Source organism: Neolamprologus brichardi, chromosome 7, assembly GCF_056152115.1.
Source record: "Neolamprologus brichardi isolate AB-2024 chromosome 7, ASM5615211v1, whole genome shotgun sequence".
Lineage (NCBI taxonomy): Eukaryota > Metazoa > Chordata > Actinopteri > Cichliformes > Cichlidae > Neolamprologus > Neolamprologus brichardi.
The window spans coordinates 64909542-64981630 of NC_142110.1; the positions used below are offsets into that span (position 1 = coordinate 64909542).

General features: G+C 41.2%; 3 protein-coding genes across 4 annotated transcripts; 1 reads left to right on the top strand and 2 right to left on the bottom strand.

The window, feature by feature from the left end:
- Positions 1–6558: 6558 nt before the first annotated feature.
- Positions 6559–58229, bottom strand: septin15 (septin 15). Of its 2 annotated transcripts, none has more exons than XM_087844141.1 (13): positions 57928–58229; positions 50729–50825; positions 35139–35245; positions 26526–26626; positions 26286–26420; positions 21793–21910; positions 21443–21535; positions 19128–19224; positions 11837–11888; positions 10739–10864; positions 9103–9238; positions 8637–8782; positions 6559–8175 (listed from the first exon to the last, which is right to left on the bottom strand). In XM_087844141.1, the coding sequence occupies exons 1-13, from the start codon at positions 57964–57966 to the stop codon at positions 8136–8138; spliced, it is 1287 nt and encodes a 428-aa protein (XP_087700267.1). In that variant the 5' UTR covers positions 57967–58229; the 3' UTR covers positions 6559–8135. The 2 variants fall into 2 exon arrangements, with proteins under 2 accessions (XP_087700267.1, XP_087700266.1); XM_087844140.1 differs by having other exon boundaries at positions 50729–50828.
- Positions 58230–62214: 3985 nt separating this feature from the next.
- Positions 62215–63719, bottom strand: LOC148102308 (monocyte chemotactic protein 1B-like). The gene is made up of 3 exons (XM_087844550.1): positions 63591–63719; positions 62815–62932; positions 62215–62725 (listed from the first exon to the last, which is right to left on the bottom strand). The coding sequence occupies exons 1-3, from the start codon at positions 63655–63657 to the stop codon at positions 62611–62613; spliced, it is 300 nt and encodes a 99-aa protein (XP_087700676.1). The 5' UTR covers positions 63658–63719; the 3' UTR covers positions 62215–62610.
- A 6245-nt stretch (positions 63720–69964) lies between these two features.
- On the top strand, positions 69965–71325 carry LOC148102309 (monocyte chemotactic protein 1B-like). The gene is made up of 3 exons (XM_087844551.1): positions 69965–70092; positions 70754–70871; positions 70961–71325. Exons 1-3 carry the CDS (start codon positions 70026–70028, stop codon positions 71073–71075), a joined length of 300 nt encoding a protein of 99 aa, XP_087700677.1. The 5' UTR covers positions 69965–70025; the 3' UTR covers positions 71076–71325.
- Positions 71326–72089: the final 764 nt, after the last annotated feature.

Below are 72089 nucleotides of genomic sequence, written 5' to 3' on the forward strand. Positions count from 1 at the left end.
AATGAATTTGTTTACATTTAATCAAAGCCAAATACTTTCTCTAACTCTAACTGGAGTAATTTTGTAACTGACTCCAATCCAGCTTGGAAATATGGTGCATGCTAACATAATACATCCATAATACATATTATTGTGTGGAAAACCTGAGTATGGCTATGCAAATGCACTTTTAATATTTTGTGTGCAGTAAATGATTTGAATAACGACTGATGAACTGATCCATATCAGACATGTGCAGTTGTCTTATGAGTTGCCTTGTGATTCCTCTGCAGCCCAAATAAAGAAAAGTTGTGTAGAAAATGATGATTTCTGAGTATTAGTAAAGATTATGAAATGACAAGAAACAGGCAACGAAGGAAATTAATCAATGAATGAAGCACAAAAATATCCAAATTGAATTGATCATCATAAGACCTTGATATATGCAACTTGATCTACAAATTTGAGTGTATGTTATCAGATATATTGAGTCCCTGAAACTTCCTGTTGTGTCATGGTACAAAAAAACACCCAATCTATTAACCACCTTTGGGGTTGTTGATCATTTTTCCAGTTTCTAAGAAATGGTTTGAATATGCAGATGAGAACGAGACTTAAAGCAGGGTGATCGGACCGATCATTCAGACATCTTCTGAAACATCAGGATCATCAGGTCTACAGTGAAGTCAGCATGAAGACACTCAGCCTGACAGTGGGACTGCTGCTCGTGCTGTTCACCGTTTACCACAGCGATGCCTGTAAGTCTGCTTCTTGTACTTGTGTTAGATCAGTTTTTGAATTTCTGTCTTTCTCTTCATTCAGACACAGAGTGAGACAGAGCGAGGACATCAAACTCATATAAGTTCATGGTCATGAAGACCAGTGTTGATCTCAAGTGGGCTGGAAGTTCTTACCTGTAATTTTATCACTCTTCAAAGTCAGATTGAATCCTTGCGGAAAAAGTGTGGTCACATGTCCGGCATGTCCTTTATTAAGACAGATTTTTTTCCCCTTAAATTTGTTTTTCTATTTTCTGTCTATTTCTCTTTTATTTCTTTGCTTAATAATCTTGGTCCAAGAAATAAAATAGGAGCCTTTAAACTGTATCTTTCATTAAGATAAAACAGATTGTATTTAGTTGCCTGAAGGAGCATTAACCTTAATTATATCTGGTATGTTGGAGAAGTCGATTGAAGCAGACGCAGCACTGAGTAATCCCTGTTTTTCTGTTACAGCTAAGGCAATGAATGGACGTGACTCTTGCTGTTTTCTCTTTGACAAACGGATCCCAAAGGCGGACATCGTCTTCATCGTGAAAACTCACAGTCAGTGCCCCACACCAGCATTTGTGTAAGTTTGTCTTTCACTGTCTCTTTGATACAATCACTAATATTTGCCAAGTAAGTCATTTATGATCATCCACATCAAAACTGTACCTCTGCTATTGACGGTAAAATCTGTAAATATGAGAGCAAAATAATGATACTGATTTTTCTGCAGGATCGAGACACCCAAAAGGCTTTACTGTGTGAAACAGGATGAGGATTGGGCAGTGAGAGAATTTGTCAAACGGTTGGATCTATACATTCCCCCTGTCCGTCAAAAGCGCCCTGTCCCTCAAAAGCCCCCTGTCCGTCAAACGCCCCGTCCCTCAAAAGCGCCCTGTCCCTCAAAGGCCCCCTGTCCCTCAAAAGCGCCCTGTCCCTCAAAGGCCCCCTGTCCCTCAAAAGCGCCCTGTCCCTCAAAAGCCCCCTGTCCGTCAAACGCCCCCTGTCCCTCAAAAGCCCCCTGTCCCTCAAAGGCCCCCTGTCCCTCAAATGCCCCCTGTCCCTCAAAAGCCCTCTGTCCCTCAAAAGCGCCCTGTCCCTCAAAGGCCCCCTGTCCCTCAAAGGCCCCCTGTCCGTCAAAGGCCCCCTGTCCGTCAAACGCCCCCTGTCCCTCAAAAGCGCCCTGTCCCTCAAACGCCCCCTGTCCCTCAAAAGCCCCCTGTCCATCAAAGGCCCCCTGTCCCTCAAAGGCCCCCTGTCCGTCAAACGCCCCCTGTCCCTCAAAAGCGCCCTGTCCCTCAAACGCCCCCTGTCCCTCAAAGGCCCCCTGTCCGTCAAAGGCCCCCTGTCCCTCAAAGGCCCCCTGTCCCTCAAAGGCCCCCTGTCCGTCAAACGCCCCCTGTCCCTCAAAGGCCCCCTGTCCCTCAAACGCCCCCTGTCCCTCAAAAGCCCCCTGTCCCTCAAAGGCCCCCTGTCCGTCAAACGCCCCCTGTCCCTCAAAGGCCCCCTGTCCATCAAACGCCCCCTGTCCCTCAAAAGCCCCCTGTCCATCAAAGGCCCCCTGTCCCTCAAAGGCCCCCTGTCCGTCAAACGCCCCCTGTCCCTCAAAAGCGCCCTGTCCCTCAAACGCCCCCTGTCCCTCAAAGGCCCCCTGTCCGTCAAACGCCCCCTGTCCCTCAAAGGCCCCCTGTCCCTCAAAGGCCCCCTGTCCGTCAAACGCCCCCTGTCCCTCAAAGGCCCCCTGTCCCTCAAACGCCCCCTGTCCCTCAAAAGCCCCCTGTCCCTCAAACGCCCCCTGTCTACATGAAGCAGCTGTTCTCAACTGGGCGTCCCAGCTCTCTTAACGCAGAGGGGAGTCACCATGAATCAAAGTTAAGTAATAACAAAGGATCAACAGTGGCTGAAGAACATCAAGACAAACTGACAAGTTTTTGTTGCATCTGCTTGAAATGACAGGATGTGTGCTGTAAAACACACAGACAATCTAAAGTATAGTGATTACTCATCACACAACCATTTAAATAGAAATTAAAATTTTAAACAATTTCTTTTCTTGTCATTGATAAGTGATTGCAGCTTTACTGTTTGTTTTATTGCTCTATAAAACTCTGAAATCATCCAGAAATGCTGCAAATATTTGACTTATTAAAATATCACGTGTTTTCTGACTGTATAAAAAGAAGTGCACACATTGGGACTTATAGCACAACTTTTCAACTGTAATATTAACCACGGGTCACTGAGCAGCCTCCAGTATGTACACAATATATATGCATTGCCATAATAAACAAATCCATACAGGTAGTATGCCATATGATGAAGACGTAAGCTTTGTGTCCTTTGCTATAAATGCAGTCTGAAAAACTAAAACATTTAAGAAAACTACAAGGGAATTAAAGAGTCTTTCTTCAGGTGTACATAAAGTATTATTAATACAATCATTATCATATGAAAAAGAAACAAGTCTGGAAATCTTTCAATTCAGATTTTTATCAGTGAATTTGTAGCAATGAGCAGCAGAAAGCTGTCTGGACAGTTTAACTCTGAAGGTTTGAAATCCAAAATGGAAAAAGTAGCTCATGCTATAAGGTGTAAACAGATTTTAAGTTTCCTGTCACAAATGTGGGCACGTCTAACATTCAGACTGATGAACACACTCAGAGAGCAAATGTGAGTTCAGCATATTTCCCGAGGAAACTTTGGCATGCAGCCTGGAGCAGCCAGGGATTTAAGCACCGACCTGTTGATCAGCTAGTTGACCTGTTTGTCTCTGAGATACAGACAGGTAAACCCAACTGTTTAATAAATGGATCAGTGGTACCAGCAGTCTGCATGCTTACATGATTTATTGTGGGCCGATCTGACAGCTCTCAATGAGATGGTTTTTCTTCAACCCCCCCCTTTCAGCACATCCTATTCCTCCTTTACTGCCTCGTTAATACAAAACCTAATGCAGTGGTGTCCAAACCCAGGCCTGAAGGGCCGGTATCCTGCAGATTTTAGATGTGTCCTTGATCCAAAACAGCTGATTTAAATGGGTAAATTACCTTCTCAACATGTCTTGAAGTTCTCCAGAGGCCTGGTAATGAACTAATCATTTGATTCAGGTGTGCTGACCCAGGGTGAAATTTAAAACCTGCAGGACACTGGCCATTGAGGCCTGGAGTTGGCCAAGCCTGCACTAATGTTTGCCACAGTAATGTGTTATCCTCCACAGCAGGGGTGGGCAACTCCAGGCCTCGAGGGCCGGTGTCCCTGCAGGTTTTAGATGTTTCCTTGAACCAACACAGCTGATTTAAATGGCTAAATTAGCTCCTGCAGTTCTCCAGAGGCCTGATAACGAACTAATCATGTGATTCAGGTGTGTTGACCCAAGGTGAGATCTAAAACCTGCAGGACACCGGCCCTCAGGGCCTGGAATTGGCCACCCCTACTCCACAGTGAAGCTTTAACTCCTCTATTAACAGAAAAATATGTGAATGGAGTCAGGATATTTATTTTATTTTTTGCACCAATTTCATTTTTTGAGTTTACAATCATAATATCAGTTTGATAATTTGGGTATAATGTTGAATGAAAAATTTCAGTAGTAATCCATCCATTCTCTTCTGTTTATCTATTCAGTGCTGGGGGGAGGGGCTGCCTTTAGTTATTACGGACAAAAGTATTGGGACTTACTGGTCCTCGATGATTAATACTTCAAAAGAAATCCATGCACACGATTGGAGTTCTAGCATAACTTTTTCAATTTTAATTTTAACCATGTACAGTTAGAGACAGAACACATGAGGAAACAAAGAGGAGAAGCAGAAAACTGTTTGTATATGTAAATATATATGAAGAAAATATTACAAAACATAAGAAAAAAAAGCATCTAACATGTTGTTATTGGATGGGTGAGTCGTTCCCAAGCATTTCAAAGTAAAATTCCATCACTTTCTTGAACTTGTAGGACCAGAGAATTAAACAGAAGGGCCCTGAGAAGGCGCGCCCACTGGCAAAGATGCATACAGTTTCTATGCGATCATATAGATGTATGGAAATGTTTCTAGGGCGAGTTTTACGCTCCAAGTTCTGTTCTAAGTACAAATTGTGGTTCATTCCAGACATATATTTATATATAAAAAAGAATAACCAAATACAAACAAAGAGGAAAAAAGAGCCACCGAGCAGCCTCCAGTATGTACACAATATATATGCATTACCATCATAAACAAATCCATATGGTAATATGAAATATGCTTAAGTGTAAGCTTCGTCCCTTTTGCTCTAAATGCAGTCGGAGAAACTACCATATTTTTCGGACCAAAAGGTGAACTGTCGATGAACGGTAAGGCGCACCGGATTATAAGGCGCTTCTTCTCCTGACTCAAGTTTGGTCTGCTTACAGCATCCTGCCATGCCATTGCATTTATCCCCAACCATCGGGAACCCTCACGATAACTTATCGAGTGGAAAAAAGTTAGCGTTAGCGTTCGTCCTCCAGCTTCACTGTTTATGTTATGCTAACATAGCTGTGTCGCTAGCGATCACGTAGCACATCATTATAAACCAGCTAGTCCAACTTCAGTAACCCTACAAACGTCACTGCTGTTTAGTTTTCTCTCTTTGTTGATGTTGGAAGTGACAGCAGATCTGTAGGTTTTAATTTTCTCAGAAATCTCTCAGTCAGAACATGGTTCCTGCTAACATCTAACTCCGGTAAATTTAATAAATTGTTTTCATGGATGCCTGGATGTTAAACTTAATTGTTACACGTGGTAAAGCAACAATGCTGATCATTAATTTATTAAAGATGAAATAATTTAGGCTGTTTTAACTCTCAGTGATCTCGCAGTGTTCGTTTGACTTTGGGACCTGAAGCTGACGGAGTTTAGGACCCAGATTACTCCCCGAGGCGCCTGACTATGGCAGCCGTAATGCTCCGACAATCCATTAAAGGTGCTAGCTTACCAAAGTCGTACTAAAACATATTTTGACAGATATTTGAGCGCCGTGTACCATATAAAATCAGTTCGAGGTCAGTGAGCACAACCAGAATTCACCGGATTATAAGGTGCATTGTCGATTTTTGATAAAATTAAAGAATTTTAAGTGCGCCTTATAGTGCGAAAAATACGGTAATCTAAATGTAGATGACCACGGCAGAACCGACGACATGAACATGCTTTGCAGCATACTTTATTACTTCTCAAACGCATGGTTGTTGTTACAAAGACACAGCTGCAGCTCTCCTGCTGCCAGATCAACATACCAAAAACCCCAATCACAGGAACCAGTACAGATTTTAAGTGGACGGGGCATGACTGCTGTGCCGTGCAGGTGCGTTCACCTTCCCTGCACGGCACAGCAGACCATGCCTCACCACACTAAAACATTTAAGAAAACAAGGGAACTAAAGAGTCTTTCTTCAACCGTATATAGAGTATTAATATAATCGTCATATGAAAATAAAACATGACAACTCTGGGAAAGCTCCTGAACGTGTCATCTATATAACCTGTTTAACAGAGGGCTGGCGTTTTGTTGCGTGCACAAGCTGTTTGGAACATATACATATATAATCCTCTAAAATAAAGCCAAAAACAAAGTTTTGGCTGTTTTTGGCAAACGTCTTCGTAAAAGGAAGGTGAAAGGAAGATTTCAGCTTTCTGATGAGTCGTCCCTTTGGTGGTTGGACCCAAAAGAAAAAATGTCACAGAATCGTGAACATCAGGGTTTCGGGTCTAAGACAACATCCATCACTCACGTTACAATATAAAACATCTTTATTAGCACTGTAACCTGTAAAGTTTTCAGACACCGATCAGGCTTTTTGCATATTGTCGTTTATTCAAAAATAGTTAACACACACTGCAATGACGATATCTTGGCTGCTGTGACACACACGACTTCCGTCCCTCCAGACTGCAAGCTTTAGATCCGAGCACGTCCTCAGACAAAACATTTAGTAAAGACACTCCTACATCAGCATCCAATTTGAAGGCCCGGTCCACCGACAGCCACAAATCTGGAAAATCTTTCAAAATAAATCTCTGTATTTGTACCAATGAGCCTGGACACTAAAATTTTGAAAGTAGAGTCCAAAATAGAGAGCAGTTTTTGCTAGGAAGCTGTTAACAGATATTTAAGTTTTCTGTCACAAACGAGAGCAGCCTTTATGTTTGTAGGTCATTGAATATATAATAACACTGCTAAATGACCTCAAAATGACTTTTTTTGGGTGACTTAAAAGAAAACAAGAAGTATTAAAAGATGCATTTGTAATAGGAGAAAAGTGTATTTGCTAATAAAGCTATTCAAAGTACAGGAGGCAAATTTTAATAGATTCGTTTTAATTTGTAATTTCTACATTACTCAGATGCATTTGCTAATGTTAAAAATGTGTGTTTTGCTTGTTTTGTGTGTCTGACGAGATAAAGCTCTTTAACTTAAAACATGTAATTGCTAACAAGTGAACGAGCTCTTGAATCTAAACCGACTCTGCATCCTTTTATTTTTACTTAAAAGCTAAAAAATCTACACTTTTATTCTAAGATTTTTTTTAATTGGACAAAGTAATTTTATTGCAGGGCTGAATTTGCTAATGAGAAAAGTCTGAGAAGCACTTTTACTAAAATATTATTTAAAACATGTATTTAGTGATGGGAGATGATTTCAAACAGCTAATGTTAACAGGTACCTAACAATCACAGTTCACCTTCACACTGTCTTTACTGAACGGCACACGAGAACGAGCCAGTGTTTCAGTAAAATGCTGCCGGGACGTTTTCAGGCAGTCAAGCATGTTAGCTTGAACGCTATGCTAGCATTACCCGTTTACTTTTTGCCAGTTTGCGGTGAGACCGGGCCTCCGCTCCACCTGACCTCTCTCCTCAGACCCAGAATCATTCAGTTGCCTTCCCTCACGTACACTTTACCTTCTCCTCACAGCTTTAGTGTGCACACGCCTGTTAAATCTTTAGAACAGTGAAAGAAAGAGTTGGTATATCTGCAGATCTATGAATACTTAGCGAACATACAACTACTACTTGTGAACGATGGCTATGCATGGTCCCTGCCATGTGTTAACGCCGCACTGAAAACTCAGAGGAACTCGAACTTCTCCTTCTCAGGAAATATAGGAAAATAGAATTTCACAAACACATGCATTCGCCATGGAAACAGACAGGTTTTAAGAGATACAGTAAAACCCTGCAGAGAGACGAGCGCGTGAGCTGTTGTGTGTGTGTGTCTGTATATATATGTGTGTGTGTGTGTAAATGGCTTCCACAGAGAGTTGTTATGCCATGTGTTATGTTCTGTTGTGTGTTCTGAGGACCACGTTACAATGTGAACTTCAGACAGGATCAAAGGAAACAAGTTTGGAGCGAGCAGTCGCGTCTCTCTTCAGAAGATCTTTCCTTTCTTCTTGTTCTTCTCCATCGTCCTGTGAGGAGAGAACGAGAACACGCGATCAAGTCGACGGAAACAAAAACGCAGGCTTCAGACTTTATTAGTGAAATGTGGATATATGCCATATTTGTTTAATTATTATTCCTCTCCATTTTCCATTTTGTTTGATTTTTATTTTAAATGTCTGAATAATGAAGAGGCCTAAAACTAGTAAAACTAACTCCACATTTGTTCTAATGAATTTGTCTGTGTCCAGCATTAAAAATAATTAAAAGCCTCAATACTTTTATATAACACTGAACTAAAAAACTTGAGCTTTAAAGTTCAAGTGCTGCTTTTTTGGAGTAAGAATCCATAAATTAAATAAGCAAGATTTCAAGTGTGGTTCAATCCAAAAGACCGGACCACATGATCTGTGATCGCTGGACTAAAAAGACGTGGCTCAGAGCGTTAACCTTCGGTGACGGTGTCGGGTCAGATGTGAGTGTTACTCACTTGGAGGCGTCCAGCTTCTGCTGCTCGAGGATTCTCTGCTGAGCCTCCCAGTTGGCCTTCTCGTCCTCAAACACTCGCCTCTTCTCCTCCAGCTCTTTGTACTGCGCCTCCAGGTTCCTCTTCATCTGTTCGTGGCGTCGCTCCAGCTGAAGGTCGAAACATTTGACAGAGACGGGAAAGGAAAATGAGCGACGGTAGCTACTAAAGCTCCAGGATGGAAAGAGTCGAGCACAGCTGTCACAAGAGGCTCAAGAAAAAGATCCAAGTGAGCTGCAGAGCACTGAGCTCTCAGCACTAGTGTAGTAAACACCCAGGTAATAACAATTCACAACGGTCAGCCAATCACAATCAAGAATGCTCATTGGTCATCTTATAAATGATATAAACCTACTAGAAAGTTTTAAGAATGCAAGTAATAATAATAATACAATTATGTAGTTATGTGTACGTGGTTTCTCAGACTAACCTCAGCCTCTGAGTCCTTCAGTTTCTGCTTCTTCTCCTTAACCTTCATCTCAAACACCTGTTCCATTTCTGCCTCCATCTTCTTCATTTTCATCACATGCTCCCTGCGCTCCTCCTCCATCTGAGCCAGGGGACTCCTGCAGAAACAGAAAGAGGTCAGAGGCTTGATGTCGTTTAATGTTGTTCCTCAGCCCTTAGAGCAGTAAACTCCTCCACTCGCAGAGAAGCTGCTGCACTTCTGTGCATGACTAATAATCTTTTATGAAACAAAGAGCAAAGACAAACGAAGCCAATTTAGTTTCTCTTGAGTTGTTAGCCTGAGACTCTTTTTATGCTGGAGTAATAATGATAAAAGATATACTTCCTTTCTGTTCCTATCATATACAGAATTACTGTGACAACAGCTGCTTCCACATCTGTAGCAGTTTGCTCTGTGCCCTTACCAGTGTCGGGTAAGTTACTTTAAATTAGTAACTTAGTTACATTACTAGTTACTTCTATCAAAAGTAACTCTGTTACTTCAAGTTACTCGTTACTAAAGTAACTAGTTACTAGGGAAAGTAACTTTGGTTTTACTCAGAATTCTCTTGTTCATGTGTTGCTTCCATAACTTTGCCAGTCTTCTAGCTTACTTGCCACAAGTGCACTGTGCCACCTACCAATAGAAAGGAAAAGATAATGTGCATATTTCCACGAGAGAAATCCCACGCCTGGACCGCCGCCATGATTCTAGCCTACGTCACAGCGTCATGTGCGCTTTTTACATCCAACACAAAAACTACAGTCGTGGTGTTTTTGATTGTACTCAGAACTCGGAAATTCTGCCTTCTGAATAGGACGATGTGGGTAACACTAGACTGCAGATGAGCTGCATACAGGGCTGGACTGGGACAAAAAATCAGCCCGGGCATTTTGACTAGAGACGGCCCACCATTATAGGAAAAATCATAAAGCCTTTGAATGAAAACAAACACTGTTGTGACAGTGATGTTCACAGTTCTGATGGTATATATGCATCAATCTATCAATTGTTTGTTGTAAGATTTAGATAATAATTTTTTAAAAGCTAGACATTTTAAATGAGAATAAGAAAGACAAGTATTTCTTTGTGCCCCCCTCTCCCTGTTAATGCCCTACCTGGCCCCCTGGCAAAACTCTGCTAGACCCGCCCCTACACAGTTACCAGCTGTCAGCTACATAAAAAAGGATCCTGGTGTTATTTGTCTCTCAGAAACAGTTCATAACTTCCCTTCAACTCATTCATGTCACCTAAAAGGTAAACCTGTTTCTCCGTCACCTGTTCAGCTCTGATGAACAGCTGTATAGAAACTCCGTCATGCATAACAAAAATAAACTCCACCTAAACTTGGTTTATATCTGACCCAGATAGACTGCAGGTCATAACTTCTTACCTGAAGTTCAGCTCACCTGACACTCGGGTCTCTCCTCCACTTGCTAATGTTTCTGAATTTGTGGAAGCTCCGCGATAGCCACCAATCTAAATCCCAGTAACGATTAACGCGTTCCTGATTTTGGCATAATAACTAGTTACCGTGCTCGTTACCACAATAATAACGTAGTTACTGTCCCAACACTGACCCTTACAGACTGATGATCTATTTCTGGCTGGGCCTTACTTGGTGAGCTGTCCCTTGGTCTTGGAGGTGTCCACACCGTTACACGTGACAGCAGCAAGTTTCTTACTGCGGTAGTTCTCGTAGTGGACGTTGTTGGTGACGTCCTTCAGATCCTGCATATGGGTCCTATGGAAGGGGGAGGGGCAAAAAAAGAAAAGAAGAAGAGACATCTTAAATATAAAGAGAACCACTATAGCATTCTGTTGTAGATTTGCTGCTGTACTTGGGATCATTTCCTGATATATGACTCAATTTAGGCCAAGCTTCAGCTGTCAGGCAGACTCTGGAACACTTTGGTATACAGATCATTGACAACTCGACGAAGCCCAAATCATCAGCCCTCCACCACCGTGCTGACGGTTGGTATGAGGTGTTTGTGCCGACACACCGTTTGGTTTTTGCTAAAGGTGTCGCTGTGAATTATACAGAAGTCTAAGCCGTGCTGCCACGCTCTTTCTAGAGCGAAAAGGTTGTCTCCTGACAACCCTTAGACACAAATCGTACTTGTTCGGTCTTTTCCCCCCAATTGTACTGTAATGAACTTTAACGTTTAACTTTCTAACTGAGGCCTGTATATTGAGATGGCACTCCTGTTTCTCTAGTTTCTCTGAGTATTGCACAGTCTGAGCTTGGGCTGAATTTGCTGGGACGTCGACTCGCGAGAACTGTGGCATTATTCAGTACATGCGAATTCTGAAGACCAGCAACCTACCAAAATTTCTGCTTTTACAGAGGTGCTCACACTTGCTGATGACTTAATTAAGTGCATTTGAGTACCAGCACCTGGCTGTAAAAAACCTTTTTTTATATAAATGGCTTTAAATTTGACATGTACATACTCTGGTTAAGGTGTAATGAAAAATTAGATCATCGAATAAGTTTCAAATTTACACAAACTGCAGATCTCTTCATTCACACACCAGGAGGAGCTGCAGAAAGATATTTAAACAGTTGCTACATCCACACAGCTGATCCAGTCTATATCCAGTCTAAAGTAGAGTCAGAGGATAATTCTGGCTTCTAGTGGCCACTGTGGATCTTACAAACTCTATAAAACATTGCATTTATCAAAGTGAATCTGGGGAGTAAATTGTGCACCTGATCAGCATGTTGCGCAGCACAGTGAAGTCGCAGTGTTCCCCATTCTCGACTGAAACACACGGGAAGCGAGAGGAAAACAGAGGGAGAGAGACAAAGATCAGAATCATTACAAATGAAGAGTTCTCACTGTAACAATCACAGTAATTATCACTATGTCTTAAGCTAGAAATGAATCTCAAGCATCATTATCTACATATTTTTACACTCCACTGTCTAACTGCTGAGTAACTGAGTAATCAGCTGTCACCCTGATATGACGATACAGAAGCAGTCCCAGCAGAATGTCATCAAATTAAGTGTGTTATTATATCAAACATATTCAGTACAGTGATACAGTGAAAAAAAGATTAAAATTATTAATACAAATACACACAAACAGATGCAACATGTTGTAAAGTTCATTCACCCAGCGGTTACAGAGGGAGGGGTACACGGACAGCGAGGTATTTTCAGGCGTACTCGGTTTAAAAGGGGAGAAAAAAAGGTGTGGTAAAGTATCAGTAGAAGTGGCAGACTCATTTAAAAAAACAAAAAAAAACAAAACAAAACAAAAACAAACAAAAAAAAAAAAAAACAAAGGGTGGGAAGAATCAGGCCATGATCACATAGGATGTAGATGCTCCAACTTCAGATACTTCCACATCACATACTCTGTACTCATCTGCAAATTTAATGCCTGAAAATTTTGCTTTTACATTTTTCCCCACTATTAACTACCTAGCAGTGGGTAGGCGCTACCGCCTCGTACTGACTGCTACTTTGTCCCTTTCTGCTCCGTACTGAAGACGGCAATCACAGAGGATGGAAAGTGTAGAGAAACCTCTGAACGTTATGAGCCCCCCATCCTGGGACCTGTAGTGGGCTTTATCTGAGACACAGACACTCTGTTTAACCCTAAAGTCTTACGTCTAAGTGATTAGCAAATCATCAGCACTCAAAGCTTCATCTCTGCTGCTGCGGCTGGAAGTGAGATGGGGCTATGAGAGCGAACTGCAAGAGTAATCCTGCAAACCAAAGAAATAATCTGAAAGACGCCAAATATGCAGGATTTAGTGTTAACTCTCTGAGGGTACATCACTACGAACAGGCATCTTCACATTTAGTCTGCCTCCTATCTGACCACAGCCTTCTACAAACGGACCCAGAGACACCACGCAGCTAGAATAAACAGCAAACATAAGTGATGTCATTTCGACATGGTACAGTTAGATGACTGTGAGTTTCAGCTCAACAACAAAAGACAAGGTTACGAGGTCAGATGGGATTCTGGAAAAGAACTGCAGATAAACTGCTGCTGAAGATGTATATGGTAGATCTCCAAGCCTCCTCCTTATCAAACGTGCTGCTCCTTTATTGGCTAGCCTTCACCCCACTTCGCAGTCAATCATCATCAGGGGAGTGAACAAGGAGGACACCTTACCATTGATGAAACTTAAGCGGTCCCGCCCCTCGGCCTCCCAAGCCAGCCATTGACCTCCTGTCTCTTCTAGAGGAGGGAGCTCTGACGGAGGGGAGGGGTACGGTTTTTCAGTTACTGTCTGCGCCCAGCAGGGGGCTAAATCTGGGTCTGGAGCAGCTGGGTTTTACGGCTCACACTTGGCCCATAACAGGCCTGCTTTTTGGCCCAGATTCAGCCCAGATTTGGCCCTGATCAACACCAAAACCTGCATGTGTCCAAGCTGACTGGCTAAAGAGCGCAGGGCTTGTAGAGGGAGTGTGGCGGTTGGAAGGAGTAGGGTGTTATATGAAGTTCTCTGCATGACCAGTTGGGGGCGCAAGTCTCAGAGAGGGGACAAGTAGAGGAGCTACGTGGGATCAAAGGTCATAGGAAAAAAAGAAAACAATTGCAATTGATTCGTTTTATTATTGATGAATGGCAGAAAACACCTGATGCATATTGTAGATTTTTAGGATAATTCGTGTGATTTTTGTTCTTTATTCGTCAATCAGAATATGATGGATGTTAACAGTGCATCAGGTATTTTGAGCCTGAGTGCTCTGTCTAATTGCAGTGTTTATTTAGGCCATGATGATGAACTGCATTGGCTTAATGAAACAAGAGCAAACAACCTTTAATCTCCAACATGCATTAAGTGTGTGTGCAAACATGTTCACAGCCTTAGATTAAAATTCCAAGTACGCTAATGAGTGAGAGTTCATGATACCAAGCCACATGTTACCTTAATGACTTAAATAAGCTGCTACATGCCCTTCTGCAAATGTCTAACTCTCTATTATCTGCTCATGAACCTATAAGCAATGTGTTAGGATGGTGGCTCCCAGTCCTTGTTCCGATGATACAATAAGGCCTGCAGACAATCCTCAGCCCACACCGGCCATTTCATCTCTCAGCGAAAGGAACCTTGTGGTGAAGACTCAGCAGTTTGTTTGACATCATCGGAGCAAAGACGGAAACCACAGTGTTAGAGTGATGTTTCGATTACAGCTGGAGCTTCAGCACCAAACAGCCTCTAGTTTTCTCCATGACTATTCACAGCATCAGACCTGGGACAAAGCTTTACATCTGCTGGTAGATTTGAAAGGAAATTGAGAGGAAATATCTTTAAATGCATCATAAAGTAGGCTGTGGTTACTTTGACCAATAGCCTGGTCAATATTTAGAGTAGAGTGGGATCTGGGAACATATGAGTATCTTTAAAAAAAGGAACTTGGTGTCGTAAGAAACACAAGCAGTCAGTCATATGAGCTTTAAACCTGTGGTTTCTAACATTTACTCCTAGCAGACTGTTTTCAATATAACGTTTAGCTTGTATGAGAAAGAAAAATGCCCTGTTTGCATTATACTGAACCTAAAAATGCTTTTCATTGACTTAATGAACAAAGTCCTTATCCTGGAGCCGAAGCTGCTTTGGAATGAATCTGTGTGTTACCATTGCTTATTGACGATAAGATAACCTTAACTGTTCCAAGGAAGCTGACTCCAATACTTAACCATAGTTTTGGTTTAGAATTCACACCTTTACCACAGCAGAAAGTCCTGGACTTTGTCTGCTTGGTTTCAGAATTCATTTGGAACCAGACCTTAATCATATCTTCACATTTTTTCAAGGCTCAGGGTTTGAGATTTCAGAAATCTGTAAGTTTATTGCAAACCAAACTGTGCAGTATAGGTCCACTAGACCTAGGTTCACTAGTGTCAATTATGTAGCCTATTATAATACCTAGTAAATCATAGGCTTTGATGCCATTCATCCATTTTCCGCAACTTTTCCAGTTCAGGATTACACTTGGACTGGAGTCCATCTCAGATTTCATAGGGTGAGAGAGAGGGTACATATTGGAGAAGTTGCCAGTCTGTCGCAGGCTAATACACAGAGACAGACAAGCATTCACACTTAAAGTCACACCCACAGATGATTTATGTTGTCTCTGGACTATGCGAGGAAGCTGAGGCACTCCCACAGACCCCATTAAGGCATGAGGAGAACATGCAAACTACACAGGAAGGCCTCAGCCAGCTGGTGGATTTGAATCCAGGACATTTTTGCTGTCACGTGACAGTGCTAAGCACTGCAGCCCCATGCTGCCAGGCCTCGACGGCTGGAGGGTGCAGAAAATCGAAAACGTCTGCTAACTCAACTAAAGTTGGCATCCCAGACATTTGGTTTTGCACGTGTTGCTCCATCTGTTCTGTCTGGGTTTGTTATGTTTTCCCCACAACGGTCTTACTAATTAGCATCTCATGTAATGCTTCTTTGTTATGGATGTAAATAGGTTATGCCAGCAGCTACACTGCGATATGGCAATCTTAAAAATTAAACACTGTCGGATTTGCTAGGCCAAGGGCCCAAGGCCATCACATCGCGCAATGCAGGACTATCACTTCTGAGCCACAACCAAAGACCTTGTTGTGCACCCTTTAAGCAGGTCATCTTTTGCCTTCATAGTGCACCCGACTTTGGTTCAGCATATTTTAAAGTCAGGTATACTTATTTGAGCCTGATTGCAAATAAAGTGGTTTAGAGAACCTGGGTAAGTGTAATCTTTTCAAAATGAGCCCAATCATCTCACCGTTTGTGTTTCTTAACTTGCTAAATGTCACAATGTTCCCAGATTTTAGTAATTATGTTGGGACAACAACAACTGATTAATGGATACAATATATAGTCAAAAATATCACAATGATTCAAGTAGTAATTAATTTAAATTATGTTCCATTTTTAAAGTTGGATTTCAAATTCTGAGATCAGATAACATAAATAATCAGTCATGTGACTCCCTGGTAGATCACTAGACCGCTTGCCCCATGTAGCTAGCATATAGCATACTAGCATATAGCATGATTATGAACACTCAAAGGAAGTGACATAATAAGGTTTATGTAGCCTTGCTCGTCTCTGACTTAAGTCAGTCTGGATCAAGAATTTCAAAATCAGTTTACATTGTGGGCCACATGCAGCCAACTTTGGGCTTATGTTGAACGGACCGATGAAACTCCAGTTTCTGTGTTTTGTTAGTGGCCATTGGGGAGGCCGTTATCAATAGAAAAAGCTGCAAGACTTGTGAAAATGCAGATACGTCCAACATTTAAGTCTTTCTTTACATTTTCCAAAGCCATCCAATTGGTGGGAATGGAGTCTTTGCCAGGCTGATTCTGGCCCCCAAGCCTTATATTTGATGCCCCCGGTCTCAATTATTTTGTGTTTAAAGCAATCTGCTTGCTGGCCATTATTTTGCTAGTGGACATTCTAGATTGCAGGTGCTTGTATAACCCTCTTGTAGATTTCCCACTCAAAATGTTTGAGTGAAACAAGCACTGTTGGTGTCATCTTTCTCCTTCACTCTTCATTACACTGCCCTGAAGTTAACATTAGAAACATTTCTGATCTGTTGAATGATAAGGTGAGTGAGTGTGTGAGTGAGATATTTAGTTTTAATTCTCTCCTCGACAATGTTCTCAGTTTTTTTGGGGGTTCCAAATACCAAAAAACCCTAAAACTGTAAATATGTTAGTTCATATAATTGGCTCACTGTAGGGTCTGATATGATTGTCTTACAGATTCTTTTAGTGGGTCTCTCTAAGTTTCTATCAAGAACCAGGTTGCTTTTTCTAGAGGCTAATTCAGACTAAGTATTAACAAGGAGCGTAGGGGCGAGAGTCTACCAGGAACACATGAATGTGTTTGGTGGGTGTTTCAAAATAATTGTCAACATTTCTTTTTGTGCTTTCAAAATAAGGTGAGTGTTTGGAAGATATTAAGAAAGCCCAAGTCTGATCAGAGAATTGGTTTGACCATCAGCCTAATGATGAGAGAGCACAGCAACAGAAAAGTGGAAGGAAAGGAGGAATGGGCAGATACTGGCAGGAGGGAGGAGGGGATATACTTTAGGGAAGGAAGAGTGGGGGAGAAAAATGAGGCTGAAATAAAGTGAAAGATGGCTTTGTTTACCAAAAATGCCCTCTGTCAGTCATGGAACAGAATAGACAAAGAAAAAAAAAAGAAGAAAAAAAGAGAGAAAAGAAAGAATGAAATAGTGAAAGACTGATAAACGGTCAACCACAGAGAATAAAACTGTATATTACTTTATATATAAATATATATAGTGAGAAAAATAAATGTACAGCAAATTACCTTCCAGAACACAAATCAAAGAGAACAAGCCAGTAAGAGCAAGAAGAGTTCATTGCGGCTATCGGTGACACCCCAAATTATACCTATTCCTCCTTTTCCAGAATCCCTATGGGGTCTAACACTAGCAAAAGGAGTTGTGGTTTTGTGTGTGTGCTGAAGGGAGAAGAGGTAGGCGTACAAGGTAAGAATGTAGAAACAACCAACCAGATAACCTTTTACTTGTCAAAATGTAATTGGGATCCCAACAGATTCAAGTACATTCACACAGTCCTGGCAGTATGTGTGACTTCATGCATATGCAGTTCTGGGGGTAGTGTACAAAGTCTTGTATTAACACTGTATTAATCAGAGTTTAAAACCCTGCAAAACCAAATTATAATTGATGTATTAAAGACAGCCCAAACCTTCACTCATTTCTTCTACATAAATGTTTAACAAGACCTGGAATTGGTTAGAGAATTGGTTTGACCATCAGCCTATGTAAAGTCAAAAATACAATGTAAAGAATACCTGAACAGATCATTGCCGTTCAATCTACAGGAGTTGTTTGCTATGACGGAGAATATACAAGTCCCAGTTTTATCCCTAGGGTTTTGGAAAATACAACTCTAAGAACAATTAGACTCTATTGGGGAAAAAAACAACAAACTGGTTCCTCTGGTGGAAAAACAAGTAGAAAAAGTTCTTAGACTCCAGAGCAACGTGTGGTCAGAATGTGGCTATATGTGGACTTGTTGTTGTGTCTGATGAAGCAAAGCCGTGGTTTGAGCAAGGTCCAAGGGTTGGCAGTGAGCACACTTTTTGCTGATCTCCCAGGCACTTCCCATTGGTAGGTTAATTGACGATATAATGTCTTCTATGAATGGTGTATCTAGTTGATACTGCTGTTGACAAACAGGTCTCATCTTATTGGAGGCGTTTTGGGCTACTCAATGGCCCCCAACTTAGTGGATGAAGTTGGTCCTAGAGGTTAAGTCTGAGTCTTGAAGATTCCAGTTGATTCTCAGGTACAAAAGACCCAAACCTGACTAGGTCTCAAGTCTACTCTAACTGGGTTGGGAGGGATCTTGTTTGTGTGTCAGTTTGATCAATGCCACAGGGTTCCTTTCAGCTCACAAAAGGTACTATTCTTTTATTTATAGTTTGCAGAAGGTGGAAACAAGAGCTTTAGCGATTAGCAAAGTTCTTAGAAAGGCAAAGGCTTTTAAGAAAGACCTCTCTAAGAAATTTTCACATTACACAACATGATATTTTGTCTTTTATGGGTTGCATTTGATCATTTATGAACAGACTTCCTTGTTTACATTTTGACAAGTTGTTGTGTTAGCTGGTAGTTAACACACTGAGTGGGTACAGGGGGTTGTTGTGGAGAACATGCACCGTGTTCCACACTCAGAAATATCATGCTTCATCCATTCCAAAAATAGAGAACTGTTATTGCTGGACGCTCTCAAACACCATCAACCTTCAAACACCATGCTCCAGCCTTCTTTCTCACATCAGTCATTGTCTGACCAAAGTGCAGTGACATACAGCAACTCTTAAAACCAGATGAGAGATGAAAATAATCGTCATTGCTGCAAATCATAAAAGGTTTCAAGGGCCTACATTTGTTTTCTAGGTCATTTTCTAGATTTCCGGTTTGGCTACGGAATGAAAACTTGCTTTCCAGCACAGGATCCGAGTCAACCTACCTTCTGCCACACCCCATGGGTACTGACGACCTCTGACCTTCTTGCCGTTCACTTCAATAACGACATTGCTGCCAACCACTGCCAGCGGCATTTTTTCCTGGAGAACAAACAAGTTGAGCATTGTTTTAGTTCAGGGCCCTTTCTCAATTCTAAGTAGGCGAGTACGTACTTGCGTTCTCGGCGAGACCGGACTCGCTGAGACCGCACGGGAGTACGGACTTGCCGAGAACGCGAGCACGGACTCGCGATTTGTACAATTGGAACACCAGCGTACTTGATGATGTCACAGGTCCGGAGTTTTTACTGCTGTCCCCTCTTAATTTAACTGTGATTAATATGTTATGAAGCTTAACTTTAATCACAGCCAAACCAATTTACTCAGGAACAAATAAAACACTGAAATAAACCAAACATTAACATTTAGAAGTGATCTAAGTGACTTATATATCATGTTTAACCTCAGTAGCGAACTCTCTATTAATAAAAATAGTGTACATGTATGTCTTAATACAATAGACAGCTGCTGAGGTTTGTTTAACCTGAGTAGCAAAAAGACTGTGGAGGGGTTTGAAAACGATGTGCCGGGTAGGGATGGGTATTGATAAGATTTTCACGATTCCGATTCCATTTTCGATTCTTATTTTAAAAAAAGGAGAACACTAAGGTCGATTAGCTTAGAACTTTGTTTTATATCTTCTCTTTGAACATCCTCCAGCTTCACTGTGCTAATGTTATGCTAACATAGCTGTGTCGCTAGCAATCACGTAGCACAACATTATATACCAGGTAGTCCAACTTCAGTAACCCTACAAACGTCACTGCTGTTTAGTTTTCTGTCTTCATTTATGTTGGAAGTGGTACGTTAGTTTTACTGTACGTTTGAATTAGTTTCAAAACTCTCAGAACATGGTATGTCATGTTTAGGTGGAAACTAGCGAGCTAACTTCCTGTTAACTTCTAACTCCGTTAAATTGAATAACTTCTGTTTTCATGGATGCCTGGATGTTAAACTTAATTGTTACACCTGCTAAAGCAGCAACGCTGATGATTTCATTAAAGATGAAAGAATTTAGACCGTTTTTAACTCTTAGTGTTCGTTTGACTTTGGGACCTGAAGCAGACGGAGTTTTGGACCCAGATTACTCCGCAAAGTTCCTCACTACGGCAGCCGTAATGCTGTGACAATCCATCAAAACATTTTTTAACAGATTTCTGCACGCCAAAATCGGTTTTAGGTCAGTAAGCACAACCAGAATTCATACATAAGGCACATTCTCGATTTTTGAGAAAATTAAAGGATTTTAAGTGTGCCTTATAGTGTGGAAAATACGTTATACAGAAGAGAAGAATATATTGCGATATATATCGTTACCGCACGTGCTTCAAATTATATCGCGATATGGATTTTAGGCCATATCGCCCAGCCCTACCATAAAGGAATATAAGTGAAATTTAGCTTTAAAGCTGGTGTGACTTCACATCTAACTGTTGTAACGAGTCAGGTGCGTTTCCCGCCAAACAGCAAGCATCAACACTCACTGAAGCTTTAGTGGTCACCTTCATCACATTCATACTTCTGTCCAAGTTTTCATTCTTTTTCACTGTGATCATTATATCATCTCATTTTGTCAAAGTCATCAGTGAAAAGTGGAGAAATGATCAGCAAAACCATAAGGACCTATTTTCTAACATTTACATAATTAATATGCATTTTCTGTTGACACGTTTTGCCAAAAGTCAGCAAACGTATCTCAAAACTGTAATGAAAATCTAAAAGCCAATGCAGGAACCGGCTAGCTATCATCTGCTGATTTGTCTGAATTTGTCTGGAGACAATGGTCAGTGTTTCCAGACTTGCTGGCAAATGTTTATAATGCAAATATAAAGCTAAACTGTTTCCAGACAAACTGTTGGTGTCAAAATTGCATTGTAGCAAACTCTTTTGTCGATTTGCTTTCCACATGGACCATTTGACGCTTAGAAACAAAAGTTTGCTCAAACACAACAGTTTTTGGACGACAAATAGAAACCAGAAAGCATCTGGTACCAGAAATCTCATTCTTATTTACCTTTTCAGTATATTCATATATGCATGACAACAGTGACTGCGTCAAGGAGTTATGTGCATGACAGTCACCAAAGTTCATCAGTCTGTCTTTAAATCTGATGATCAGTTATACAATCAGCCTTATAAGTGAGATAGCAGCAGCTATATGTGGACCTTGAACAAAGGACACACCGATCTTTGGTTGTCCCTGCGGAAATCAAACAGAAAACCCTGAGTCAAGCTTGAAAAGAACTGCATCCTTCATTACCTTGATCTTCCGGACCAGCTTGTTGTCCTCATCCTCGTCTACATCTGGAAACTCGTATATTTTAATCTTGTGCTCTTGAATCTCTTTCATAATCTGAAGAGAGAAAGTGATCAGTTACCAACAGATCTGCATATACAGAGCTAAGATATCACATTAGCTTCACTTGTATTGGGTGTACGATACACAACGTTTCTTAGTTTAACATTACTAAATGGAAGGAGGCCCAAATGTGTGCATGCCACTATATGTGCTACTTGTAGAAAGTAAAGATGATGGCACATATGCAACAGCTCTGTTTCTCAGTATGCCTTAGTTAGCACCTGTAATGTGACACAAATGTGCAGAAATACCTGTTTTTTAAAAAGATGGCACTCCTCAGGCGTCAGTGTGTCAGCCTTTGCGATGAGAGGTATGACATTGACTTTATCGTGGAGCCTTTTCATAAATTCTATATCAAGAGGTTTTAGGCTGAAGAGGAGACAGAGAAGGAAAAGCATGAGGAGGACAGACAGCTACTGGTCGAGGATGCTCATCATGTGCTGAGTGAATAAACCATTTTCCCTTGAAGACTTTGAGTTAGAGAAATATTTGCTTCGTCCCTTTGCATGCTGGATTTCTCTTTATTCTCAGAGGCTGAATATCTACAGACTAAGACAGTGGTAAGGAACTCCAGGCCTCGAGAGCCGGTGTCCTGCAGGTGTTAGATGTGTCCTTGATCCAACACAGCTCATTTAAATGGCTAAATTAGCTCCTCAACATGTCTTGAAGTTCTCCAGAGGCCTGGTAATGAACTAATCATTTGATTCAGGTGTGGTGACCCAGGGTGAGATCTAAAACCTGCAGGACACTGCCTCTCGAGGACTAACGTTCCCTATCCCTGGACTAAGACTAGAGGATGGAAAAAATGCTAAAATACAGCAGCCATGAAACTCTAAATTATATACAGTTCATTGGGGCTCAACCTCATGAAGCTGTGGTTGAATATCATTACATTATTTTAAGTGGGTCAGCAGCTGTATTTGGCTGTGTGACTCACCACATGAATGAGGAATCAACTCACAAGACTGAATCTAAAGAAAATACCACAGTGTGCCTCTTTAGTTCAGAGCAGTTCAGTGGGTCACCAGCAGAGGGCCACACAAAACTGTACAATACACGTAGCCCACAGCAAGTGACTGTCAAGGAGCCACGGGGTCTTCACCTCTGAATGCCAAGCTGTGCGGGCACACAGTCAGTCCTAACAGAACAAACCACATTTGTATTATCAGCTGTTGGAGTGGAAGATTTTCATGTATTAAATACTTGTTTTTGCCATTTTCTGAATGTAAATTCAATATGGCGACCGTCCTCGACACTCAGTTGCCGGTGCAGTGACTTGTGTTAGAGATGTTGGCCAAATTTTCAGCCAAAATCCTAAAGGATGTGCACTTGTCCTCTCTGCTGCAGCCTCTACTCTTCCTCAGTGAGCAACACCAGAAAACACTTACTTAGAAAGCAAGTCCACTACTCAGTACTGCCAACAACTGACCGGAACAACAGAGTCCAACACAATCCTCTCATGAGGACAACAAAACAAACACTGCGATGGCTTCAGAGTCTACTTTGTTGTCATTTTACATTTAGGTATACAATATAAACACTGTTGTACTAGTTCTTGTACAATGTACATGACATACAATAGAAGTCAGATTAAAATAGAGAAGCCAAATGCTTCCAGGCTACCAAAGTAGAAATGCATTCAAGGTGACCATTAGAATCCACTCCTCGTGTTACAGAGTCCATAACCTTGATCCTTCTGAGGCCCCCTTTCCAAAATATAGCTGGGAAATACCTCATGTGAAATTCCTAATCACATCACAAACATTGAGGGTCTGTCGTGAACTCAGTAATCATTAATTTTTCCTTTTCTCTCTCAGTTTGTTTACAATGTTAGCTGTCAGCCCACTACATCAGTATTCCAGTGGACTGATAGTAAATTAATGGAGCCCCCTGTATAATGTGCAGGTTAAAGGCTCATTATGCAGTTTAACCTTTCTGGGGAAAACGATTCAACGTAAAATAGAATCGCACACAATAAGTTTAGCATTGCATTCAAAACTATAATACAGTTATTATTCTGCCAGCTCAATGGATTACCACTGTCTACATGAAAGCACTTTATATATATCTGCAAATGCTTTTTGCTGCGTGTTGAGTTGAATTAGTTGTCCCATGAAAGAGGCCGGCAAAACAGCTGCTGGGCGGCTCAGCGAGTGAGGACAGCTTTGGATATAATGCTGCTGCACCAGAGGAGAGCTGGAGTGAAGGCAGCCCCAGATAACACTGGAGTCAGAGTGTCTGGTTAGAGCGGGAGACTCGAAGGGCATTTCTGTGAAGTCAAAATCCGAAATCTCCCACACACTGACACCGATTTATCAAACCAGCATGAGCTGGACTCACTGTCAGAACTCTTGTAGTTACTCCGAGGAACTAAAACATCACAGAGAGGACAGGTCTGGAAATGAGTATGCAGTTTACTTCTAAAGCAGGATTTATAGGCTTTCACATTTTACAGCCACATGTGAGTGACTTTTGGAGGCAGCAGTGTGGAAACGGGCCTTCTGGAGCTTGTTACAGATCATTTAAAAGTGGTAAAGAGTCTGCTTGGAAATGTAGGCAGATTCCTCTGGGGTGACAGTAAAAGCGTAATTAAGTGATGCATCTTCTCAGTGAAGTGGACAATTTACTGACTTGTCTCTGACTTTAAACTTAGAACAATGCTCAAAGAACACAAGAAGCTGTGGTGTGGCAGAACCATTCATGATGAGTTGTAAAATTCACATGTTAAAATCTGATCTGTTATCGATGATAAACAAACTGCAGCAGTTGTTTAACAAAGAAAACCAAAATGTGCATCTACAGTTGCAGGATGACTTGTCGTTTGCTCAACCAATGCTTGTTTCTCGATGGTTAGGAGAAAAGCATAAAGCATCCACCGTTTTCTATGTTGGAGGCAGCAGGAACAGAATACCTGAACAGACTACACTTTAAGGGGAGAGAAAAGACCGGCTTATTTAACATTTAATGAACTTTTCAACTGCTTGTGTGCTTTTCTCATAGTTCAAGAAAGATTGTCATTTCTGTCTGGAGTAAATTATATCTGGAACATGTGTTGTGGGGCCTCCGTATCCTTCCTTCTGTATAACTGTAAAACCAAAGGATACAGTAGCAGGAAGGCCCCAGCACAGAATAGAGCTGGCATTAATGATAATAATATGACACCGATTTAAACAGAAACCACGTGAAATGTGGTCCTGAGGTGAAGTTGGGCTCTAAATGGCTTGCTGATGTAGAACAACTAAAACAGCTGGTAAAGCAGCCTCAACATAAAACCCATGTGAGACTTGCCCATCTGATGTCTAGAAGGGAATCCGCTGAGCCTTCAGCTGATGTAGGATGGCACAAATTGCAGCTGATCTGACAAGTGAGCCCGACTTTGCTGGATGATCGATTGAAGACTGTTTATTTTCGTAGACAGGTTCCCTGTCTTTGTCACTGCCTCAATGCAGTTAAGGTGCATCATGGAGGCACTTAAAGCTGAGCTAAAATGATCAGAAAATGTCAGATTGTGTTTTGACATTCACAGACAGCAACATGTTTCACACATTTTATGCTTTGGGCTGCTGAAATATTTAACAAATTAGTGTTATTTTAAACACACTGCGTGCTAGGGCTGCACGATTTTGCACAAAATGAGGATCGCGATTTTTTTGCTTAGAATTGAGATCACGATTCTCTCACGATTTTCTTTTCCAGTATAAATATTTATTGCGCTTATTAACTGCACATCAACTTCGTAACAGTTGAGACTGAACATGAAAACAATAAATAAACATAAAAACAACAAATGTCTCACGTTTTGTCGTTGCCGCAAAATGTTGCACTGCTTGAAATTCCGTCTCCACCGTTGCTCGACACTGCGTGTATAGAGCAGGTAGAGCAACAATAGAAAAAGCGTTTGTCTAGGGTGTTGATTATTTTCCTAAATCCCTCGTTGTGCACAGTGTTGATGGAGCCATATCTTTGGTCAGGTGATAAGTAATAGCCTCCGTAATTTCTTTGTGCCTGCGGGAGTTCGACGGGTATAGGGAAGCGCTGTATAAGGTTCCCGTTATTGATGTTTGGGTGGTTGACCGGGACGGATTTTCTCCTGTCACTTTCTCGTCATCCCTGACGTGCTCTCCGTTGTTTTTTCCCTGCTAATTTTAGCATCACACGGCACAGCTTCTGTATCACATGGTATAAGGCTCCGCCCTTGTCATTTGTTGAGCAGGAAGAGTGAGCGCTTGTTTTCATGCAGATTACGTCCCGGATCAAAATGCGGTACAATCGTCGTCTTTTTTTTCCTTTTTTTTAAAAAATCATTGTCATTTGGAAATGAGATCGCACATAAGTATGAATCGAGATCACGATTTTCTAACGATTAATCGTGCAGCCCTACTGCATGCCAATCAACTCTGCAGGTTTAGATCCATCGTCGAAGCCTGAGAGGTGAGCACACACAGGGACACTAACGTAAGACAGTATGGCACGTCTGAGTTGAAAGCGCTGTTCCTGGGAGCTGCTGCGAGTCTCCACTCTGACTGGGTGATTCAGTGATGGAGATCAGGAAACTCTACTGAGCATGAGCAGAACTGGTTTGTATGTGGGTCACAAATACAGGCTTGGCAGCCTCCTCTTTTATGAGACAGACTCAAGTACATCCTTTCCAGTTATATGCAGACAGCATCGCTGCCACCTTTCGAACATTTCATGTCTCTTAATTACATCTGCATCTTATTATATCATCTTATGCAGCACCCACCCGTGTCCAGATGGCGCTATAAAATATAGACAGCAGTGGACTCTGTTGTCCGGCATGGACCTGCGGTTGACCCTCGACTCAGCGTTCAGGAAGTCCTCGCATTTGCTGTCAATGTAATTAATGACAGGCTGCCAGCTGGGAACATGGAAAGATGTTGTCAGAGAGAGTGGACTGTACAACAAAGAGCATATGATTGCTTGGCAGAATCAAATTGTGTGCGTCTTCGTGGGCAATCCTCACCAGTTGCTGTTGTCGACTGCATCGCCAAACCCTGGTGTGTCCACGATGGTTAGGGTTAGTTGGACTCCTCCCTCCTTTATCAAAACTTTACTCTGCTCCACCTGAAACACAAACATTCACACCCTTCAGAACTCTTGGGATCTCAGCCTTACCTTACAGTATTTAGAAAGTGTTTCCATTAGCTGCAATAACTTCACACTTTCAGAATATAATTTGACAGCATGTATCTGCCCACACATGCTGGACTATATACACTGCACAGCAGGTCCTCCCACACAGCCGAAACCGATCTGCTGGTTGAGTGCGTGTACAATACGAGTGAAATTCTTTTCCTTCTGCTCAGCACTGATTTTGTGTGTGTGTGTGTGTGTGTGTGTGTGTGTGTGTGTGTGTGTGTGTGTGTGTGTGTGTGTGTGTACTTAAGTCAAAACCACTGTCTTCCAAAGAAGAGTTCGATTTCCATAGAAGCAATGAGAGCAGCCGCACAACCCAGCACAGAACAAAACAGACATCAGTGACAGCAGATTATGACGGTGGTTCAGCGAGATACAGCTTGAAAGGACCTGGGTGATGATGGGTTGTAAAGAGGCTTGCACACACGCAACAACTGTGGGCATGCTGAACATGAAGAGTAGTAGGGGTGGGGGAAAAAATCGATACTGTGTGGTATGGTGATATTTTGTTTGCTAATAATGTATGGATACAGGGACAGCAGAAATCGATATTTTGTTACAAAAAGGTTTTTGTGCTCTGACTTCAGAGCATGTTGATCCTTTTTCTGAGCAAGAATCCTGACATTCCTTCACTGTCCAAATGTGTTTAACTTTTTTTATGGCAGCAATAAACATGACAGTTTACTTATTTTAATTTAAGACATGTTTTATTTTAATTAAGTTTAAAACTTTTTTATTTAATGTAAAATTATATTTTGTTTTAATTTACTTTCAAATTCTTCAGTTGCTGAAGGGGCTGCATAGTTTTCATAAACTGCATAGTTCAGAATAGCTATAATTGTACCAGATGGTTGATTCAGTTAAGTTGGACTAGACTGTAATACAAACCGTTCAGTTTGTCAACAATAAAACTGAAATGAGAGAAAGACTGAGTGTGAGACTTTGATATTAGATAAAACGAATATTGATAAGTTTACCTTTATGTACAGAATCTGAATATCGCAAAATATTTTTAAAAATTGCAATAATATCGTATCGTGCGCTAAGTATTGTGATAATATCGTATCGTGGGATGTATGGTGATTCCCACCTCTAAAGAGTTGTGTCAAAAGAATGTGTAAAAATGTACCATCTGAGCCTTCAGCTTCTATGTGCTGGCACCGAGTTCAGCTGATTACAGCTAAACTGGTCCTTGAAGTGTGCCTGAACTTTACTACACTCAAATTCCTTACTGTGCATGGTATCAGTTCCACTGAAAACAGCACCTCCTCAATGAAACTGCAACTCTAAGGTTTGTGCACAGTTTCATTAAAAAACACTGTAGACTAAAGCTTGTTTGGTGGAAAGACACAGAGTTCGGCAACTGCCCAGCACACGTTGGCATTCTAAACAAACTTAAACAGAGCACCCAATGTGTGATTTGCCAATAGGCTGTGTGTGTCACTTACGTCAGCTGATCTGCCACTGAATGGGACTTAGTCCTGTCAATAAATGTAAAGTAAAATAAATACAGCAGAGTGTTCCCATTTGTCTTAGTGGTTAAACATGGTTAAAAATAGAGCATGGGGGTATTTTTAAGCTGAGCCAAAAGGTGAATTTTATGATAAAATAAATGATAAATAATATTTATTACACGTTTAATACATGTTTAGACTTTTCTTCTCCCATCTTTACAGCCACTCTGGCATGCCATGAGTGCATATGTCACTGTATGAAAGCCTTTTTACACAACAGCCATGTATGCACACTGAGTTTGGCTGTTCACTCAATGCAGCTGATTTTAATTTAATGTTTAATTACACATGCCAAAAAGTGAAGCTATCACTGCAAACTGTTCATCATAGTCTGCAGTCACATACGTTCCCATTCAGTCCCAGAGATCCATCCATTTCCTGAAGCTCGCCAGCTGTTCCCCCACTTCGTCGCATAGTTTCACAGGACCATGTAGTTATTTTAGGATCGCCCCTTTAAGTCAAACTACAGCCCTCTCACTCTAACACAAACATTCTTTAGCTTCCACAAACCTTCAGATAATCTGTCTGGCTTTACAGCTGACCATATATATGTCTATCTATATCTATCTATCTATATATATTTATCACGCACCACAGTCATTTTTACACATCTGACCTTAATTGTGCAGCCAGGCATGTGTGTTAAATGTGTGTCTGTATTGTAAGTGTTTGTGCATGACATGTCAGCCCTTCTCAAAACCAAATCTGCCATTTCCACCGTTTCCGTGAAGAAAAACAGATTGGGAGAAAACCTCAAAAATGCCGTCAGGCTCAACACCATCATTTAAAAGAAATCTGATCTGTGGGGAATGTGAGCGAGCGACAAAACATGGGAGATTGTTCTGCAATATAAATACTCTGACCCGGTCTCTCCCCCTCAGCCTCAGACCACAGCGGCTCCTTTCCAACGTATGCACACTAACTGCTGCTTGGAGGAGAGCCCGCTTGCCCACGTTGCGCTCATGGGGCTCACATGAGGTATGATGAGCGCAATAGAGCGAGAGAAAGCTTGAAGCAAAAGGTTCTTAATATTTTCAGTCTCGTCAAAACAGAGTAAATTTAGCACCGCCTTGGTGCGTCGTCTGGATCACAACAGACCTGCACAAAGATGCAGAATCACAGCTGCCTGAGCGGCTCCTGTTATTTATAATTTAGGCCAAGTGTGCAGTACAATCGAACGTCACAAAATGAACGGGACTTTCAAATTGATGCAGTGGAGTAATTTAAACCTAATGAGGAAATGAAAAGAGTCTGCAAAACTTTAAAGAAAAGAAGCTGAAAATACACAGCGCTTTGACTGAATGATTGTCAGTTTGTAGAGAATACAGGACAGATTTAGTGTAGATACTGTGATTCATTTTTACTTACTTTAATTTGAAATAGCAAACCATCTCACAGAGTTTGTTCAGTTTCCCAGACTATAGTATGTATTATAGATGCATTGCAAGCCCAAAATAGTGTTGATACTGGAACGTTACTATGAGTCTGCCTTTGACTTCATACATAAAATGCAGAGATTTACTCAAGAGACTGAGAGCTGACCCAAGGACTCACAGATCTCAGGCCTGTTTTCTAATAAGTGTAAAAAGTGAATGGATCATCCTGCCATATTTTATGAACAGCACCGTCTGACTAAATTCGATGTGACGTATCAGTGACTTCCTACAAAAAACTACTTCCTCTGTAGCCTCTATAACAAGGGTGGGCAACTCCAGGCCTCGAGGGCCGGTGTCCCTGCAGGTTTTAGATGTGTCCTTGAACCAAAACAGCTGATTTAAATGGCTAAATAAGCTCCTCAACATGTCCTGAAGTTCTCCAGAGGCCTGGTAACAAACTAATCATGTGATTCAGGTGTGTTGACCCAAGGTGGGATCTAAAACCTGCAGGACACCGGCCCTTGGGGCCTGGAATTGCCCACCCCTTCTCTATAACATAAGGCACCTCTATGCACCTCGGTCTGAATGGAACAACATTGTTATTTTAGGTTCAGAGACATTTCAGGCCCGATGAAGACTTTGGTGAAGATGTCTAAGCTGCCAATGCCTGTCATGACTGCACACATATTTATGCTGGACTCTATTAAAATCTAATATTTACAACATAAGTTTAACTTGAGATTATATTTGGACATCTTTGGCACTCAGTCATCTCTGTTTTGCCAGATAAATTTGGTTGGTTATCTCTAGCTGCACTCCATGCTGCATTGAACTAAAAAAGGAATGAGTAACTTGGCATTATAAAGCATTAAAATTTGCCAAAGGCTAAAAGTCAACATCAACTTAAGTCCAGTTTAATAATTATTGTTTAGTGGTAAATGCACAAAAATCTATTTTCTGGTTCAGAGACTGTCTATACCCGTCCTGATCCACAGCCTTGACAAAGTTATTGACTTGACTTGCGTACCTGCTTGCATTTAGACAACATTCGACATAATGTGCTCATTTGTTACGAGTTTTGGAGAGCAAAACCTTCTGTGAGCAGGACGACTATCAGAGTCAAAGTCAGATATAAAGATACCTTAGCCTTCTCCATCTTGGAATATATGGCTTACTGTTAGCTTACTGTGAGTTAACAGGTCCCTAGTTTCCAAAATGCTGCCGAGTCTGTGCCTTTGGCAAAGTAAAACATCTGCTATCCAACTGTGTTTGCTTTTAATCCTGACTTTTCCAACCTTTTGCTTCATTCCTTCCCATGCACTTCCTGTCTGTCTTCACTTTCATCATCCACCAAAGGCTTCACACAACTACACCAACTGCCATTTCTTGGGGACTTTTTCTTCTGCAGATGGTGCTAGCTAACGTACATCGGAATGATACAACAGTGTTCACCTACACTGATTAAAACGAATCAGCGAAAACAGCGGTTAACTTGTCTCAATTAACATTTTAACCTCTCTCACCCACTCGGCTGCCAGCCACCCATTTAGAGTTGTAAATGTTAGGTTCACATTAATCCCAGTATATGGAATTTCCCCCTATGACGTACCCACATGGAAATCTTAGGACTTCCTAACCCCAACACTAGCCTGGAGAGGTCTGCTCTCAATCTCGTGGCTGTCGAGGTCAAACTTCATGAACGCATCCATCTCGCGGCTGCTGTGTGCGCTGTATGGATGTGTGGGCGATGCTTGTTTGCGTTCATGTGAAAAGACAACAGTAATATGGTAGTGGGAATCGAATTATAGTGCAAAGCGGCGTGTGGAGATGAATTCTCAGCTTTTAAGTAGTGGTTGAGGGTGGGGTGGGAGGGTGTTACATTTCATGGGAACATTCCTGCCCTGCTATTGACCCTCTCAGACCCAAGGGGGAAATTCAGCCCTGATCCTGTTTTTCTTTGTCTCTCCTCTCATCACATACCCCATCACCCTCCTCGAGGTTTATACGCTCTTTAGTTTTACAAAGCTCCACCTTTTCCTCACTCATCGCCATGTTGCTTCTGTCCGTCTTCTCCTGCCACCACCATCTCATCTCTTTCCGTCTTAGTTCATCACACTGTCCCACATCTCCATCTTTTGCTTTTTCCTCTTTCCCAAACTGCTTCTCCTTTGCCCCTTTTACTCCAGACACAGTCTCCCTCCTCCACTTCAATTTGCCATTACCATAAAAGGAAAAAACTAGGTCCAGTGGCCTTGTTGTTTGCCTCGTAGTTCCTCCATCCGGCATTCTCATTCTCCTTTTCCATTATACTCTCTTCCTCCCCAGCAGAATCCTGCTCCTCTCTTAGCCTTCCATCCCTACTAACATGTTAATTTTAACAAACCTGGCTGATAATGTCAGAGCAAGAAAAGCCTTCAGAATGACCAGACCAGATGTTCTCAATTAATTTGTCAGAAAACATGAAACGTCATCCCTTTCAGTGCCTGTGCTTATCTGTCGTTTTTTTTTTTTTTTTACTGAAGACACCAGTTAAGACTTTGAACATGTTGGTGCAAAAAGTCAACTCTTGGATTTAATAACTGGTCTAACGTCTGCATATACGTCTGGATGTGTATTTGGTTTAACCCTTTAAGACCTACCATAGAACCAAGTCCGCCAGAGCTTATATTATATTTTTACATGTTGTAGTGCCATTTTTGGGAGCATTTCAAGTTGATATACATCAATACAACCATTATAGCCCAAATTTTAATAATATGTCTGCATTAAGTGCATAGAAATTACATAAATTGCAAAAAAGTGCAATAAACTACAAAAAAAATTGAAAATCGTTTTTGTTTTTTTAACATATATTTCTAGTTAGAGAAATTTAAGAGGCTTATCCCTCAAAACTGTAAATACAAAAAAGTTGCACAAAATAGTTTCCCACCACAGGAAATTTATTTTAAGTGTCTTCATAGTTTTATTTTTGAAATACACCAATTTTTATATACTGCAGGAAAAACGAAAATAAATATTATAATGCAAATTTGCAAAAAAGCAGCATATGCATCAAAATAAACTATTTCCAGCAGTGCAATTTGAGTCCTAAGCATCCCAGAAACGACACAGAAAGTCATAAAGTCAAAGATAACTTTTAAAAACACCAGTATAGGCTCATGAGGCCCTGATGGCAAAAAACTATATTTCCGCGAAATTGGTGTCACTTCCGGTTTCGGGCAAGTAATGGCGGACATGCGATAGTTCACGCTGGCTATTCTAATGTAGGAAGTGTTATGAACAGCTGATCGGATCGGCAAAGCGTGTTTCTGGAATATTATGTTTTTGTTGCTGCAAGCGCTTTTTATGCAGATTTTGCAAAGTTATATGTGGAAGGAAACTGTGACCGAGGACAAGCAGATGGCATAAGATGTAAGTACAACTCCTCCGGTTTCATATGCAAAAAAATTTATTGCGCTAGCTTACGTGGTTGCAGTGCTACAAGGATTTAAAAGTAGTTGCGCAAAACGGAGCATGCCCGCTCCGACCGGTTTTAAAGGGTTAAGCTCAGATTAGAGATTTGAATTTTTCAACAACTCTTGAGGAAATTTCATCATCCAAAAAGGCACAGCTTTTACTTTGTAGTTGAACACTTTATAGTTCAGGTGGGCCTCGCACACTGAGGTCGAGTTTGCAAACACTGAGACCTAACCACGAGCTCCACAAGGGTCTCTGATCTGCTGACCAAAACAACTACCAAATTCAAACAGTTTCCCCCTCACACTCAAGTACACTTTTTTGTTGGCCAGAATGAATGAGATTACTTTCAGGGGCTCCTAACATATGGTGTGGTCACAGTGATGTTTACTTTTAGCACCCAGATATCATCATTTTTCCGAGGGAATGAGTACTACGTGAAGAATTTGTTTTTAGATATTAGGAGATATCACTGACACTGGAATGTAAATGACAAAATGTCTTGAGCAACAGCTGTGGGAGGACTTAAAATGTCTCCATTATTAACAAGGTTATTTCCCTTCAAACTGGCTGGAGAAACAACACTTTCTTGTAAGACATCTGTTCATTTTATGGTTTCCTAATCCTCATTCCAGTATTTGCTGTCGCTGCTGGAATTTAGAACGTAGAAGAAATCGACATCAATCATCAAACTCTTGCAGGAAAAAGGTGAATGGTGATCTCACAGTCTTAGCACATATAGTGCCTTTGTTTATATGACTATCAACTATAAGAAGACATGGGGTTGTACAGAGACTATTAACAAAAACTCAAAACATCTCTACACTGGACCTGAAGCTGAAAATGAACTGAGGGCAACTGAGGTCTGACCCATATAGGGTTAGGGTGAGAATTAACCCTGTGTTTAAAAGAAAGTGAAGTACATTTAGTTAAAAAGTACTGTTTTAATGTGCTTTAGTTATAAAACAAAATTCAAAACCCAGAAATCACATGTGATGTAAAGTGTAAAGGAAACAGGGGTTAAGGTTAAGGATGGACCGATCCAATATTACCTATCGGTATCAGTCTGATATGAACCTAAATTACTGGATCGGATATCGGAGAGAAATAAAAAATGTAATCCGATCCATTAAATATCACAAAAGCATCTCACAAAACTTGTGACATGGCGTAACTCAGCTCATAACCTTAGCACGTCGAGCAGTATGTGTCACGTGATAGAGCGGCTGTGGCGTGCGAGATCTCTTAGCGGTCTGGTTGAGCATTTGGAGCCTCGCTACCAACCCGGCATTTCATCACCGAGAAAGTTATCCCAGAGAGAAGTAAAGCAAGTGTGTAAGTTCATCTCTGAATGTTTGTAAAGCGTTAAGCTTAACAACCGATATATGGAGCGACTGCCTCTCTCTCCTGCTGCTACTTCGATCATGAAACTGATCAATGATCGGTTAAGTCTAATATACCCTAGTAAGCAATAGTACTTTTTCCTTTGGGAAGGTACCATCAGTGCAGTCTGCAATTCTGTTGAAGAAAGATGTTGAATCTATTTAAGTATTGTAGAAAAATAATTGATTTCTGTGCATTTCTTTAAATAACACGTGCGTTAAATTAAGGTTGATTACGTCGATAAAGCATCACGAGGCAGAGGGTGGTTCCCTGTTTTTATTTTTTTGCTGGGAGTTGGCAACCCTAATAGTTAGGTTGTTTAATATTTCTGCTAAGTACTCTTTAAAATACCAGAACAGGGAGGATGGAGAGTTTAAGTTTATTAGCTTGATCGGTTTTGCTGAACTATGAAATATTTTGGGTGTGTGTATTTTTTGCATACAGGTATAACAGAATAGCTTTAGTGTTTGTTTTTTTAAAACTTGAGTATGAACTTATACAAAATGCAGCAAGATATTTCAAAAACTGTTTTATTGATTAAAAATACACTATATCGGATTCTTATCGGTATCGGCAGATATCCAAATTTATGATATCGGTATCGGTCATAAAAAAGTGGCGTCGTGCCATCTCTAGTTAAGGTTACAGTCATCAATGGTGACCTAAACCTCATAGGATTCATTTACTGGGCAAAAAGCTGAAAAAGCTCACTTGAACAGTCTTTTTAATCCTGTGGGAGGGGCCAGGGTAGTCCTTAGAGTAGAGGTCAGTCAGGAACAGGGAGTTGATGAGAGTCGATTTCCCGAGACCAGACTCACCTGAGGACAAAAGCACAAGTTAAGCAACGTTATATAATCTTACTGTTTTCTAAGTACAACCAGCTGAACACATGACAAAAAGGACTTTACATAACGCGTGTATAAAAGCATGTGCATGCACTGAACACAATATTGAGATGGCCTGAAGAGACATGGATGCAGTGCAGATAATAAAGCAGATTCACTGTCTGTAAGGGGAAAGGTCTGGGACTCATCTGCCAGCATGAAAAGCTTTCAGATGGAGGGAATAAAACACTTCCTCTACATCTCCTGCTGACTTTCTCTTTCGCCCACCCCCCCTTCATCTACTCTTCCTCTGTCCTCCTCGCTCAGTGCGTCCTTCAAGTATAAATCTCTCTATTTCGGTCCTCACAGTGCCAACTTTCCATTCCCTTCTCCCATACAGACGGCACAGAAGCTGCACAAACATTTACTTGACAAAGAGCACAGTCAGTCCAAACATACACATTGCATATGCTCGCCCTCTCCATCACACAGGCCTGTGATTAATAGCCGAGCATCTGGCTTGTGTCTCATGAAAAGGCACTGGAGGAGTGTTTGGTTGGAGGGAAGGAGGGCTGCCTGTCCCAGCAAGACCTCTGACCGACTCCCACGGCACAATTTCAGGCTTTGAAAACTGGAGTAATCTGTGGCCAAACATCAGTCTGGGCTGGGTACACAGTAGCTTGAGGGGGTTTCCAAAAAGGACACATCAGAAACAGACCAAGATTAGAGTACTGGACAAAAAAAGGTTACTGAGCAAAAATTTAAATTCTGAATCAAATCTATCAGGTAGGAGAATTTAAAGGTGCTACGAGAAAACCATAACACATCCAGTTTACAAAGAATGGCAAAAATGTGTCACCGCGTGTTATTATTTAGCCATCTGCAGATCATTTTCCAGATGTTTTGTTCATAAAGAGGTCAGAGGACACTTGTAATCTTGCAACATCTATAAAATGTCTTTTTTAAGTTGTCCAACAATCTGAAACCCTTAAATTTCAGTTAGCAGACACGTGACTCAAAGTATTTCCTCAAGTTGTCCTTTAAAAACATGCCTCAAGTTTTCTGGAGATCACCAAATCAATTAACTCACTGATGTTTCAGCTCCAGCATTGTCGTCTTTGTGTGATTCCAAGTAGGTGGAAACATGTCTATGACTTTTCTGTTACCCGGTGTGTGTGTGCTTTTTCACATATACATACCAGCAGGGCATATAAACACCAACGTCCAAGCATCCAAGTAAAGTATTCCATAATCCATTTTACCATTTTCCTCTATAAAAAACTCTTTACTTGAATTTAAAATTGCTAGTGGCTGCACAAAGAGGCCTTTTCTCATGTTTAATAAGCAGATGTTTATGCAGTTTTTACTTGACAAATCACAGAGTGGTCAACAATACTGATGTAATGTTATTAGTAGGGCTGCCACAAACTATTATTTTGATAGTCGACTAGTCACCGATTATTTTTGCGATTAGTCGACTAATCAGATCATCATCCATTGGACGTAAAACGTACAGCTTATTGCACCAGCAGCATCTGCTCTTATATAACTATCATTAGCTTACAGCTTTAAGTGTTTAAGGTATGTGCTAACTAAAAATAAAGACAAGATGATAGTTTATTGAATTTTAATGAAATTTGCAGATTGTTTCGGTGAAGTTTAATAAACTCCTTGCTATCTAAAATATAACAGGACACCGGAGTATATTCTCCAGCATCTCACACTTCTGATAATCAGCTGTCTGCTTGACGTTTATTCAGCTGTGTAAAAACTATAACTTTAATCTCAGCCAAACCGATTTACTCAGGAACAAATAAAATACTACAAAAAGTGAAACAATAACATTTTGAAGTTATCTAAGTGACTTATATATGTTTAACCTGAGTAGTGAAAGACGGCGGTGGGTTTGAAAACGATTTGCCGGTGTCCGGTGTTCTCACGGCTCTAGTGAGCCTAGCCCCCGGCTAGCTATCGAGCTAGTGGGTAACAGACGTCTCTGAAAACGTCGGAGCGCTTTTGAAAATATGTGGTGTCTTGATAAACTGAGCAGATATTTGAGGTTTACACAGCTACATTCTCGCCTGAAAATATGTTAAACGTTTATTTTGTGACCCAGAAAGAATAATAAGAGTAATATTAAAACTAACTAGCTGCCGCCATTGTTGGAAACTGAGCTGGGCTGCGCTATGAATTCTGGGACACAGCTTCTTCTTCTTCGGGGTTTAACGGCAGCTGGCATCCTTGTACATGCAGTGCTGCCATCTTCTGTTTCAGTCCGTTATTACACTCTTAAATCCTACTACTTATTCCTGCGTCTTTTGTGATCTTACAAAGCTTCAAACGACGCGTCGACTATTAAATCAGTCGTCGACGATTCTGATAGTCGACGTAATCGTGACTAGTCGACTAATCGTGGCAGCCCTAGTTATTAGTATAGAAATAGGTATTTTTCACACCATTTACATATTTTAAAAAAATTCTTTGGGTAGAACTGAGAACTGATCCAAATGTATACCACGTTTCTGTGTCATTATATAGACTGACTGGTCTGAATTTTCAACTCCATTTAAAGACAAAATCAAATATATATATATTAAATACTGGTTCTAAACAGACCAAACAGAATATCAACGTCATTATCAAAGCGTGCTGAATCACTGCCTCTGACTTTAAATCTGCATTGAAAGGAGCGGCTGAGAAAACTTTGTATAGTGCTGGCAGTCCACTCAGCTCTTACATACAGCATCTGTGTGCAGCCTGAAAGCAGGAAGCTGGACTATTTCCATTTTAATGTGAGTCAGATGTTGCTCCTGTAATTCTTGATTGATAAGCAATTTTCCAGTAACGTCCACTAAAAGTAAAGTCTGCTGTAAAAAGTCTCAGGCTCCCGTGTCATTCAAATACTTTCTTTTTGCAAACCATTGACAACAAACCAAGTGTTCATTACATGTCAGAAGCTTTAAAAACACAGACCCTAATAAAAGGTTTCAGCTCAAAGTTTTCCATCATTTTTCCCTCGTAGGACTCTTTTCATCCTCTAAACAAACCACCTGCTGGAGGTTAAATCTGCATGGGTTCATTGCATATCATCAGGCTACGCGAGAGGGTGTAATGCTTTGCTGGATTGCATTCTTTACCCCCTCTTAACCCCACGGTTGCCCCTGTGTGTATTTGCTCAGCTATGATTGACATTCTGACAATGACGTGAGTTGGGAATCCAGTTTGTCTGCTGCAGCTTCCTCTGCTACACCACGCCCAACTCACTCATTTGAAGAAACATTTTTTTTTAAGCTAGCAAGCATGCCATCACCAGCTGCACTTTCAGATGACAGCGCTGGAGTCTGTCCCCTCACTGCACTAACTGCTTTAATCATTCTCTGTGTTTATAGTTTTCGGTTAATAATTCAATAAAAAAATTGATGTCCCTTTTTTTGTGTGCATCCCACAGCCACAGAGAAAATGTTATTATGTGGAAAAGAATGCATGTCCTTTGGGAACTCAGTGCTGCCAGTCTGCAGCTCTGAGTTCAGTTGAATCTTTATTGCGTCCGTTGGTTTTGTTAGTCAGGCACTAATGTTTTGGTGCAAACAGCGTATCCAGAGCCTATTGTGTGATGGATGCACTTCATACAAGGAACTAAACAGTTATTGTTATGCATGAAGCTGAAATGACATGTTGATACTGATAAAGCAGTATTGCCACGTGTTTTGCACAATCAGACACTCCATTCAACTCATCCTGACAGACAATGTGAGGCAGAATCACCGTACAGTAGTTGTTGTAGGTAGACAAATATTTGACCCTCCATATCACACAATCCGACTAATTTTTCTACTATTTTATCAGGCTGTTCAGCCTGTGTGAAAGCAGTGTCCTCTGGCATTTGTGGACAGAAAAAAGTCAGAGGTCAGAGGTTTCAGTTTCTCTTCCTGGCAGCCTCCGTCTGTGGTCTGTCCAGCCTGAGGGGCAGATGTGACAATGAGGTGCGTCACAAATAAAGATGGAACTCTTCACACAGCTCACCTAAAATTGCTGAGACTCTGTGCTAACATTTCAGTGGGTCCTCAGCAAACATCAGGCTGGCTCGACAAAACCAAACAGGCCTCACAAACACTTTAACGATGAGCGCAAACACTGCAGGCAGCTGGGCTCAACTCACATTCAAATTAAGGGCAACGCCCATGTGTGTGGATCAAAGCTGCAGGGAAACAATATTTAGAGCCAAGAGTGAATATTTAAAGAGAATTTGCAATATTTGCTTCTTTTTTCTATTTTATTGTAGGAAACTCATCAAATAAAGCCATCACACTCCCAAATGACATGCAGAAATGTCAGCTCTACACAGCAGAGGTGAAAGACTAAGCTAAAAATGACAGCTCCATTCTTCTGATTGTTTTAGTTACTGCCACAGCCTAAACCTCCCCTAAAGGCAGGTCTGTCCCAATTAGCCTTCCTCGTGCAGCTTTAATTAAATATTGGTTCCACATGACAAGTTGAAGTGCAGTGCCAGCTCTCTGTAAATAGATTAGTGACCTAAACTTCAGTGATGGACGGCTGACCTCCACAGCTCTTCCCTGCTGTTTCTCTTCCTCTCCATCTCTCTCCAGCCCAGCCTGTTGGCCCCATTTCTCCTCTCTGTCCCTGCTGTCATCTCGACCTCTATCATCATTTAAAGGTTGCTTATTTTTCAGTGATACCAGAATCTTTAACTCTTACACCTAAATGCAAATATGTAAACAACCCTACAATGCCAGTTGCTCAATACTGGACTGCTACCTTGGCACTATCCTGCTACTGATTTTGGGGCCAGTTTTTGTAATGTTGCTGACTGAGATGGTCTGTGGGTCTATTTATGCCGTGGGCCATACTTTGCCAAAGTACACCACAGTCATGAATTTAATACCTCCGCCACTGGTGAGTGGCTGTGCCTGATGATGCTGAATATCCAGCAATATCTAAGATGGTCGCTCACAGTGGACATAGATGGCTTCTTTCACTCCTCTTTCAAACCATTCAAACCAGACTTAACAATGTGGTGGATGCCGTACAGTGCAGCGAGGAATGCCCAGACCTCTACATTGGAGAGACCAAACAGCGACTTCACAAGCGCATGGCACAACACAGAAGAGCGACCTCCACAGGACAAGACTCAGCTGTCCATCTGCATCTTAAGGATAAAGGACACTCTTTCGATGATGCCAATGTTCACATTTTGGACAGAGAGGACAGATGGTTTGAAAGAGGAGTGAAAGAAGCATCTATGTCCACTGTGAGCGACCATCTTTGAACAGAGGCGGTGGTTTACGACACCAACTCTCTGCCATCTATAATCCAGTTTTGAGATCCCTCCCCAGACGCCTTAACGCCCACTCACATCCTGGGCCATCTGACCTCAGGAATTCGCATGATAAGGTGGGGCCAGGTTTCACAATGAGCTCACCCAAAACCCTGGCTGATTGGGACCCACACCCAGTTTCACACCTTGACTCAGGCGATTAGAGGATCATCAGGGGGTCCTTTTGTCCCTCTGTGGGGGGAAACTCCCACTAGGTTTATATCTGGGACTCTCCACCATTTGACCTTAGAACTGAAGAAGCTTCTTGGATGAGAGGTGAAACGTCTTCAAGCAACTTAAAGAAGTCCAGACGCTTTTCTTTGCAAGCTCTTTTGACTACGATGATCTGGATGACTGAGAACCTTCACAGACATGTGTTCATTGAGTTAAGGCAGGCTGGACTGCTAGAGAGACAAAAACAAACAAACATACAAATGGTCAGAGTGGCTTTCCCACGGGATTCCTGACATTCCTCCTCCTCTTTCTCTCTTTGGATCTCAGCTTCTCTCATTCTGCCCTGAGGCTGCAGCTGGCCTCCTAACATCCTGACAGGCCTGCTAACTAACACACAGCACAAACACGCATACACCTCTAACAGACATGTGCGAGGCCTCAACCAGAACGTGTGAAAACGGGATATCTGGGAAACATAGTGGTCTAAAGGAAAGAACAGCCAGACAGACAGGCATATGAGGAGAGTTGGAAAAGTGCAGTCACTCGTGAGGCTCAGTGGGACTAACTGTAACAGGGGGCCAAACAGGGGCAAAGGTCAGTGTATTGGCAAATGATAAAGATCTGCAAGTTTAGCAGACAGAGATCCAGAGCCCAAACTAAACTGTGTCAGCACCCAGTCTGACTGCAGCGAATGGGCGCAGCACACTTTCGTCTGATTTCATCGTTTTAAATTTAGAAAAGGGCGTGTAGCGCTGCGATCCGCCGAGCCCAAGACTAAATCTGACAGAATCGGCACGTGCTGGGTCACAGCAGGCATGTGCGTCTCGAAATAGAGACGGAGGGAACGGGAGCACAGCGGAGGGGAAGAATGAGCGAAACGAGGCCTGCCTGCAGTGGTTTGACTGAGCATGCATGAACACGCACATGTGCGCGAACCCAGCCGGTCGCGCCGACACACACGCGTACGCAGAGTAGCAAGCAGTGAATGCGCTGGGTGCTGCGCCCAGAGGCGCTGAGGCAGGTTTGTAAACAGACCGCCGTCCTGCTCTAACACGGTTGGCTAAATGCATATCACACTAACCACAGATCCAGGACAGAGATTAGGCTGGAAAAAACTGAACTTGAGAGCGTGACATCATTCTGCAACTTTCAGCCTGCTCGGAGAAACAACAGCAGCGTTTCAGGGAACCATCATGTACTCTTGAAACTGCAGGACCTTTCTCACTACATGTTTCTGTGTCCTCTGTGATGACCAGTAGAAGTACTGGTAAAAAACCAAGAGAAATGTAAACTGCACCACGATATCCAAAATAGGACACTGTGACTTTAAGAAACAAACACCTGTGAGGCTGAAAAGCCAAACAGGAAACCTTGAAGCTTGAGGAATTTGCCGTTGAAGCTGTCGCCTGATGCTCCTCGAGTATGACCTATGAGAGAACTCATCAGTCCACGGTGTCTCCTTTACAACCGTGAAGCACAGCTGTGTGTAGCCTCGAATCGATTTTACATGATGTGCAGGCACAAGAAAAGCAACACCTGTACAATTTAATCATCCATTTCAACTCCTTGTCTGGATTTGACGAACTAGGAATGAAAAAAGTAGCTCATATTTTATGTCTTTTCCCGTAGCCTCCAACTACAGGAAGAGACATTTCTGGACCAGATGGAGCACAAAATCCCCTTAATGTTTGTACTGAGTTTGCCAGCACTCTCTTTGGGAGAATGCCTAAGGAGCAACGCCCAAAACAACTTGGAATCATTTCTCTAAGTGCCTAAGTGCTTTAGACACTTATGTTACCGTTAGATAGGTGTCTGTAATGGTATTCTATGGCCAAAATGCAAACATCAAAATCCATCTACATACAGTCTCTGGCTTAACAGCAGGATGTTTGAATATTATATACATTACTGAAATTATATGTTTAAATCCAAGACATTTCAGAATAAATCTTTAGGTCAAAATTAAATTAAATAAGTCTCATCATCATAGTTCAGTTTTGCTTCTTCGTGTGGTGCTTTACAGGGTTTCCCAGCAATCACTTTGGCTTGTCAGAGCAGGAAAAGCACAGGTGTTGCCACCAACGGTTGCTCACTTCCATTCTGCTGAGCCAATAAACAGTGGTGCAGCACTACAGTCAGATACACAGTGTGATGCAAGCATCGCTATAGTGATTAATTGTGCCTGTAGGAACATGTCAAAGGGACAACAGCTCAATTATACTTTTCCCATGAAAGCATGACAGTGTTGGAACAAGTCCCATCTTTATCTACTGACTTCATCATTTTCATTTATTTACTTCGATTTAACTAAAGTGCTTCACTGTTAAACTGTTTACATTTGATACTGGTCTCTATGTTCTCAGTATCTCAATGTTTGGGAGAAATCCCCACAACGAAATGATGAGGAAGTACTTTACAACAGTGGGAAAGAAAAACCCTTTTAGCAGGAAGAGACTTCAGCAGAACCAGGCTGAAGGTGGGGCAGCCATCTGCCATGACTGGTTAGTAGGGGTGGGGGGAAAAAATCGATACTGTGTAGTATCGTGATATTTTGTTTGCTAATAATGTATCGATGCAGGGACAGCAGAAATCGATATTTTGTTACAAAAAAGGTTTTTGTGCTCTGACTTCAGAGCATGTTGATCCTTTTTCTGAGCAAGAATCCTGACATTCCTTCACTGTCCAAATGTGTTTAACTTTTTTATGGCAGCAATAAACATGACAGTTTACTTATTTTAATTTAAGACATGTTTTATTTTAATTAAGTTTAAAACTTTTTTATTTAATGTAAAATTATATTTTGTTTTAATTTACTTTCAAATTCTTCCGTTGCTGAAGGGGCTGCATAGTTTTCATAAACTGCATAGTTCAGAATAGCTATAATTGTACCAGATGGTTGATTCAGTTAAGTTGGACTAGACTGTAATACAAACCGTTCAGTTTGTCAACAATAAAACTGAAATGAGAGAAAGACTGAGTGTGAGACTTTGATATTAGATAAAATGAATATTGATAAAGTTTACCTTTATGTACAGAATCTGAATATCGCAAAATATTTTTTTTTAAAAATCGCAATAATATCGTATCGTGCGTTAAGTATTGTGATAATATCGTATCGTGGGATGTATGGTGATTCCCACCTCTACTGGTTAGTGGGTGAGGGGAAAGAGGAATGAAAAACAAAGGGGGACAACATAGTGATACAGTGAGTTCCCCATCAACAAACTCATACCTTCCTACTTCGGGCCACAGCAACCGCTGTGATTTTTTTTGCTAATATTAGAGATTAGTTTGTAAAATGTACCATTCTACTCCCAGGAGACTGGTCCATATTTGTAACTGGTTATATGCTGCAAACACTGGGCCTCTCCTATAAAGGTGCTTTGAGGTAGACTGGAAAACTTGGGTTGACCTATCAAGTTAATAATTACCTGCACATGACCACTTAGCTGGACTGCTGCCGTTTGGCTAGCAAAGCCATGTAAGCATGTTGAACCTGCTTTTAGCAGTGTCAATAATAATAAAATGACCTCAGCTGACAGCCACAACCAAACCAAATGTTTGATTTGACTGACGGGAGCACAAACTGAAGCATGTGACCTGAACCTGCAGGACAGTGCATCGTTTCCACATGACTGTCTTTTTGGTAAATTGCATGAATAAATGGGTTCTTAATAAGAGTTCACATCATTATTGTGTGAGTGAATGTGTGCGTGTGTCTATCGATGCATCTGGTTAAGCCAGCAGATTAACCGGCCCAAAGCTGTCTTTCAACCACTGCCTTCTGCAAGGTCAGTAGGCAAGGCGGTCAATCCAAAGCCTGCAGACGGTCTTATCTGGACACGCGTACTGCACGGCGTTACTACACACACAGGCTTAGAGGAACACAACAACAAAGGCGGAGACAGCAGGACACACAGGCAAACAGTTTTACGATGCGGATCAGTGAGGCAGATACTGCTTTTGATCTGTTAAAGAGATTCAGGCTCATCCATCTGCTTCAGTCACTGCCACCGACCACTAGTAACAAGCGACTTAATTTGCTTCATGGATTCCTATTATAAGCAGCTGAAACCATGCGAGAAGCTGCGACCTGAGAATGTAGAGAACTTTGTTGTGGGACGCTTTTAAACCCATCTACATTAGCTCATATCAAACTTCGCCACTCCTGAGTTCAGACTCTTAAAGGGCTTTTGATGTGCTCTCCTCCTGAGCAGCTCTGGGAAAGCAGAGGAGCGATGCTGGTAAGTAGTGGCCTTGTTAGGCATCAGAAGCAGCGTGAAACAGGCATCGCTTCCCCTCTCCTCTGAGCTCTCCTCAGTTCGCGTCTGACTCCCGGCTCTGTTCAGCTCTGTGCACTGGCGCACGATGTTGCTAATCTTTCCAGGAGTTCCTATTCAATCTGCCAGCTGGACAAAAAGGCAGGAAGCACTCCCACCACCCACCCCCTCGGTGAGCGGCAGGACTGGGAAGGGAAAGACAGAGTTCGACAGAGAGTAGAAAGAACTGAGAGGACAGAAGAATTTAAAAAAGAGAGAGAGAAGAGCAGTTTCTGGTGGCGTCCCTGACTGACAGCAGAACAAACAGAGCTGCTTCCTGGCCTGACACGCACAAGACATGTAACACACAACTTAGTTTTTCGGGTTGGTGTTGGGTCGGGTCATTTAAAACTTACCCATAAAGTGCTTATCTTCTGTGTCAGTCCTCCAACCATCACGTTTCTAAAGCAAGTCCAAACTAACACTTTACAAAAATTATTTTCAATACACTGAAATCAATAGAATAGTGCTTTACTCCACTGTGGATTTACATTGACATTGTGGAAAAAGGTGACAGTGTCTTTGCCTGGTGTGACAACTTTAACATTACTGTACCAGAAGGAGCTTCTAATATCTCTTCACTCTTGCACTGTCACCAGTTTATCCTGACTTTGCATAGCTGGGGGTCTGTGATTTTAGACAGCTCAACATCAGCCTTTACACTTCAGACTTCTGTTAGAACTCGGACGATTGCCATCTACAGAAGTTCTCAGATGATACAGCCATCATTGGATGTGTATCAGACGGGAATGATCAGGAATACGGGGGGGGGGGGGTCATCGGTGACTTTGTTGGCTGGTGTGAGACCAACGTACTCCAAATCAACGCCGGCAAGACAAAGGAGATGATCATAGACTTCAGGAGGACGTCACCCCCTACAACACCGGTGAACATCCAAGGGAAAGACATTGCGATAGTGGACTCTTATAAGTACCTGGGTGTTCACCTCAACAATAAACTGGACTGGACTACAAATACAGACGTCCTGTATAAGAAGAGCCAGAGTCGACTCCACCTGCTGAGGAGACTGAGGTCCTTCGGAGTCTGCAGGACTCTGTTAAGGACATTCTATGACACTGTGGTAGCATCTGCCCTTTTCTACTCAGTGGCCTGCTGGGGGAGTGGATGCACGGACAGGGACAGGAGCAGGATTGACAAACTAGTGCGGAGGTCTAGCTCCGTGCTGGGATGTCCCCTGGAGTCTGTGGAGGTGGTTGGCGAGAGGAGGATGTTAGTAAAGCTGACATCCATCATGAACAACCCAATCACCCACTGCATGAGTATGTGAGTGGGCTGAGCAGCTCCTTTAGTCAGAGACTGAAACACCCTCGCTGCAGGAAGGAGCGCTTTCGCAGATCATTCATTCCAACAGCAGTTAGACTCTATAACTCCTCAATCACGATGTCATAAGTCACTGGACACTGTGAACATCCACGGTCACCACTTCATGCATAATGGACCTTCCATGTGTACGGACATGTGTATGTATATGTATACATATGTATTAGAGCTGGGCGATATGAGATTTCATATCACGATATGTTTTTTTCATTTCTGGCGCTAACGATATATATCACGATATAAGCCAAATAACTATATTTGTAAGATTTAAATGTGCCGTTGCTCACAAGTAAAATGTGAAATAATTAGCAGCTTGTTTTGATTTAAATGTTTATTTTCCATAATAAGTTCAACAGGGTAGATATACTTAAGGAACATGAGACTTTTTCAGATAAATAAAGACAAATATTGCAAACTACACAAAAGGCAGCCGCTAAAGCGTTTAAGTTTCAAAATAGAACAAAACAAAACAGACTAAATTGTCAATTCCACTTAGAAACAAAATATTAATTCTAAAAATAAATCTTAGTTTGTTTTACAGAAGATCAGACAAAATTGACTAACTTTTGTCAATATCAAATAAACTGAGAACTAAAAGGAAATTCTCAATCTCTCCTTGTTGTATAGCTTAGCTTTTCAAACAGTTTTAACAGTTACTTTAGTCTGACAAAAGCCGAATGACGAATTGGCGCTTCCAGTCAGAGATTGAGCATGCACCGGCTTATTGTATTTCCAGACTTGCTTTCGGCAAAATTTACAGTGCACGCTACTCTGTTTTTGTCAGACTTGAAATACCTTCACACTACAGAACTTCTCTGGCTCTTCCGTTCGACAATCTCTCCGGCATTGGAACCATCATCTGTTTTCTCTTCGGTAACCTTCGGTCACGCTCTCGGTTGATTTTTCTCTAGTCGGCACACTCATTTCCTCCATTACCCGGGTGGCACGGCGGCTGGCTGCTTCCCAAACAAATACACGTGCGGCTTGGCACTTGTGCTGTACGTAACAGGTCAAGTGACGTGACGCTGCGGCTGTGATTGGTTCGGCTCTGCGCTAGTTAATTTGGATTGGCTGTTCTTTTTTTTTTTTTTTTTTTGGACAAGAGCGGTGAGGCCTATCGCAATAGTTTAACTTTTCTATTGAGAAAAAGTTATTTCGCAATACATATCGTTATCGTTCTATCGCCCAGCTGTAGTGTATAGTCTTACAAAAATACAAGTACAGTACAATCAATGAAAAAAAAGTATTTCCTTCTGATATCTGTACCTGAGCTGAGGTGACGCAAAAATTTCCCTGTTGTGGGATCAATAAAGTCTTATTTTATCTTATCAAAAATTGCAAGTAACAAATAGCTGTTAACCTGAGTAAGGTTATTTTAACCCCTCTCTCCTATGATCTGTGGGGGAAAAAAACAAAACAGAAAAAAGACTCAAGGTGAAACTGAGAGCAGAGGAGAGATTTATTTTTCCTTTATTCCCCAAATTAAAAACTGAATTTCATTTAAAAATAAAAAATAAAAATCTCTTGCAGTAGTTAATAGATTAAGAGTGTAATATTTACTTAAAATTCTTTTTGGGGGGGGGGTTTCATTTTTGTTTCTAAGGTCAAGCCTTAACAACAAGCTCAAGCGCTTGCTTGCACTACTGGAATCTGAGCAAGTGAGCTGCAGGCATCAGCCCAGTCGTCTAATATTTCACCATCTGTCTTTCCAAAAGTGCGGCAGAACAATGCAGGGCCTCAGAGGCCAGCTGAGCTTTCACACTTCGTAACAACGCCAAGTACAGCAGAACTGAAGCCAACCTTTAGTCTTAGACTGTAGCTCCAGTTGGCTGCTCGTCAAGTCAAAACATAATCAGCTCTTCTGTGTCTCTTTCTAACACTGGTATTTCCTTTTTTCCCCCTCTGCAACTTCTCCATTAAAATACATTGTTCTGTCATCGTGACTTTTATGAGCCTCATATTCGGTCGAGTCTGCATTTTATGATGCAGACGCAAATGTTTAACCTACTGCTCTGGAAATCTGTTCAGGGTAACAGTAGAAGTAAACGCCTAACATGACAAAAGAAAAGAAAAAAACGCAGTTTGATTATGTTAACAGATACAACAACAGAAGCTGCAAAAAGTGTTGAAGCTGCATGAGCCAACTTCACAATTACAAGTGGCCCTGCATATTTAATTGGTACTTTTAACCCGTTAAGCTCTTTATCTGGTTAGACAGAAACACACTAGTTGCTGTTTCAGCAACACTATGGATTAATCCAGAGTCTCAGCAGGTCCTTCCTGTCACATTTTTTTCTCCAGTGCGTGTATGCAGTACCATACCAAAAACCTCCCTGTGATTCTTCGCCTTCAGAGCCTCGTCCCCAAAACCAACACAAGTATTCGTGTGTAACTGAATCCTAATTAGCAGTATTAATAAGATGTATTTTTTCTCTTTTTTTGTGTGTTTTCTTTTTAAGATTTCAAAAAATGATAATTATGATGCAATTTTTTACCAGTAACCCTGATAAATCAGGTAAAACATGATGTACTAGAATTTGTGATCAGTGTCTGTGCTGTTTAAATAAAACAAGAGTTTTAGACAACAGTGTGATGAATACAGGAACAGACTGCCGCTGAGAAACTTTCCACTTTAAAACGTGCTCGCTAGTTATGTGTGAAATTTATATGCTGCTGCATGCTAAGAAATCTGAGACGCGACAGAGGGGCCCGCGTGTGAGAAACCCTGAAACAGGATGGTGCTGATTGTGGATCTCTGTGGCCCTCTCCCAAACCGTCACTCGACTGCTCCTCCACAGTGGCTGTTTACTAAACAGGAAACTAAAACCCCAGACTGAGACAATAATGAGTGGACGCCTCTTTACGTTAATGTCTCTCTCCATTCACTGAACAGCTCGGGGTCACCACAGGCTACACAGTTACATTTATGACCTCTTAAAACATTTTAAAAGTCGTTCAGTTTAAGACAAAAACAGAATATTTCTAAAGCGCAACAAGAAATATTTTCCCCCCAAAAGTCAAATCAGTAGCAAAACAGAGCAACAGCGATTGGTTACCAATATTGACTTGCTTTTAGTTCCTATAAGTTAGAAATGAGTCCATTCTTCAGTCTGCTAAAGACGATTCCTTTTCAGGAAGCCACTAAGAGCGTTTCCCAAAATTTTGGAATTTTTCCTTTAAGATCGACTCATATTGTAAGTTTCATTTCCCTGTTGTGGCCAAATAAGGAAGTTCGGCTACACAGAGCTAAGCACTAACGTCAGATGGTATTATTTACTTTAGGGTTAGAGATGGGGTAATAAAGCTGGAGAACGCAGAGAGACAAACTAACACTCCTGACAAAGTAGTATGCAAAACAAGAGAAACTGAAGCGAACAGATAAGGCATGTGGATGTTTTATTGAAGACTGGCAGTGATGAGAAACATGATTATTCTGCACTGTTGTTGTGCTGTTGCATGTCATTATATTCTAGTGTCCTGTTGCTGTATATACACTGTATATTGTATCTGAGAATCAGTATAAAGATAGAAAAGAATCAGCAACAAAACACCTACTGCCAGACAGATGTGTAGCTAAGTTATAGAAGCTAGCAAACTAGCCACACGGCTATTACAGTAGAAACAAATTTGAATATATGCCCAAGCTAGGATTGCACTGGCTGGTGAAAAAAACTTGGTGAAAAAGTGACCTTTTACATATTTAGCATTATGTAAAAAAATACCTAGCAAAATGTGTAACAGCTGAACAAACATGGAGGACATATTTACAACAACAACAAAAGTAAAAGTCGTATCTGTTACAATCAAAATAACCGTGGGACCACCTTCTGCTTCAGATCTATATAGACAATCCAAGCCATTGTTCCACCACTCCCCTGTCCACTTCCCCTGCTCTGTAATGCAGTTAGCCACATTTTGCGCCCGACATCCTGCAGCTTACTTTCCAATCGAAGTCATCCAAAACACACTGATGTGTCATTGTGCGTCCTGGCCAGAGGAACGTGAGAAAACCCTTGTGGGAAACTGTGGAAATCCATCTTTTACTAAGGTGACAGACACACTTTCTTCATCACTGAACAACACCTTGAAGCCTTTAACTGCCTTTTAAACTGTCAACTCTTCATCCTGAGCAGCTGAATGTGACATGTATGGGATGCCGCACATGTTTTACCGTCTTTGAACCTGTGCTGATGACACGTGCACGCAGCAATGGGAAACGCACAGCAGTGGCAGGTGTACACACAATAGAAGCAAACATGCACATGAGTGTCCTCACTTACAGTCAAGGTGTTGATGTTTCCAACTTACCTACAACCATTAATGTGAACTCAAACCCTCTTTTGACAGACTTCCGATACACCTGGTTGGGGAGGTTGGCGAAGCCCACGTAGCCCTCTAGGTTCCGCTGCTGAAACAAAAAACACACATTCTGTCACAGAGATCAACAGCATGAATCAATAACACACTCAGACTCTTAAACACGCATCAGAATAAATATATGTTTGGAATAGCTGGAGCTTTATGCACCTGTTAAGACAAACAGCTGGATTTGGACACACAAGGTGACACAAATCTTGCTTTTGTAAACCTGTTACTAGAATTTTTCTGTGCTACAGTGCCAGCGCCTCTAAGAGATGAAGTACAGCTGGGTTCAATACATAAAGACTGCTATAAGGGGAACAGAAGTGAGTGGAAGAAGAGAGAAATAACAGGTTTTCTCTTCGATGGAAAGAGGAAGTCGAGTCAATTCTGTCAAAGTCCACGAAAAATGAAAGTGGAAAACACAAATACACGAGGCCAATCATTTCCTCAATAAACACAAGAGCACACAAACAAAGAGAATGAAGACGAGCAAAGGAAGAAGATCCTACGTGAATCGTGTCCATCATGTCCCGCATGAAGGACCGGTCGTACTGAAGGCAGGCCGGATCACTGATCTCCCTCTAGCTCTCCGTATCTCCCAGCCTGCTGTCAAAATAAAACCCCGCCCTCCAAACACATCGATTGCTGACCTCTGAGGCTGCCAGGCGTGGCACTGATGGAAAGTGCAGCGCTGAGAGGTCTGCTGGGGGTTAAAAACCACCCACAGCTAACGTCAGCAGCCCTTTCTCCATTCCAAAACCCTGATGTGAGGTTAAATAAACATCATAAACACTTTAACCATTTTTATAAAAGTGTCAAAATTTGTGCGTTTGTCTTTCTGGAACCATTTGGAAAATTAGCCCCAAGGCTCGCAAAATCGCTAGCCCGACGTCCCGGAGCTAGCGATATCTCCGGTCGGGCGACCAAAATCTATCTCAGCCCCACCCGTCGGGTTATCATATAGCCCGACAGACGGGGCTGAGATAGATTTTGGTCTCCCGACCGGAGATATCGCTAGCTCCGGGACGTCGGGCTAGCGATTTTGCGAGCCCTGAGCCCACTGAATTTTCAAAATGGACTGCATCATTGCCAGTGTAGGAAACAGCTATTTTTATTGCAGAAATTTAACCACTCGATCAATTTCAGATGTTTTGCTCCTGAATTTCTTGCTTTTGACTTAACTAGTCAGTAACTAGTGTCAACTGTCCCAGCTGACTCTTGGTAAAAGGCAGAGAATGCCTCAGAAAGACTGAAACAGAGAGTGTTAACCATTTCCTGCCACATCTACTTTTGAATCAACTATTAACCTCAGACGCACTTCTTTAAGCCCCTCCAACCCAGAACCAGACACCACCATTATAATTACATTTGCTAGCTTTAGTATCTACAGTGATATCATGCACTCTGACATTCAAGCTGTCATATATCGTAAGAGTTGTTCCATCCAATCTACTTCTTTTCCACATTAGATTTGAAGAAGATTCAAACAACAACTTGCTGCAAATCCTGAGCTACAGGCGTTTGTAGTAGAATCACCTACGGTATCGATTTAAATCCTAGGTGAGTTCCTTCTTGAGTTATCGCAATCACAGGATTTTCAGAAATCTTGGCCTCTGGCTTTGACTTTGAGGTCGCTGAGATTCAAACTTGTGTGAGATTTTTAGTACATACACCTATGGTATACATTTGAACCTCATTCCTTCTTTCTCAAGTAATCACATTCACAAACTTGGGCGTAAACATTGCCCGCCCACCCAACGACAACACTCAATTAACCAGAAAATGCCACAAACCCAGCCAGAAGATCTGTGAGCTAAAACAAAAATATCAACTTACATCAGTCCCAAATTATTTAGAGACAAAATTTAGATATGGTACAGAAAAAAAACTTCTTTGTGACTGTAGTCAAATGATTCATACCATGTTGATTTCAGCTTTTTAGCTAGTACATTTACTAACATTTTTAGTGCTTGTGTCCATTTATGAAAAACTCCTCTGGAGCATTAAGTCATCTGCTGCAAACCCTTAAATTTACAAACCCTTGAAAATTTACAAAAATTAATTTGATGACATATTTGAAGTGCAACAGTTTTATGTTAAACTCTTTTATGTTAAGTCACTGCAAAGGCTAGATGATTTGTCACAAAATGGATGCGTCCATTCTACAAGCAAAACAATGTGCCTGGAGTTTCATGTTTTTAAAATGCTGGACAAACACTATAATAAATTGTATTAATGGTAAGTATAAATGGTCTGATTCTTATATAGCGCTTTTCTACTCTCCCGGAGTACTCAAAGCGTTCTATACAACATGCTGGCTGTAGCTATATTTTACATTTATAACTACAAAAATGACACAAATCAGGTTCCTGTTTCTCGGGGAAACTTCCTGCCACAGATCTAACCTGATATTAGCACGGTACAAGCCTTAGATCTGTGATATTCAGAAAGCTCTAAGTTACACACCACCATCAACAGCGGATATTAACAGCTCACAGACAGCAGCAAAAAAAAAAAAAAGGAAGCAATCTATGCAAATAATCAATGCTAGGGATGAACACAGGTCAACAGCAGGCTTAACTTCTCTGAACTTGCCTGAAGCACTTTCCAGTGTTTCCATGTCTGAGTCACAAAGACGGTAGTAGAGTGTGTGTTACATACACAGCATTGATCTTCACAGCACCAAACAGAGAAAAACACATCTGAGCCACATGGCCTGAGTAAAGCTGTGTGAAAAAGAAGAAGAAGCATGGAACGCTGATCTCGTGCGCTGTAGTCATCCACAAGTGCAAATGCAGGTAAGCATGAAGATATAAAGATATAGAGAAGCAAGAAAGGAATGATGAAGGACATCAGTGTGGTACTTTAATCCACTCGTTTGACTCTCGTTCTCCAAATATACCGTGGATATCTCTGTGCAAAGTGCTCCAGGGTATCACTCTGTGCTACAGTGACAAGAGGGCAGCCAGTAACATCCACTTCCAGTTCATAATTCTAAAGGGCTGCTTTAGAATACAAAGAAGAATAGACGTATATAAACAGTGTATACACTGTTTATGAAAGATGGATGTTATTACGAGGATGTCAGCAGCCGGTTCTGGAATACATATTCTGAAGCTAATGTTAGCAAGCTACATCTATAAACTGCATGGATGAAAAGCACATACATCCATACTTTTAATTAGCACTAACAGACTAATTACACTAAATACTACCATTTTAAGCTTGGGAGAAGTGAAGCACAAACTTCTTGGAGTGTCTGTTCCTCACAGAAAGCCATGTTTGTCACATAATTAGAAAGAAAAGCAAACTCAAAACACCAATAGCAGAAACAGTGGACAGGTTAACAGAGGTGACACCTAACAGTCATATCCGTTTTTGCAAAAACACTTCCGGTCCAAATTGTCACTAGGTGTGAATGTGCGAATGAATGTGAGTGCGAATGGTTGTCTGTCCCTGTCTGTTGGCCCTGCGACAGACTGGCGACCTGTCCAGGGTGTACCCCGCCTCTCGCCCTATGACAGCTGGGATAGGCTCCAGCGCCCCCCCGCGACCCTGAAAAGGATAAGCGGAAGTGGATGGATGGATGGATGGACTTACGGTCCTATAGAAGTCTATGCAGCCTCTGACCTCTGAAAAAGGAATCCACCCCTCACTCATCACATCTGGTTTCAGAACCAGGAAGCTTCATAAGGAGATTTGTGTCCATATTTTACAATCTTTCACGTTTGAGCTTATATTTATCTCTTTTTAGTATGCCATGCTTAAGTGTACCTGCTGTTAGCAGGAGGGACAACGCGGCATGGAGGAACTTGAGAGTAAAAGGCCTGTAGTTTATTGCCATTTCACGCCTGCTCTGCCAACAGCTTTTCTTATTAACTCACATGAACAACAAAGTGTAGTCAAGCAAGCTGATTGAAAAGGTCAGACAATGCCTTCACTAGAGCAGGGCGATATGACCAAAAATATTTATCACGATATACATTTGAAAATTTGCGATAACGATATAACTGACGATATAATTGACACTAGACAAAATACTTTACAACTCCACAACTTTATTAGTGCAAAAAAAACCATCAATGTATTTTCACTTAAACAAGCAGCTGTTTTTTTATGTGCATTAAAGTTATATAAAAATGTAACGGTGCAAATTCCTTGCAAACAGTTTAACCAAACGGCATTTCCAGTGGAAACTGGCCGACATATCCTCAGCATAACCATGTGTAATATCCACAAAACTTAAAAAGAGGTTATACACACACAATACAGTAATATTATGTTGTAGCACAGTACGTATCACTCCACGAGGCTCCTGCCCACGATAACCATAATGCTCCAACAATCCATCAAGCGGTGCGGCTTCGTAGCTTAGCAAAGTTCCACTAAAACATTTGAGATTTTCGAGCACCGTGTACATAAAATCGTTTCAAGGTCAGTAAACACAACCAGAGTTCATACATAAGGCACACAGGATTATAAGGGGAACTGTCGATTTTCAGAAAAATCAAAGCATTGATTTTAAGTGTGCCGTATTTTCCAAACAACACGGTAATAACGACGGCCCGCTAGCATGCTCTACCAAAAATAGTGCTTTGTTGTGCATCTGATGGACAAAAGCCAAACCAGTTCCACACCACTGAAGTTGCAGCATTTTTACAAACCAATTCTGGTTCATCTGTTTCATTCAACGATCCGCTTTCGCCCTTCTCATTCTCCGTTGCCGCCATGTGCGTATGTAAACAAAGGCACTGCGCATGCGCGTTTTACCCATATTCTATCGCGATGTCATTTTCCTATCATTGCCCAAAATTACACCGGTATTACCGTGAACGGTGTGATATAGCCCAGCCCTAGCCTTCACCCTCTATTCCACTTCATCGCTGTGGTTATGTTCAGTCTATGGTCTGATTTAGAATCTAGATCCTACAACGTAACCTACATAAGTGGCCAACGTCATTGCCGGCATTTATGCTGATGCATCATGTGTTAAGTACTGTGTGGTTGTGTCCCGATGTTTTATTTACGTTGCCAGCAGACAGAAACAAATAAAATGCTGGGACTTCCCCCTCCGGGGACCCCACTCTTGTAGCCATTTTTCTTTTTCCCCTGGGGGCTCTTCACAGTACGCTCCCTCACATCCATTAGGGATAGTTTCAGTAATCTACCTCCAGACATATGCGAGTACTCCTACTGACGCTCTAATTATTATATCTTCTTCCAGGGAGGTACGTCAGGTTATGGCAACTGTTTAAGAAGTTAAGTGGAAGATTTCACTCTGAAGTGTAAATCAGCAGAAACGTTTGCTAGCAAACTTTAATCACACTTACAGTAACATGAGATCAACTTGATTTTTAATAATTCACATCACCTGACTCTTAGAGCTCCATTGCGCACCTGACGTGTTTGTGTGTGATGCGTTGCACTCACAGTGAGAATAGAGAAAGGAGAGACTAGCATGTCCATAAGTATCAGCTGTATACAGATAAAGATTCTCACGCTGTGCTGAAATTAAACAAATGCAGAAAAAACAAAGCGGAAAAACAGGTGATTCTGATTTTCGTTTATTTATTATTCATAATAAAGCCACATTCAGTAAATTTATATTCTTGGACATCTTTGGTTCATTTTATTTGTATTTTATGTAGCTCACACAGCACACTGCAGTGGATCTTTAACTATATGGAAGCATGTATTAGCGAAAACCAGTCAGCATGTAGCTCACAAAAAAAGTGTGAGTGGGTGGTTAGCGGAGAGTCTGTGGATCCGATGGGACACTACATGAATAAAATAGTATGCATGCACTAGCATACATCACATTTCCACATAATATTCACATTGGTGTAACAGCTGCAGTGTGGTCATTTCTGACGAGAAAGTGACTAACTGAGCAACAGGCAAGGGACTGTAAAGAAGGAAGTAATGGGGGATGAGAGAGGAAGGCTAGTCAGTCCATACCATTCATACTACCCCATCCCCCAGTCTAACCCAGTGGTGATAGTAGCTGCTTGGTTCACTGACATCATCTGTGATGCCAAGTCCACCCCCTCATGCATGCAGCAGCTGATGCTGTCGCCCTCTCACTGCCTCCTCAGCTGTTTTCAACTTCAATATTAATGCATTGTGTGCTAAATAATGCATCGCTTAAACGTTGATTCATATGAGCGCAGTGAATGTATGTTTTCTTTGATTATTTTTTTAGCACCGTGCACACTGTTATGCCTGGGGGAGTCACTGCCAATCACCTCGTACTGGATTACAAACAGATGCAGCAGAAATACAATGTGTGCTGTGTTGTGTGGTGAGCAGGGACTCATTGCTAAATCTAAGTGTCAGTTTGAAATGCCCTGAACAAAGCCAACAAGATGCAAATAAAGAGGACTGAAAGGGCCACAGCCCCACTGACCCGAGGGTCAGGGCCACTGTGCCAAAGCTGTTGTTAAGAATATTAAAAAGTGATATTTCTTTAAGGGACTCTGGCATGGAAAAGCAAACCGATCTGAGTTTCACAGTCGCAGCGTTTAAAAATTAGACAAGTAACTGTGTAAACACGTAACGCGTAAACCCCACTAAGTGTGCTGTGGGCACTCTTTGTGCACACAGCGATAATTGACACCAGACCACGTACCCCCCGATACGTGCTGCTCTGTTATGGGAACTCTCAAGCCAGGCTCTGTTCAAAACGGTGACATTTTATAAGCAACACCATAATTGCGCTGTCCAAAAGGTAAATTGACACAGAATCCACCTCCACATATTAAAACAAATTAAAGTCATTGTTCGTCATTCAAACATCGCTTCATTTTAAAAAAAGAGGCTACACAGGAGGAAGGAGGTGTGATTCGCTTTAAAATGATGCCATATAGTAAAGTACTTATTATATGGTCAATCAAATTTAACGCCGGAGTGTTCACCACATTATATTCATATCCCAGGAGATGAAAATTACGTCTTAGTCAAAGGCTGGTATTTGTAAAAATCTGAACCACCCTAAAACGGAACATTTTTTAACGGAGCCTGGTCTGCAATCCCCCAAGTCAATACCAGCGGAGCCAGAAACCCACGGGAACGGTTGAGGAGTTTATTATAATAAGTTTATTTGGCGGAAAAAGCCACAGGCGTGTTGTGAAGAGTGGTGTACTTACAGCGATGCTGGGAACCGCGGTTTCTGGTCGCTCGATCATCGTGAAGCCGAACTGTTGCCACCCAGCCTTCAACGGACACTCACCGAGGCATAAACCGACAAACGTCCGAGAGGGTAACGAAACAACGAGATGCTCACGGCTTTCTCACTAAATAGCCGTCTTTTGGTTCAAGAAAAAAATAGCAGTGCGTCTAAAAATGAATGAATACGGTTACAGTAGATATGGCCGCTGACGGACACAACGGATGGGAGCACGGTGAAGAGAAAACGCTCCAACGGTCGCTTTTCCACAGGCACCAACGGGATTTATGCAAGGCCACATCCGGTTGGGAATTTCAGAATAAGACGAGGAGCTCGCCTATACCGTGTATGGCGCTCCTGTGTTTTTGGATTTTATTTTTTAAAAAGTATCCGCTAATCGGCTTGTTAGTTTAGATCCTTTTTAACAACAATATTAACAATAAATAGACAAGCATTATTTGAACATCACCAGCACTGTCACAGATAAAAACACAACAAATAAGCGTACATAATTATACATCTAAACACAGAGTCAAGCACAGGGTTTTTCATTTATTCTTGTATACAGACGCCTATACACACATGTAGAAAGAGCAAAAGGGCACAAATAATGGGCAAAACTATGAAGAAACGCTAACCTATAGATAATAGATTTTAGCAATCATTTAAAATGAACCACAGATTCTGCCTATCAGATGAATGCTGTACCAAAAGTTCAGTAATCTTATTTAATTTTATTCTTTCCCTATTTGTCTGAATCAACCTTCCTACAGCATCATTTTGACAACTGATACGTTTAGGTGCGAAACTTCCGGTATCCCGCTAGCCGTGTCTTCCTAACTTGACCCTCCCGCAAGAAATCCAGATCCGCCTTCCTATTGGCCAAACACAAATATGATGGGCCTCTAATTGTGTTTGTGGGGCCTTCATGTGCTGGAGGCAAAAATTTGCTTTCTTCACAAACCCTGGACACTAACCAAGCACCAGCGAACAACAAAAAGAAGTGACAGAAACTGTGAAACAAAGTGTACTTAGAACCACCACAGGCTCTTGAGTTAGTAATCACAAACAACAATCAATAAATCTTTTAAAATTTTATTCAGTGACATCATTCTTGTGGATAACTCTCATTTTGATTATACAGTGCTAATGGTCTTGTGGTGAATGTCATAACAAACAGGAATTTTTCCATGTGCTCACCCCTACGTGATTTTTAGCTGCCCCCGTACAATAGTGTGACTGTTACATTTTGTCAAAGTCAGTAACTAAAAGTACACAAAACAATTGCAGTGATTTTAAAGTATCATAAAGCACTCATACTACCTGACAGATTCCTGGTTGTTTATGGGGATCTGCAGGGCTCTATGGTAGGACTGATTGAACCTCTTTACATCATGCATGCTTCTCTTTGCCAACATTATTACTATACTATATATATAAAAAAAAAAACAACCCAGATACCCAAGAGTAGAATGGGAGGCAGACGCCTCAGCTATCAGGTCCCTCTCCTGTGGAACCAGCTCCCATTTTTGGCTTTAGAAGACAGAGAGCCTTTCTACTTTTATACTCAACTATTGTATTCTCATTTACTTCATAAATTTTCACTGCTGCTCCTCCCAGTATGGGTGTCTGCTTCCCACAGACGGGTGGGGCTGGGGGGGTGGGCTTTTACATAGCTGCACTCAAGAGACCAATTGTCTCTGAATTCATCCAGTAAATCAAAGTGATTAGATGTGTGGAATGAAAAACAGCAGGGCTGACCTCTCTTTGTCTCAGACACAAGCAATAAGCTGTAAGTAAGTGCAGTGTGTTCTTATCAGAACCTTTCTGACGGTTTAGTCAATGAAAATCAAAAGAGCTTGAGATCAGGTGTTCGTATTGTGGTGGCTTGGATAGTTGCACACTCTAGTGGAAAACAAAGAAACTGCCATTAATTCTTTAGAAAGTAAAGGAGGCCATGGCTCTTTTTAACACATTTAAGTTTATATCTACTTGGCCCATTTTTCAATTCAATTCAGTTCAATTGCATTTATTTATATAGCGCCAAATCACAACAACAGTCGCCTCAAGGCGCTTTATATTGCTCAGTAGATCGTACAGCCTCGGCTCAGGGAGGGGCGGGGCCATCTGCTGCAACCAGTTAGGGTGAGAGAAGGCAGACAGGATAAAGATATGCTGTGGAAGAGAGACGGAGATTAATAACAGGTATGATTCAAGTATGAGAAGTCTATTAACACATAGTGAGTGAGAAAGGTGACTGGAAAGGAAAAACTCGATGCATCATGGGAATCCCCGGCAGCCTACGTCTATTGCAGCATAACTAAGGAAGGATTCAGGGTCACCTGGTCCAGCCCTAACCATATGCTTCACCAAAAAGGAAAGTTTGAAGCCTAATCTTAAAAGTAGAGATAGTGTCTGTCTCCCGAATCCAAACTGGAAGCTGGTTCCACAGAAGAGGGGCCTGAAAACTGAAGGCTCTCCCTCCCATTCTACTTTTAAATACTCTAGGAACAACAAGTAGGCCTGCAATGCGAGAGCGGAGTGCTCCAATAGGGTGATATGGTACTATAAGGTCATTAAGATAAGATGGGGCCTGATTATTTAAGACCTTGTATGTGAGGAGCAGGATTTTGAATTCTGGATTTAACAGGAAGCCAATGAAGGGAAGCCAAAACAGGAGAAATATGCTCTCTCTTTCTAGTCCCTGTCAGGACTCTTGCTGCAGCATTTTGGATTAACTGAAGGCTTTTCAGGGAGTTTTTAGGACATCCTGATAATAATGAATTGCAGTCGTCCAGCCTGGAAGTAATAAATGCATGAACTAGTTTTTCAGCGTCACTCTGAGACAGGATATTTCTAATTTTAGAGATGTTGCGAAAATGGAAGAAAGCAGTCTTACATATTTGTTTAATATGTGCGTTGAAGGACATGTCCTGGTCAAAAATGACTCCAAGGTTCCTCACAGTGTTACTGGAGGCCAAGGTAATGCCATCCAGAGTAAGAATCTGGTTAGATACCATATTTCTAAGATTTTCAGGGCCGAGTACAATGACCTCAGTTTTATCTGAATTAAGAAGCAGAAAGTTAGTGGCCATCCAGGTCTTTATGTCTTTAAGACATTCCTGCAGTTTAACTAATTGGTGTGTGTTATCTGGCTTCATGGACAGATAGAGATGGGTGTCATCAGCATAGTAGTGAAAATGTATGCTATGTCTTCTAATGATGCTGCCTAAGGGAAGCATGTATAATGTAAACAGAATTGGTCCTAGCACTGAACCCTGTGGAACTCCATAACTGACCGTAGTGTGTGAAGAGGACTCTCCATTTACATGCACAAATTGGAGTCTATTAATTAAGATATGATACAAACCACTGCAGTGCAGTACCTGTAATACCTACAGCATGTTCTAATCGCTCTAATAGGATATTATGGTCAACAGTATCGAATGCTGCACTGAGGTCTAGCAGGACAAGCATAGAGATGAGTCCACTGTCAGAGGCCATAAGAAGATCATTTGTAACCTTCACTAAAGCTGTTTCTGTGCTGTGATGAGCTCTGAAACCTGACTGAAACTCTTCAAATAAGCCATTCCTCTGCAGATGATCTGTTAGCTGTTTGACAACTACTCTTTCAAGGAACACTTGCTCCTTGCAAAGAATATTGTTATTCAGGGATCAGTGATCGATATTGAAGTTTTTAATTCTGTACACTGTAAATTTACAGGAGTGCTGGCATCATGACCCAGCTCTAACTAAGCAGCAAAGCACGAGCATGACCAAGAGCTTTGAACTGATGCTAACTTAATATAGCAACCAATCTGCACATCACAGGATGTGATCTGTTTAGCTGGGCTCTCTGATGTTCCTTTGGAAAACCAGCAGTTTCTTTACCGTTTATTTAAGTGGCACAAATTGTTACTTTATGAGAAAAAAAACTAAAAAAAACCTGCAAAGACAAACTTTCATTTATTCTTTAATTTTAATTTAGAACTTAGTAGTAGGATGCAAAAAGCAAAGTGTTTACAAAACTAACCAAACTGGCAACAGGGATACTGGAGATGTATACAGTTCCAGTCTGGAAGAAGACTCACAATGACAAAGTTTCACTGATACTTTATCCTTTATTTTAAAGTGAAGTTTTCAGCACAATCATAAAAAACACAAATACTTAAGTTTTACATCAAAACCAAGCGAACTGTCCACAGTGCAGGAACAGTGCTGCGCCCATAGCTTATACTCTACTGTTTACTGATGACACCATGTGGAGGTGGGAGGCACTGCTCAAAGAACAGCTTCTCAAGTCATTTCAGATTACACTTCAAAGTATCACAGTGCTTACGGTCAGACTTTCAGTGTTGTATTAAGCAAAAACACTCGTTATTCAGTATAATAAGATAAATATTCAAAGTCAGAAATGTAAAAATATTAAATATCAGTATTAAAAGAACGACAGAGTAAACAAACAAAGAAATGTTTGGATTGGAGGAAATTATTCCTGTTTGCAAATGAATCTCATAATTATGTCTTTAAGTATAAGAATATCTGATACAGATTCAGCATGTAGACAGAAGAGCTGCTGTTTGCTTATACAAACTTCCAGCATTTAAACATATAAACTGTCCAGGTTTTGTCCATGAAGGCTCTTCCAAAGTAGTTTCCATGGTTACAGGTTGGATGTCTGTCCTGGGACGGCTTTGGCATCCAGGTAGCTGATGAGCTGCTTCACCCAGGGGGCCGAAGGTCTGACACACAGCTGTCGGCCTGCCACTGTGTTCAGCCTGAAGGTTCACAGAAAGAGGAGAGTCAGAGGATGGAGGGGCAGGTTTGGTGATGGTGGTGATGTGTGTTTGTGAGGTTGTGTACTTACAGGATGGCGGACTTGGAGCAGCGCTGGCTGGTCTTGACGTAGCCGACCACTCTTCCTTTAGGCACTTCCTGGTCATTGAAGCGGAAGCAGCACTTTTTTGGGCCGGCACCGCGCATACCTGCAAACAAACAGGAACAAGTTAACAACTGAGCCACTGACACAGCACCACATCATCTGCTTCTTGGTTTCTGTTCCGATTCAGCTTCCTGCTGGCTGGTGTGAGGTCACATCTGATACTGTATGTTTAGTTGACGACACTGTGCAACTGCTCATTTGTTCCCCTGAGTTATGAACTGGTCAGATTAGTCATGTGACCTGTCCTCTGTTTACTGTATCTATGAAGTAATATGTTAATATTAAGTTTAATGCTGCATTAACATTAATTATTTTCATATTGCACATTAGAATGGACTCTTTATCTTAGGCAAACTGTTGGATGCTACAGCTTTAATGGTTCATGACTTTAGCTTCAGAAATAGAATTTCTTTCTAGTAACTCCTATGAATGAAAAAGATTGAAGAAAAGTTTCATACATTGTTTATCAAAAATAAAATCAATAGCTTGCTATTAATGGTCTATTAGTTTGTAAATAAAACAGCCAAAACAGTTGCAGTAATAATTATTGTTGCTTTGTATTAAAATGAATGATTTGAGTGATTTTTTTTGTTTTTCTCAATTAAAAATTAAAAAAAACTCTGTAAAAGTTATATTAAGATTAATTTCAAATTGTTACTCATCACACAGTGTAAAGGTCAGATCATTAAAACGAGGCTTACCCTCAGTCAGAGCGATGACAGCCAGCATGAGCACAACCACAGACAGAGCGAGACGAGGAGCGGCCATCCTGAAGTTTGTTTGTTGGCTTCGTGTTGCAGCAGTGGATTAAAGTCTCAGCTGAGCTCTGTCGGCTTGTTCTCGGTGCTGTGTCACTGCTGTCCACCTGCTTCACATTTATACAGTTGGAAGAAGAAGCGGGGCAGACCCTGTTGTGCATCTTGGAAAAATTTGTGACGTGTTGAGTTTCACTAAAACAGGGAACTGTTTAATTTCCCTTTTCACTACGCCTCTATCACATGGGACCAAAGTAGATCTCTCTGGTCTGTCCAACTTCCTATGTGCTTTCTATTCTGACACCACAGACCTTTCATTGTTGATGCAGTGTGAAACAGTTGAGTGTCTATATAGGACATATAGGATTCAGACATGTATTTGTTTAACCCCGTGGAGTTTCCCAAAAATAAGTTTAGGGATTAATATGGACTTAGCTGCCTGCTGCGTCCTCTTTATGCTAAGAGCAGTCCCACCTTTCACCCACTCTGCACATTTCAAGCTTTCTTAGGGTAAACGTTTATCCTGAGTAGATTCCCGTGTCTGAGTCCAGCTGTTGTGAAACTGTAACAGCAACATAAGTGATACTTGTTTTACAGTATTGGAGCGCTTTCATAGGGCAACTTTATATGAAGAAGAACAGAAACAAATGTTCCTCAGATTTCAACCTTTTTCTTGCAATGTGGCTGAAACACAGTCTGGTGAACATCCAGACCATCAGTTAATAGAAGAAGATGAAATGGGTTGAAGATGGACTTCAGGAGATTTCAGGAGTGAAAAGTCCTGAAATCACCAAAGCATTTGCTCATAGCAGGTCATGTGACTGTGGGGGGTTTCTATGTTTACCTTATATTATTGTCGGGTCTTTATCTTATGAAATAAAGCTCTTCAAAGCAACTGTTGTTGTGATTTGACGCTATATAAATAAAGTTGAATTGAACTGCTTTAAACCTGCATTTTTTCTAATGACCAACAGGTGGAGCCACTCCTGTGGTTTCAGAAAGAAGTCTGCTATAAACGTCACTGTAGCTGCTTTGTTGTGTGACCTCAGTAAAATGTTTCCTGGTGGTTTGATGGTCTCAGCTGATATTTTCAAGTCCCCCGAAATATCACATAATGTTCATTTTGTACGTTGTGGTTCCCACTAGTGTAACAAGGATCATAAAGCCAGGTGTGTTTTAGGGTGGGCTTATCTTGTGTGGTTAATAAATGCTGAAAACTGACAAAAGTCTCAGCTTCATGCTTCACACATGCTGTTGTATTTGTTTAATATACAGTCTGTGGATAAACTAGTACTAAAAACGGTCTGTGCTGAATTTTTAACATGTGTAGAAAAGCAGCAGGGACAATGTGCATCACCCTCACAATGTTGTGTAACAGGTGACATTTGTCATGCACATCTGCACGCAGGCTCCATCCATCACCTCTCTCTCTCTTCTTTTCACCGTCACCACTGAAAACAAGAAGAGACTCAGAGTTGATCCATGATGTAATCCCACCCCCACCCTCAACCGGTCCGTCCCGCCTACCACACACCTCACCGCTGTCTCGCTTTCGTCATACGTGTCCTTCACCACCCTCACATACTTCTCTGCCACTGCAGACTTCCTCACACAGCAGCACAGTTCATCTCTTGGCATCCAGTCATATGGTTTGTCTAGATTCACAAAGACACAGTGCAACTCCTTCTCTGTCCTTCTCATCTCCTGTTCTACTGACTACTTCCTTCATGTCTCTACCTCATCACTTACTGGTGATTCTATTATTAGAAACCTTAAGTTAGAGACGTTGTGAGCTCAATGGATTGTATTCCACATGAGTATCCAGCGTGTGGACAGGAAGCAGAGATGCAGTTGTAGATGGCTCTGCAACTTCTCTCATTCTGTCATCCTCCAACAACCCATCCCCATAAAGTCTGTGTCTGCTCCCAGTCCACCTAATTATAGACCCAGTTTTAACCTTCCTCTTATTTCACAAAATCTGAAGAAATGTCCCAAAAGTTTTAAAAAGATGTTGGAAAAGAGATTTTTAACAGGATTATTCATGATGGAGAAATGCAGCATTAACCATTTTGCTATCGCCGGCAGCGTAAAAGCTTTTTGTGGCTAAAACCACCTGCTTGAGTCGTCCATTGACCTGCTTGGAACAGTTATCACCAATCCATCAAAATGAGATCTAATCAGATGTCTTAGAGCACAGCAAAATCATGTTAATAATATGATTCCCTTCCTCCACATTACAAAGGTAAGTTAAAGGATAAATGTCCTACAGGCCTTTCTGGATGGCATAGGGACAGTGAATGATGGTGTTCTTGGCTTTTAAGGCTCCACCTGAGATAGATTTCACACAGTTTGGCCGCCGGCTGTTTTTATGATGTGCTGGAGAGCTCTCCTGTTCAGAGACATGCAACTAATGTAACATGCTGGGATGCAGTATGATGACAGATGCTGTGGTGGACCTCTGAAAACTGACCAACACACAGACCTGTGGTGATTAGTAGAAACTTAGCATTTCAATTTCATTTATTTATACAGCGCCAAATAACAACAACAGTCCCCTCAAGGCGATTTATATTGTAAGGTAGACTCTACATAATAGATACAGAGAAAAATGTAACAATCATGTGATCCCCTATGAGCAAGCACTTTGGCGACAGTGGGAAGAAAAAACTCCCTTTCAAACCTAATCTTAAAAGTAGAGATAGTGTCTGTCTCCTGAATCCAAACTGGAAGCTGGTTCCACAGAAGAGGGGCCTGAAAACTGAAGGCTCTGCCTCCCATTCTACTTTTAAATACTCTAGGAACAACAAGTAGGCCTGCAGAGCGAGAGCGAAGTGCTCTAATAGGGTGATATGGTACTACAAGGTCATTAAGATAAGATGGGGCCTGATTATTTAAGACCTTGTATGTGAGGAGCAGGATTTTGAATTCTGGATTTAACAGGAAGCCAATGAAGGGAAGCCAAAACAGGAGAAATATGATCTCTCTTTCTAGTCCCTGTCAGGACTCTTGCTGCAGCATTTTGGATTAGCTGAAGGCTTTTCAGTGAGTTTTTAGGACATCCTGATAATAATGAATTGCAGTAGTCCAGCCTGGAAGTAATAAATGCATGAACTAGTTTTTCAGCATCACTCTGAGACAGGATATTTCTAATTTTAGAGATGTTGCGAAAATGGAAGAAAGCAGTCTTACATATTTGTTTAATATGTGTGTTGAAGGACATATCCTGGTCAAAAATGACTTCAAGATTCTTGGCTTTGCTTTGTGTCATTTAACAAACTCAGCAACATGTTTAAAACTGAGTTTAAAATTCTAAGCGTGTGCAACGGGCAGAAAAAATACATTCTCGTCCACTTGAGGGCAGTACAGCCACGTGCTCTAATTAAATTGGTTGCAAAGTAAAACTTCTTCCAGTAAAACTGAAGAAGACGAAGAAGAAATTGCATAACAGTCAGGCTGCGAGAGAGACAGCCCAATGCCTCATAGCAATAGATAAATATTTGAAAAGAAAAAAGTAGTCAATCTGACCTGGGTCCTGGAGAAATTCGACCCTAGCACGAGTAGTGGTGAGAAGAAAGCAAAAAAGTTATACTGATGAGCAGTGTTGGTCAAGTTACTTGAAAAAAGTAATCAGTAACTAATTACTGATTACTTCCCCAAAAAAGTAATCCCGTTACTTTACTGATTATTTTTTTCCAAAAGCAATTAATTACTTAGTTACTTAGTTACTTTTTAAAAACACGATTTACAACCTGAATAGGTGATAAAGTGATAGATCTTTCAGCCCAATTCTACTTTTTCTGCATAATCATCATACAAAATGTAATCAAATGGAAAAGTCTCTTTTTTTTTAACTTGTTTTATCAGTTTTAATCTTTTAACTTTATGCATCAAGCAAAAATTTAATTATATGCAACATTCTCTGACTTGAAGACATTAGTTTAACATTTAAACCTATTTTCTGCACATTCCAGCACATAAAATAAAATATTTTTTTTGTTTACACTCAGTCTTTCAAATAGATGCAAGTAAAACACAGCAGAAAATAAATAAAGTCAAAGACTAGCGGTGCTGTTGCTCTATTTTCACCTGTAAAGCAGGAGTAGGGTAGGCGGAGGTTTACCCTGGTGCAGGTGTGCAGCGGTCAGTGGAAGAATCCGCGAGTTTCTCTGTGAGTTTCCCATTACGTCGTAGCTACTCGGTGCTTGTTTAGGGTTTTTTTCGGTGTAAAAAGAAGTTTTCTTCCCACACACAACGGACACTAATGTTTTTGTCACTTTTTATGGAATCAAACTCAAAGTAAGGTCAGTACTTCCACGCTTTAAACGCTGCACGCTCATACTCTCTCTGCACTCGATATATGATCCATTGTTGATCTGCACACAGCTGTTGTCACGAACATCGCACTCGCTTACGTCACTGTCATGAGACATTCTCGTAAAAAATCACGGTTTTAGTAACGCAGTAACGCAGCGTTCCTGCGGGAAAGTAACGGTAATCTAATTACCGTTTTTGCAATAGTAATCCCTATTACAATGAAAATGCACACTATTTAAAATGACGTACAGTCTAATGATTTCCTTGAATTACTTTTGGAGAATTACATCCTTAGGCATGGGACGTATTATAAACTATTACCAAATCTGTCATTATGTCTAGCCGGGGTCAGCATATCACAAATATATACATATTCGTTTTTCAGCATCATTCTGAGACAAGATGTTTCTAATATACAGACATCTAGTGCAATGCAGTTGATTGTACACTGCTGTGTAGTCCATTGTTTTTAAATTATGTGTTATCAAAAATGATTTCAGGAAACACTGTTAAATGTGCAGTTTCTATGCCATATGTGAGGACATGATCCAGAGTGTGGGATCATTTCCAGTTTAAGAAAAGCCAATTGAGTCTAATAAAAAGTTAAATGAGGTTTTGAAAGTGTCGTTTTCAACATCTACACAGATATTAAAATCACCTGCACTATTTATTTGATCATGACTGAGTGCTAACTCGGGTAAAATGCTGAGAAATCAGAGAGTAACTCTGAGTAAGAGCTAGATGGACGATCGATTATTACAACAAAAAATGTTTTTTTGAGTTTTTCATGAAGTGTGGACAACGGTCAGAGTCAGGCTTTCAAATGAATTAAAACTGTCTGTCTGTCTTTGGTTGATTAATAGGCTAAAATGAGAGCTTACTGCCTCTCCTCCTCCTCGGCATGTGCGTTGAGGACTGACAGTCAGCTGGGATTTTTTGGTGGATTCTGAGCAGACACAGTCTATATGTGGATGTGGTGTTGGGGGAATAACAGGAGGTGGGACATTGCAGAGAGGCGTGTAAGATTCCAGCTCTGCTTCCTGGTTGCATCTCTGGATAGTCACGTTTTGGGGTGCTTAATAAAAGCACTAATTTTTCTCAAAATAAGAGCTGCTCCATCTACAGTGAGATGGATGACGTCTCTCCTAATAATAGCAGAGGTTCCCTAGAAAGTTTCACAATTTTCTGTGAAGCCAAAGTCACTTTCTGGACAGAAAAGGTCGCTTAAGAAAGATACAAACTGACTCATTAATAAAAACTGATTTTTATTTCCCTTTTTATAACTAGAGAAGGAAAGAAGGACTATCGACTGGCTAGGCAGAGAGGTCAATCTGGAAAAGATGTGCAGCAGATTTGGGTGATGAAGGAAAGAGATGGAAATGTACTGATAGGTGAAGAGGGGGTGCTGAGAAGAAGGAAGGAGTACGTTGAGGCTGAAGAAAGAAGAAAATGAGGTAGAGCGAAGTAGAAAGATGAATAACCGTTAGTTATTCAGAAGGTAAAGAGGATCAGTGAGAGGGAAATGCCGGCAGCTGTGAAGGAGGTTGGTACAGATGACATTACTGTGGAGGTATGGAGACTGATTAAAGAGAGGGCAGTGGACTTTTTAACCAGATTGTTTAACACAATCTTGGAGATTGAGAGGATTCATGAGAAGCTGCGGTAAGTACAACTTATTAAACTGACCTTTGGCTCCTTTGTTTTGTCTGAAAACTCATATGTCTGATATAAAGACACTTAACTGTTTCACACTGCATCAACAATGAAAGGTCTGTGGTGTCAGAATAGAAAGCACATAGGAAGTTGGACAGACCAGAGAGATCTACTTTGGTCCCATGTGATAGAGGCGTAGTAAAAAGGGAAATTAAACAGTTCCTCATTTTAGTGAAACTCAACACGTCACAAATTTTTCCAAGATGCACAACAGGGTCTGCCCCGCTTCTTCTTCCAACTGTATAAATGTGAAGCAGGTGGACAGCAGTGACACAGCACAGAGAACAAGCCGACAGAGCTCAGCTGAGACTTTAATCCACTGCTGCAACACGAAGCCAACAAACAAACTTCAGGATGGCCGCTCCTCGTCTCGCTCTGTCTGTGGTTGTGCTCATGCTGGCTGTCATCGCTCTGACTGAGGGTAAGGCTCGTTTTAATGATCTGACCTTTACACTGTGTGATGAAAAACAATTTGAAATTAATATTAATATAACATTTACATAGTTTTTTTTTTAGTTTTTAATTGAGAAAAACAAAAAAAAATCACTCAAATCATTCATTTTAATACAAAGCAACAATAATTATTACTGCAACTGTTTTGGCTGTTTTATTTACAAAGTAATAGACCATTAATAGCAAGCTATTGATTTTATCTTTGATAAACAATGTATGAAACTTTTCTTCAATCTTTTTCATTCATAGGAGTTACTAGAAAGAAATTCTATTTCTGAAGCTAAAGTCATGAACCATTAAAGCTGTAGCATCCAATAGTTTGCCTAAGATAAAGAGTCCATTCTAATGTGCAATATGAAAATAATTAATGTTAATGCAGCATTAAACTTAATATTAACATATTACTTCATAGATACAGTAAACAGAGGACAGGTCACATGACTAATCTGACCACTTCATAACTCAGGGGAACAAATGAGCAGTTGCACAGTGTCGTCAACTAAACATACAGTATCAGATGTGACCTCACACCAGCCAGCAGGAAACTGAATGGGAACAGAAACCAAGAAGCAGATGATGTGGTGCTGTGTCAGTGGCTCAGTTGTTAACTTGTTCCTGTTTGTTTGCAGGTATGCGCGGTGCCGGCCCAAAAAAGTGCTGCTTCCGCTTCAATGACCAGGAAGTGCCTAAAGGAAGAGTGGTCGGCTACGTCAAGACCAGCCAGCGCTGCTCCAAGTCCGCCATCCTGTAAGTACACCACCTCACAAACACACATCACCACCATCACCAAACCTGCCCCTCCATCCTCTGACTCTCCTCTTTCTGTGAACCTTCAGGCTGAACACAGTGGCAGGCCGACAGCTGTGTGTCAGACCTTCGGCCCCCTGGGTGAAGCAGCTCATCAGCTACCTGGATGCCAAAGCCGTCCCAGGAGAGACATCCAACCTGTAACCATGGAAACTACTGTGGAAGAGCCTTCATGGACAAAACCTGGACAGTTTATATGTTTAAATGCTGGAAGTTTGTATAAGCAAACAGCAGCTCTTCTGTCTACATGCTGAATCTGTATCAGATATTCTTATACTTAAAGACATAATTATGAGATTCATTTGCAAACAGGAATAATTTCCTCCAATCCAAACATTTCTTTGTTTGTTTACTCTGTCGTTCTTTTAATACTGATATTTAATATTTTTACATTTCTGACTTTGAATATTTATCTTATTATACTGAATAAGGAGTGTTTTTGCTTAATACAACACTGAAAGTCTGACCGTAAGCACTGTGATACTTTGAAGTGTAATCTGAAATGACTTGAGAAGCTGTTCTTTGAGCAGTGCCTCCCACCTCCACATGGTGTCATCAGTAAACAGCAGAGTATAAGCTATGGGCTGCAGCACTGTTCCTGCACTGTGGGCAGTTCGCTTGGTTTTGATGTAAAACTTAAGTATTTGTGTTTTTATGATTGTGCTGAAAACTTCACTTTAAAATAAAGGATAAAGGATCAGTGAGACTTTGTCATTGTGAGTCTTCTTCCAGACTGGAACAGCTCGTGTCACATAAACAGACAATGGAACAACTACTGATGTCCTTTGCAGGTGTAGAGTTCAACCTTCACTTGTTCAAAATAAAGAGAAATAATATTTAACTAAATCCTTGTTTGCTTGTGATTCAGATGCCCTTTTTCAATTCTCAATTACACAAGTCCGTTTTTGCTAAGTCCGGACTTGTACCATTGTAACACCAGCGTACTTGATGATGTCACATTTCTGGAGTTTTTACTGCCTTCCCCTCTTAATTTAACTGTGATTAATGAAGCTTAACTTTAATCTCAGCTAAACAGATTTCCTCAGGAACAAATAAAATACTGAAATAAACCAAACATTAACATTTTAAGTTATATAAGACACTTATATATCATGTTTAACTGGAGTAGCGAAAGACCGCGGGGGGTGGAGTCCGCTG

Bases quoted from the DNA above. Each gene is read 5' to 3' on its own strand.
- LOC148102309 (XM_087844551.1), top strand. From the start codon at position 70,026: ATGGCCGCTCCTCGTCTCGCTCTGTCTGTGGTTGTGCTCATGCTGGCT. The intron at 70,093-70,753 runs GTAAGGCTCGTT...GTTTGTTTGCAG, and splicing joins TGTCATCGCTCTGACTGAGG to GTATGCGCGGTGCCGGCCCA. The intron at 70,872-70,960 runs GTAAGTACACCA...GTGAACCTTCAG, and splicing joins TGCTCCAAGTCCGCCATCCT to GCTGAACACAGTGGCAGGCC.
- septin15 (XM_087844140.1), bottom strand. From the start codon at position 57,966: ATGATCGAGCGACCAGAAACCGCGGTTCCCAGCATCGCT. The intron at 10,865-11,836 runs GTGCACAATTTA...CCCCTTCCATAG, and splicing joins CTGCGCAACATGCTGATCAG to GACCCATATGCAGGATCTGA. The intron at 9,239-10,738 runs GTAAGGCCCAGC...CTGTTTCTGCAG, and splicing joins ACCAAGGGACAGCTCACCAA to GAGTCCCCTGGCTCAGATGG.
- LOC148102308 (XM_087844550.1), bottom strand. From the start codon at position 63,657: ATGGCCGCTCCTCGTCTCGCTCTGTCTGTGGTTGTGCTCATGCTGGCT. The intron at 62,933-63,590 runs GTAAGCCTCGTT...GTTTGTTTGCAG, and splicing joins TGTCATCGCTCTGACTGAGG to GTATGCGCGGTGCCGGCCCA. The intron at 62,726-62,814 runs GTAAGTACACAA...GTGAACCTTCAG, and splicing joins TGCTCCAAGTCCGCCATCCT to GCTGAACACAGTGGCAGGCC.